Genomic DNA, 60,948 nt, shown 5'->3' with positions numbered 1-60,948 from the left:
AGATTAACCAAAAAGTATTTGTACCCAGTTACAAATTTTTAAATGTACACTTTATGATCATCTCTGTTGTAGATAAGATTCAGAGAAATGAGAGAATGGGCCATCAAAACAGTATCCCAATTCTGCAGATCCATAACAAGGAAGAGAACACAGCTAAAAAAAGCCACTTACTGCTTCCTCTTGATCCCCAATTGGCTAAAACAAAATTTACATCTCTCAAAGGAAACTGAGGTTCTGTTAAAATGGAACCTAATTCATAAGCATAGCACACCCACAGGAAACATTAGAAAACCAAATAGGGGGAAATTCAGACTTAAAGAACTAAAGGACTGCCAGGCCGGGTGTGGCTCAGTGGTTGAGTGTTGACCTGGGATCCAGGCTATCCAGGTTCAATTCCCGGTCAGGGCACATGCCCCGGTTGCAGGCTCGATCAATGACTCTCTCATCATTGGTGTTTCTATCTCTCTCCCTCTCCTCTCTCTGAAATCAATAAAGATATAGTTAAAAAAAACAAAAAACTAAAGGGCTGAAACATGAAAACAAAGTAATGATCTTATCCGGAAAGACTATCTGGGGAATGCAGATCTTACAGGGTAGAAAATCTGGAAGGTCACTGAACGAAATAGCAGCAAAGGAACGAATGAGCAAGCAAGACAACAGGCAGAATTATCAGCTGGGAAAGCTGACTTGAGTGTGCATAGGCATGGATATTCTAAAAGCTCTGATGAATGGTTTAGTTTTTGACAATAAAGGACAAACTTACTTATACTACATATATCTAGCACCTATGGGGAAAGTGATGTCTATATAAGTGATTTTTCCACAAAAATTGAAGTTGGCCCCTCTGATTCTAATCAAAATTATAAAAAAGCCACAGATTATATATTTCACTAGCTTTTTAAAGTAAATGTTTTGCCTTTGAATAATGAAAAACAAAAATTAAGGTCCTGTGCTATAAGAAATACACCAATACCAAAAGGCCAAGAGGAATATAGGCTTGTTCACCCCTATGCTCTGTGACCTCTAGGTTTCTACATTTGCTTTGCTTTTGTCTATCTGCTCTAGTAGTCTCCCTCCTTTTGATCTCTGGCTTGGGAAAATGTGGTTTCTGTGGGTTTTAAATAAGAGTAAAATAGTTCTTTGAACTACTGGTTCTTTAGGGTCCCCTTTGCTATTTGCTTTAAGTCCTTTTAAAAAGTCAGATCTATTTGAATGGGATTGGGGACAAAGTTAAATCCTGTCCTTGTAGGTAGTCATTTCTATTTGGGATTTTAATGAGAACTATAAACATATAAAATTTACTTACCTGGAAACTGGTTTCAATGGCTGTGGTAAAGAGTTAATAATAGTTCATGGAGAAAAACAGCGCAACTTTTAATATAAAAGCTCAACCTGGAACCATATTACTGCACTGAGACAGAAAACTTTTACATTAGTTCCTGAAACAAATACTGTTACAAAATGGTCATTTATGTTTACAAAGAAGACTTTTTTTTAAAAATTGAAGTATGTTCAGTAGCCAAATTAACAGGTCAAGGAATCTAGTGATATATTTAGGAAGTTTTTTGTCAAAGATGTTTAAAATTAATTCATTTTTAAGTACTTTTCTACCATCTATATTTCCAAATAAGCCTTTAGTAGTAAGAATAACAGTAACTAACCATTAAAGAGCACTTATCATGTCCAATGCACTGCCCTACGTACTCTATTTACTTACACTACTCAATCCTCACAATAGCTCTATGAGACTTATTTCCAGTTGTATAGCTAATAAGTGGAGAACCAAAGATTGTGGTTCATAGTCATTCTGCTATACTGCCTGGTACTAACACCTCTGAAGGTGGTCCATCCCTGCTTTCCTTTAGTTACTTCTGACCCCCATGATTAGCTATTAATCTACATTGATAGAGTAAGGTAAGAACTATATGGAACCCTAAAATTCAGCATCACTGTTATAGAACTACAGCTATGGAAAATTTTTTGAAAAATCCATAATGACTAGGAAAACCACATCCTGTTCACCATTTACTCCTATCCCATGTAATAAACTTTAACATTTTTTTTAAAAAATTTTATTTCAGATAAAATCAATATTTCCATAATTTAGGACAAAGCAAACACACTTCCTTGAGTCCATTATTTTAGGTAACTGTGATTTCCATGAATAGTGTTACTAAGTATCATTTGAATATTTGCCTACATGCTTGTTGGAAGCTTCTGTAGTCTTCTCTTGGTAGGAATTCCAGTTTTTCTGAATTCTTCTCTTTCCTTCAGGTATTCCATTTTGCATTCTTCATAAAAGGCAGGATCAGTATAGCTACAAGAAAGAAATGAAAATCTTTTAAAGTGAATCGTTTTGTAAGTATTTAATATAAGCTTACTTTAATAACATTGGGAATCCAGTTCATCCAGCACAATCTTTAGAAGTAGATTTTAACAACTGAAACTAAAATAATACTGAATGTCAATTGCAAATGAAATTTTTTTTAAAGTTTTTTAAAAGGAGATTTTTAGTAATGGCTACAAATTCACTGTAAACATTAGGCTACCTAACTAGTCAAAGAAAGGGAAAAAATAAAAAGATCTAATAGGTTTTTAAACAGCACTATACCAGGATACAGCAATGAGCAGCACAGTGCCCATCCTCTAGGAGCCCATGGTGTTACAGAGCAGACAAGTAAAGAATTAATTATAATTAAGAACACAAAGTAGTATGGTAGAGGTATGGCTCAGTGCACCATGGAAACATGGAAGAAGTGGGAAGGGGAGATATCAAGGGGAAATGCTTGAGCTGCACTTTGAAGGACCACATGTGCAAAGGCACAGAGATGAGGGAAAACTGTGATGCATAAAGAACTGTAAGTAAGCTGGAACCCTATGGCAGATTATGCACATAGGAAAAAGGTCCTGAGATGTAGCTAGAAAGGGCAAGAACTAAATCATGACAGTCCATTTATGCCACAGTAAGTTAAAATCTATCCCGAAGACGATGGGGCACTATCAGGAGAGCAACTGTAAGAGCAGCTCTGTGTCATAGGTGAATCTGACAGCATGCGGCAGATAGGCTAAAGGGGGCAGCAAAGTTAGAGGCAGGATATCCAATAAATAAACTATTATAATAACCCAGACAGGAAATGCTGAGGGCCTAGGCCATGGAGGAGCAGCTGTGATGAAAAGGACCGTAATGGATCCAGGGGGACTGAGGAAGTGAAACCAACAGGCCATGACCACTTGAGAGTTAGGAGGCAAGAACAAAACTAGACGGCTGTATAATTAACAGAGACACACAATGCACAGGTAAAAGGAGCTGAGTTCAGTTGTGTACCTGAAGAAAGCAGCAGAGAAATGCCATGACCTACAGGTAGTGATGGAATCCATGGGTGCCAGCTGAGCTTTCTCAGACTTAGGAATGAGGAGAGAATGAGGGAACCAAATGTAAGTCACAGGTTGGGGGGAAAGGCAAAGAAGTAGATACGGACATTAGGTAACAGGAAAGAGCAGCATGAGGGAAGCCAAACAGAAGGGAATTTTATGAGATTTCCAGAGAGGTCAAGTGAAAACAAGGACTGAAAAGAGATTCAATGTGGCTCCCATGAATCCACTAGAGGCCGAAGGAAGAGCAGTTTCAGTGGGGTGAGGACAGAAGTCAGAGTGCAGTTTACTGAATGAATGGGATCGAGACAGGCAGAAACAAGAGTGCAAACAATGCTTCAAGGAGTCACTGTGAAGAGATGGCAAAGCATAGTGGCTACATTCATTTTATGGAATGTCAATAGTAAATAAAGCAGAGCACTGTCTTATTCAGAGATGAAAAAATGCTCTTTCTTACCTATAAACCCATCTATAATATATTCTATAGATCAACCTGTTCTTGAAAAGAAACTGGTTAAATCACATGAAAAATCATGTTTTTGTTTAAAAACCTCATATATTTAATCAGATACAATGCTGACCCACATAATTTAAAGAGACACTTATAAACATGCTGCTTTTTAAAGAATAATCTTTAACAAACTGAAATTTTAGACTCGGCTAAAAATATGGATTTGGTGGGGGGGAAGTATAGAATATATTGCACTGAGTAAAGTAACATACTCTTACCTACTACATACACTCCATACACATACATACAGAAGCACAAACACTGAGGTTACCACTTACTAAGCAGTCAGACATTCTTTTAATGCAGAATTTTCTTTCCGGCACTTTACTACCATAAGGATTCCAGACTCCTTGCAACAGTTGGTAAAATCTGAAATTAAAAATTTGGAAAGAAAAAAAATGGCTTGCAATTGCATCAACACAATTTCTGACAGCTCTAAAACATAACTTAGCATCTATTACCTACACTGCTTGGTACACAGCACATGCTCCACCAAAGGCACGTACAGGAATGAAAGGTAGCATGAGGCAGGTGACATTTACTCTACGGAAATAAAGACTGAGACTTGAAAGGAGGGAGAGAGGACCTCTGAGGTAGAGTGAGGAGACTGCATGGAGGCAGATGGGATGTAGACAATAAGTAGGATTTCTAACAGAGAAAAAGAATATTCTAGAAGGAATGAGTATAAAAGAGCTGTTTCCAGGCATGGGCATCTGGTGTCTGGTCTCTGGATGTCTTCCGATGGCATCAAGGCTCCCCCGTTCTTTAAGACAAACTTGCCTTGGTGTCTTAACTTCTGATAGCAGGGCTCCCAACCCATTCTTGAGTCCACTCTTAGATGTCCCTGAGAATTCAAACGGCTTTCTGTCAAATTCATTCTGGTAGTTTGCCGTTTAAACCATACTGGCCCTTTGCTATCCTGCTTTCTCAGGCCCAACCACGAAGGCCTGGTGCCATAATGCTCATCTGTCTTACGTGTGTTCAGGGTCAGACTTGGTTCTCCCTTCTCCCCCTTTCCACGGGACAGTGTGGCCTTTGCTCCCTGCCTTCTACAGCTACTCTCCTGAGCTATTCTGGTCCTTCCTCCTCACCACTGGCCACTCTGTTTCCAGGCTCTGCCACCTCCAATCTGTAATAAATAGCCTACCACTTCCATGGTCAGACCTTAAATTATATCATCCTGCCCGGCCGGGCGTGGCTCAGTGGTTGAGCATCGACCTAGGATCCAGGCGCTAGGGGTTCAATTCCCGGTCAGGGCACATGCCCGGGTTTCGGGCTTGATCCCCAGTCGAGGGCATGCAGGAGGCAGCCAATCAATGACTCTCTCATCGATGTTTCTGTCTCTCTCTCTCTCCCTCTCCTTTCCTCTCTCTGAAATCAATAAAGATATATATTTTTTTAAAAATAAATTATAAATTATATCATCCTCAAAAAAAAACAGGAGGCAAAAAAACACACAACTTTTTCTGAATATCTTGTGTAACTCTTTAATACAAAGTTATCAAGATTTCCTTTCTTGAGCTATGTGTTACGTTTCCAGTTACTAAGGAATATAATTTATAATTATTTTAAAGCAAGCAGGTAATTTCAGGAGTCTCCATGAAGACATACTATGTCACAAAAATATTTTTAAACCACAAGCAAACTGGAAATGATTGAGATTTGTTAAATGTATAATAACTCATTAGAGGGACTTTGCTGGGACGAGAGCCTTTCAGCATAGATATCAGTATCTACCTGCAGCATCATAGACCACTTTGAAGGATAAGTGATAGAATAGGAACAAAGACAACAGATGCAAGAAATAACTTTAATGCAAATAATGCAGTGCGTCTGATCATTAAATTATGGGTGACATGTAATACTCCACCTTCAAACATACACAGGATTAGCTTCCTTTAGCTTCTTGTTCACTAGTCTCAGCAGTCCCACCAATTGCTCTCTGATTCCTGAACCTACTCAAGTGTCCATTTTGTTCCAACTACCAATGTTCTCATTCCTCTCTGTGCAGATGAGCTGGACACACAGGCCAAATCAGACCAAGGGAATATCTTTTGTGCCGTTTGACTAAGGACTTCCTACAACTCAAAAGGCAAAGCAGACTTACAATCAGCTCATTATCAGTAGAGATCATGGCTGTCAAAAACTTTCACTCTGGAATGTCATTAGCATTCCTACAGGTTAATTTTTCTATTTGTAGCATATTAAAATCTACCTTTCTAGAAACAAGAATTATGATCCCAAATAAAAATTAAGATATGAGCAATACTCACAGGGAACATGTACATTGAGTTAACCCAGAAGTGACTAAATCTGGTGAAGGGCTTCTCGGAGGGAACTGCTATGACACAGTGGTGAGGAACCATGTGGGTTGATCCCCTGCACCACCTTCCCCTTCCTGGAACCTCACAGACCTACTCCAGACCAGTTCCTCAGTTAATGTCTAGAAGAAAGAATTTGCCTAATGAAATATTCTAGTTGACCAAACCCCAGTCCTTTTCTGGACAACACAAACACAATGGCTATTATCAAAAGTGCACTTTCTGAATTTAACAAATCCTTTATTTTTACACTGAGAAATGCACACTAGAATGTTTAGGCACTGCACTGTTTTAAGATTTCCTTCTCTAATATAAATAGAAATGCCCTTAGTAGGGAACTGATGTGAGACAGCACTTATGTGTTCTGATCACAATAAAGGCACAGTCTATTTTCACACTTGTCCAAATCTCTTCAGGAATAACTGTGACTGGCCTAAAGCCTCAAGCTGTTTGTAGGGTTTTTGTCATTTGTTTAGGAACACAATTTTAATGAGGATCTCTCTTTCATACCACATTAGCATACATTCATATAATAATGATGTTACTAATACTGCCAACTGATTTCTACAATGGCAAATGAAACAAATCCAATTTAAACTGCTTCTTTCAATATTATGTTAAATGTTAAAGAGTTTTGAAGATCTCTATATAATTTAATTACGATTAAACACTATAAAAATAAAATTTCATTTACTTAAGTATATCTGAAGATAGTGTAAATAAATATCAATAGTGAGAGTAGAGAGATTATTAAAATTTATTCCAAACTTTAAAGAAAAGTAGTTAAAGGCAGAATTCAAGACTTTTTAATCAAAGAACTTATATGCATATATACATAACCCATGGAAACAGACTACAGTATGCGGAAGGCCTGGGAGGTAGGGCAGATGGTGGGGTGGAGAGGAAGAATAGGAGGGAAAAGGTGGACATCTGTAATACTTTCAACAATAAAGATAGACAGATAGACAGATAGACAGACAGACAGATAGATGATAAATAGAAACAAAACAAAGAATTCAAGACTTTTTTTCTTTAAAATATCAAAGAACATGGGAGAATATCTTTCTTTTGTAAACACTCATTTCTCTGAAAAATAACCCACTTAACACCATATACGAAACTATTGGTAAAAATATTCTTTAGGTAAAATAAAATTTGGGTCAAGTACATCTGTAAAAAACGGAAAGAGGTAAGTCTTGTCCTAACGTTAGTCTTCTAAGATAATGGACAAAATAATCACGCTGTAATTAAGTACAAGTAGCCTATATAATTTCTAGTTTATATAGAAAAAAACCTTTGGGGGAACCTCTGTATAAAGGCAGTAAGAGAAGTAAATAGTTTGGAATTGTTTTTAGCTCATTTAACTTATGGAACTTTTATTATATTTTCATATTTCAATAAACCCCAAGAATAAAGTTTCTTAATTAAGCTAAGGATAAGTATTTATAGAGCAACTATGCATACAGAGATACTGGGCACTTGATCTTTTACACTTTTTACTCAAGTTTAAGAAACATTATTTTGCAAATGCAGTCATCCAGTTACAACCAAAGCATTCCATGAGATATGACACTTTAAAAACATACCAAATTAAAAGAAATAATCCCCAATGTTTCATATCTTTGACTAGAAACCACTCCATTTATAACTCCACAGACTTATAATTTCTTAAAAATCCTAAGCTTATAAATTTTTACAGAACTCCTTTAGATATAGCACCTATTTCTAACTTTCTAGTAATTTTATTTCCTTAATCAGTAGAGTATTTATAAAGTACCTATTTTTTCCAACTGTATTACAAAAAGCAAAGATATAGTTGGACAGCAATATAATTTAGAATTTTAACATATAAGGTATGTGCAAAATTTCTGTGACTATACCATCATCTTAATGATTTCATCTTTAAATCTAGAACTTCAATTTAATCTAAATGAAAAACATTTTAGGGGGTCTTGCATATTAATGACATGTAGTAGGGCAAATTTTAAAATCACTCTAAGTTCATAATATAACATCAACTCTACAACTGGAAATCTTAAGCATAAAACCATTTGCTTTTACAGAACTGGATAAGAGTACAAACAGAAATATACTTTAAACAATGTATAAAACACCTTTTGACCAGTTATTAAATCCTAAGAGGTTTTAAAAACGTAGAACTGAAAATGAGACAATTTGGGGAGGACTTAGGTAGGTGCTGACTTTTAGTAAGATTTTCCTTCAGACAAAAGTATCTGCAGTTTCAAATCTGTACTATAAATTTAAGTCTAAAACTATTTTTTCTCAGGAAAAGCTCTCTTTTAAGTGAAGGCTTTCATCACGAACGGTCTAATGTCAGGTCCCTGCAGACAGTGCCTAAGTGCTATGCTGCTCTCAGTAATCGCAGTCCCTTCTGGAAGCTGTGAAGTAAAAAGTGCCTGAAGACAACAGGAGGTCACCCTCAGTGCTGAGCTCACCAGCTCCCAATGCAGTGACGAAGGCAGAGACAATGAGGACAGCAGCTTGTCTTCCTCCTTCCAACGACTGCTCAGCCCAAGCAAACCAAGGCCACAAGGCCACAGAGCACATTACTCTGTATGAGTTATGGCATGAACAGTATTTCACGAAGTTCCCGTGAAAGATTCTGACTCTGTACATTCATTTATACAATTTAGCAATGAAACTGTAGATCTCCTTGCAAGTTTTGAGTCAATGATCGCAGTGGTTTGATTTCTGGGAAGAATTCAATCCAATTCAACTCCAGACAAATCCAAGTATTATTATTAATTCCAGACTGGATGCAAAGCTAATTAGGACAAGTCCGGTTAAGTTGAAAAAAGTGTATCAGTGAGTATTTGCCAGCACACATTCTAACAACTACAAAGTTCCACAGACAATTTTCAAGGGATCTATAAAATTAATCATTCAAATGGAAAAACATAACATGCAGAAACAACAGCATCTTTTACAAGACAAGTGAACTGAACTAGTGGCTTCTTCACTATATTCATGCCTAGAAAAATGTTTGTTTCCAAAGGTGAAACTAAAATACTGCAGATGGGAAATCGCCAAATCATGCTGCCATGTTTAAGAAGAGATCCAACTGTAAATGTTTCTCTTTTTTCTTAAACTTCCAAAGTACAATGATAAAGAAAATAATCCTGCTTTTACAATAGCAACAACGATAATTATAACTAACACTTGTATTTACAATGCACTAGGCACTCTCCAATGAGCTAATTCAGGCTTCAGAAGCATTAACTGATTCAATAAATCAAAATTTTAATTTTTCATATATTTTCACTATTTATCCAGAGGCTTATGAAATAGCTATCATTCATTCAACAAACATTTTCAAAGTACTTATACTATGTCCCCAGCATTGTGCTAGGTTCTGGGGTTTCCAAGCTGAACAAGGCAAAGAGGGCTCCTGCCCTGAGGGAGCTAACAGTCGTCCCTGAAGAAGACAGGCAATTAAAAAGTACTAACCATTGAGTTTGGCATCTGCTCTGATAGGGAAAAGGCAGGGAGGGTACATGGAAACAAGGAACTAGAACTCCAAACCTATTCAAGAGTACTTCCCAAGAGAAGAACTTTTAAGCTACTATCTATACTAAGCTAGCTAAAGAGGAGAAGGCAGAATGTTCTGGACAACGAGAAGAGTGCAGAAGGTCTGGAGATGAACAGGCAGGGCACATTACAGAGAATAATTCAGAAAGGCTGGACATTTCAGGTTGCTTGGCTGTGCATGCATGTGTGCGCGCGCGTTTGGTGAACAAGAGGTGGAGGAAAGGCATGCGCCAGTCATGACTGGGAAGCAATGTCAAAATGATTAGGCTCTCTCTAAGGGCAATGGAAATCATCAGGAGGGCTGAAACGGGGGAAAGGCACAATCAAATTTCCTTCAGAGAGCTAGAAGAGCAGGAACAGGGACCCAGGAGTGGAAATAATAGGAAAACTGTTCGTAAGTTAGTACAATAATCCAAGCAAGAGATGGCATGGGGCTAAAAAGGCAGAGGAAGTGGGAATGGAGAGAACTAGATGAAAGGACCTGGGATATAATTAACTGGACGGGGCTTGGGCTATAATTAGTTGTAAGGGCAACAGATAAAGGAGTCAAGGATAACTCATGAATTTCTTGCTGGGTGCATAATGGCTGAGTTTGACGGCTTAAAAACCACCAGAAAAGGAACAGCACATGATGTCATCTTGTTTTGGCGGCAGCCAGTGAAGGGAGAGGATGGGGTAAAGATGTCCAGGGGCCTGTGACACTTGTAAGTAGGGCTGTCCAGCCATATGGGTCTGATGCAAGTCTGAGGATGCTACTCTGACAGTAGTAACTTATAAAAAGAATGAAAACAAGAAGCCCTGGGCAACCTCTGAGGAATACCAGCATGTAAGCATCCAGCAAAGAGGGGGGAGGCTGGGAAGAGGGAGGACCACATGGGCATCAAAGAAGTACCTTAAGAAAACCAACTAAATTATCCTCACTATATAATCAGGCACCATTGGACCCAATTTTATTTTTTGTTTCTTTTATAATTCTATTACAAGAATGTTATTTCATGATTTTTATTTATCTTTCTTAAAGGTCTTCAAAAAAAGAAAGAAAATTGACATATTTTGTAATAAAACTCATTTTATCTTGCAATTATTATATAGGCTCATTGGATCTTTGTGTAAAACTAAGGTACAATATAGACTCTTAATGATCTTATTTTTCCTACATCTTGAAACATTTTACTATAACATCTTAGGAACTGTTTCATGATGACTCATCAATTATTCCCAACTGTAGGAAAAATGACTAAAATAAGAAAACAAAATGAGGGAAACACCTAGTAAAGTGATGCAAGAGTGAAATAAATCATTATTACATCAGTTTCCTTATGTGTTACCTAATGTATTACATTATTGTTCATGAGTATATGAAAGTACTCTTTTTGTTTGTTTTCTTGAATACGGTTGAGATTTAAGATTTTTTTTTTCACTTTCTAACTACTACTTAGACTAATAGCCCCCAAAGATGTTCAAGTCCTAATCCCTGGGACCTAGGACTATGTTAGGTTAGGTGGCAAATGGGAATTAAGGTTGCTAATCAGCTTGACTTTAAAATAGGGAGATTATCCTGGATTATCTGGGTGAGCCCAAAGGAATCACAAGGGAGCTTCAAAGTGGAAAAGGGAGGTAGAAGAAAAAAGAGAAAGAAATGTGATGTTAGAAGCAGAGTCAGAAGGGTATTATCTTGCTGGCTTTAAAGACGGAAAAAAAAGGAACATGAGCCAAATACTGGGGGAGCCTTGTTATAAACTGAATGTCTGTGTTCCCCCCAAAACCCTACTGCCTCCTACTTCCCCACCGTGGGATGGTATTAGGAGGCAGGGCCTTTGGGAGGTAATGAGGATTAGATATAGTCCCAAGGGTGGAGCACTCATGAATGGGATTAGTGTCCTTATAAGCCTCATGAAGACAGCTTCCTTCCTACCTCTGCTTTGCATCAGGTAAGAATACAAGTCGTCAGCCATCTGCAACCCGAAAGAGGTCTCTCACCAGAACCCAACCATTCTGGCACCCAAAACTAGAACTTCCAGCCTCCTGAACTGTGTTGTTTATTAACCATCTGTTTATGGTATTTTGTTTTAGCTGCTTTGTGAAGGCAAGCCTCTAGAAGCTAAAAAAGGTAAAGAAACAGACTTTCCCGCAGAGCCTCCAGAAAGGAATACAGTTCTGCCGACATCTTGGTTTTAACCTACTAAGATCTATATCACATTTCTGGACTACAGAACTGTAATATAATAAATTTGTCTTGTTTTAAGCTACAAAACTTTTACAATTTGTCACGGCAATAGTAAACTCATACACTGCTTATCGTGGAAAAGGAAAATTGACAAAAAGATGTTTCACAGTTGTTAGATGAATCAGAAGATGAACGCAAAGAAACTAATAGCAGTACTCTAAACTAATGATGACGGTGAAAACTGATTGTATAAGCATAATCACAGACTATGAATCTTCAGATGACAATATCCTAGATGATCTTGCTCAAAATGAGAAACTGATGAATAATACAGTCTGAAGGACAAAAACGAAATACAATATTTTCACCCTATCCCTAATCCAACAGAAGGGCCTTTTCATGTAGTATTGTGTAACAAAATCCTATACTCTCCTATTGTGCTAAAGAATATATGGAAGCCCAGCTAGTGTGGCTCGGGGTAGAGTGACAACCCATGAACCTAGAGGTCACCAGTTCAATTCCCAGTTGTGGGCTCCATCACCAGTAGTGGGCATGCAGGAGGCAGCCCATTAGTGTTTCTCTCTTACATCATTGACTCTCTCTCTCTCTCTCTTTTTCCTCTTTCTCTCCCTCCTCTCTCCTTCCTCTCTCTCAAAAAATCAATAAGTATATCCTCGGGTGAAGACTTAGAAATAAAGAGAAGATGTTTTAAAATTATGGAGCAAAAAAAGATGGCCATCCTCTTCAACAAAACTAGTAGCCATCAATGTTTTCAAAAATACTGCAATTTAAGGATACAAGGAAAACAGGGGGGTCCTGGGAACAAGAATTGAAGAAGCACATCTGTAATGTGTCTTGGTAGTCTGTACATGTGTCAACCTTTAAAAATGTAATTTTTTTTAAAAGTAGTAGCTTTGGTGGAGGGAGGGGAGAGTGGAGTCCAGATAAGAGGAGCTTTGGCTTTGATGAGCAGAGTGAAAAAGTCATCTTCTATTTTTTTCCTAAACAAGCCCTTTCCCTCTAAATTGCTGCTTAGCAACAACAGGGGTGTGGGGTAGGGAGATGGAGGAAATCCCTCTACATCTCACTAAGAACACCACACTCATTGCACTCTAGGAATATTTCTGCATGTATGGCTTAATTTCATTAAATGCTAATTGCTCCCAAATACAAATCTGGACATTCCTTTTCACAAAATATACAACTACAGAGATCCTACTCTTCCCATTATACCCAAGCCAAGTGAGAAGCACTCTTCCAAAATGAAATTACACCATCAAAAGTCACACCATTGGCTTTCTTTTCATTTAACATGGTCACACCAACTGCCCAAACGGAAGAAACATAAAAGGCATGCTATGCTCAATTTAATTAGACATTTAATAAGTGTAGCATCCCTAGTTAACAAGGCAAATCGATTGTTTCAGTTCTGGCTGCAGTTTATTTAAAGACTTTACAATTTTACTACTTAAGAGCAAGTCCTATGGAGGTGTTATCTCACCATTTATATTTTCACAACACTTATGATATTGCTATCACACTCTTAAAAATAAATGAAAAGCCCATGCCACATTCCAGACCAATATAACTCTACAGACTCTCTTTTTATTTCTGGAAATAAACATTAAAATAATTCTCTATTGCTCACTTTATTCTTACAATGTTTAACATTTTATAAAAGAAAAACTAAGATTTTTTTTAAAGTCCCAGGTACACTTGAAAAGCAGAGGTTTTAATCACTTGGTTTAAAAATTTGGTACTGGAAAATATAAATTCTGACAATAGCATTTTATGACAAAATTATTATGCTTTTAATTTTCTATTAAATTGTGATTTATTAGCTTGCTACTTCAAAGATTAGTTTGTGTCTAGAATGAATTTAGTGGTGCACATAATGAGACAAAGAAGGCAGAAGGATGAACATGAAAAGATTATTTTACATTGGCATACATGAGCTATTTGATAATTCCAACATAGTACAAAAGAAAGCTTCTCTCTAGATTGATCATGGTTCAGTTAACATCACTGAATATCTAATACCTCCAACTCAATTAATTCTCACTTGATTAAGATCAGACTGATATTCAAACTAAATCATCTCTCCAGTCAAGGAGAAATCAATATTTCTGATTTTACTTTTAAATTACAATAGAAAATAAAATGCACACATCTTCAATATGCCAAGAGTAGCTTTTCCATTCTAGTCTACCATGGCATGGATAACACAGTTGATTAAAGAATTATTCTAATTTGAACACCAATATGTAGCAGAATCTGATTAATTTGAACACAGAGATGGAATAAAGTAATTAAATATATCTTATATAGGGCAAATAGAAAATTGACATAAAATAAACTTGACTTCTTTAAAACCACCTCACTATTTATCAGCTCAACTAGTTAGGAATATGGTCTTATTAAAGACTGATCACTCTCACAGAAGAGTATTGTTTCAGGCAGATATTTATAAGATGGGCAAAGAAACAGTTCATTTTAAATCATACTCTTTCCACCACTGCCAACTCCAAAAAGCAGGTACCTGCCTAAAATGACCAAATTATTTTGTTATTTTAGGATTCACCACAGTTTACCCTGAGCAAGAATGGGCCAGTACGTCCTGCTTTTTCTGGAAATAATTTGGATGTTGCTCGCTCACGCGCACGCTCTCTCTCTCTCTCTCTCTCCCTCCCTCCTTCTCTCACTAAAAATCAATAAAAACATATCTTCTAATGAGGATACAAAAACAAAACAGCAATTATGGGAAAATGACAACAAATATCACACGGCCATGGCAGTAAAAACTGATTCCTAAGGAGGGCACATGCAAGACTAAAATGAGAGATTGAAGGGGGAGGGCTCACCACAGGCCACTAGAAAGGAAGCACAACATTTAAAGGACTCTTCCTACATTTGCAAAGATGGCTGGAAGAAGTCCAAGAAGTATAAAACAACAATTATTACCTTTTCCCCCTACTAAACAGTCTATTAATCAACCTGTGAGTGCAAATGATGAAGTGAATACTTATTTTAAATATTTCTAATAATTTCTCATGGTCAGAATGCAATATAATAGCTGTTAATCATATATGTTCATAAAGCATTAAGGCAAAGTCTAACAGGTCAGTAATATGGAGCTTGGTCTTAAGAAGCTACTTATAAGACACTGCTAAATAAGAATTTCACTTTTATTCTATATTTCATTGCTAGCTTTCATTAAAATAACAAAAATTAATTAAAATATAAAATACTTAAAACATAGAAATTAAAGAAGAGTTATAAATTTTTCTGTCATAAGAGCTGAAGAAAGTAGAAAAAGTGGCTGTCACCACCGTCTTATTTGTTAAATTCCACAAAGAATATTTTTAACTTTAAAACAGAATGTCAACAGGGTTGACTGAAATAAAGAGAAATAAATTAATGCTAAATAATTACTAAGGAAGTTTTGTTTATGGAAATGAATAATTCAGTGTTTTACAAAGTAAATTCAAACAGCAGCTGCTTTGCTGACTTTAAGCTAAAAAGAGAGCTTTCTCGAAATTTACAAACTTTTAAACTAGAGAATCATCATATTTTTTGTCAAACAGAGTTTATTTCCTAGGTCTCCTATTATTAGTACAAAATATTATATGGTTACAACACAATCAAGCACCCACTGAAGGAGTTTCATCATTACATTTTTCATGGGAAGTATCTGTTACTTTCTAGTTAATTGAATATATGCATAATTCCTGGCCTGTTAAGTCATAACAGCTGGGGGGAGAGATGAATTAAGATTTCTAACAATCTGCTCCCAACCTACTTGATCCTGGATATTATTCAGATCTCAAAATAAATCTCATGGCTGACTTTTACCTCCACTGCAGCTCCATTTCTGTCTTCTAATTAATTGCTCCTATATATCAGGAAGGAGCTCTTCCTCCATCCATAAGAAAAGAGCCCAAACTTAAAAAAAAACAAAAAACCACGAGGGAAATTGCACATATTACAAATTACATTCATTTTCACTGAACAACTGATCCGTAGCTTTTGAAATATTCAGTTTCTCATAACAGCAGCTGATACAGAAACTTGAAAAACAAACATTTTAAGTACTCTCAAATTAAATCTGAAGTTAAAATAAAACACTTCCAAACAGCCACATAAGGTTCTATTCACATTAGAAATTTTGTGGCTGACCTATTGCCTAATGCAAACTGCAGTCTGCAACTCTTTCGTGAATCATGAAAATTTAGACTGAAAACACTTGTTTTTAAAAATAAAGAACAGGAAATATCAAAGTACACTGTGTTTCATCTATAAAATGCAAATACACAAAAACACATATGTATGTGTACACTGGGTTGTACTTCAAAACATTTTTTACCTTAGGCCAGTCAAAAAACGTTTTGGCCTAGTGCAGGCTGATTCATCCCCTCAACAACAGTAGAAAAACAGCCCAAACAACGTATTTGTAATTCATTCTTTTGTGAAATATTTACTGAGCATTTCCATTCCTGTTCTAGGTACTTGGGATAAATGAGTAAAAAAAAACAGGGTCTCTGCCCTTGTGAAGATTAATCAAAAGGAAGAGACAGACAAGAAACGATATTGTATAGTATATTAAACATGGTAAGTTATGGGAAACAGGAGATAAAGATTAAGGGTTTATGGGAGAGTGGAGATATTGGGTTACATTTTACGTAGGGTTGTCAATGGAGGTCCCACTGAGAAGAATTTTGGGGGAAAACAATTCAGGCAACATATTCTGGGTAAAAACTGCAGGATATTGCAGGTTCATAAACCTTTCCTTAATAAGATAAACAAAAGTTTAACAAGAAAAAAAAAATTGACTACCTGCCACATTGAGTCTCATACCATAAGCTTCAAAAAGTAATATTCAGGAAGGAAAAAAAGATCCTGGCAAGGTTCAGGATGGCAAGTGTCCTAGTCCCAATTCCTTACCCTAGAACACAATGGGGAAAGAAAATGATTTTTTAAATCCTGAGAATTCCCACTGATAGCACTCTTCATTCTTGATAGAAGCAGACTGAGGGCATAAACAGGAATCCTAGAGAAAAATAAAAAAACAAAGCCAAACCTCTTTGAATTAAAGCCTCTACCCAACTTCAAAGGATATCTCAGCAGAGGCAGAAGAGCCACTAGGTTTATGCCCGTTTTTATGGCTCCACGCTTAGAAGATAAGCCAAAGGTAACCCCACAGGAAAAGAGGAAACACTCTGATGGCTAGTTAACAAAAACAGTGCATTGGCCTAAATTCTCTTTCTCTCCCAACCTCCAGGCTTTGGGAAAGTACACAGAACACACCTCAGCCCTCACACTACAGCCCACCAGGGAGGACAATCATATCAGAAAAGGGAGGCAGGAGTGTTAAAGGTAATTCACCCACTATTTTTCTGAGAAATAGCAGGACAACTCTAAAAACACACCCTAAAGAAAAGAAAATTCATCTCAAATGTCACATTATATAAGAACTTACCAAAAACATAAATTCAAGAAAGCTGGACTTCAAGAAATAGTTGATAAAATCAAGATGAAAGAGTAGATAAAATATAAAATGAAGACCAAACAAATCCATAACAGTGCTAAGTAAATACCTTAGAAATATATAAAAAATAAAATACAAATGGAAGATTTTATAAGAATGACTTAAGAGAATCATAGCAAATATAGAGGAAATTTTTTTAAAGGTTAATGCAAACCAAGAAGTGATAGGCAACTATTGGGGCAGGTAGCTTCTAGGATGGCCTGGAATGATCCCAGCCTCCATATCCAATTCCCCTACAGATTTCCTTCTAATTCAAGAATATGGCAATGTTGATGGGATATCACTGCCATGACTGGGTTACAAAAGATTTCTACTGCCTTCCGAGCTTTCATACTTTGATGAAGAAAACTGCCACATGTGGGAGAGGCTTATGTGGCAAGGAATGGAAGGTGGCCACCAGCCAACAGTCAGCAAGAAACTGAGACTGTCAGTACAGCATCCCACAGAGGAACTAAATGCTGCCAATAAGCACCAAGTGAGCTTGGGAGAGATCCTTCCCCAGTCGAAGGTTCAGATGAGACTGCAGATCCTGAGTCAACATCTTAATTGCAGCCTTGTGAGAGTCTGAAGCAGAGGACCAAGCTACATCATGTTGGATTCCTGACCCGAAGAAATAGTGAGATAATAAATGTGTGCAGCTTTCAGCCACTAAGTTACGTGGCAAATAATATCAAGTGTTAATCCCATTTCAAAGCCCCAAGGATGACTGCTATCTCTAATGCAGAGAATGCAAAAAAGGTAAAGAAAAAAATATTTTAAGTAACAATTTAAGAAGTTTTCTGACATAAAGAACTGAATCTGCAAAGCAAAAGGACACAACATGTTCCAGAAAGAATTGATGCAGAACAAGTACCACCCAAAATATATCCTAGTTAAGTTGCCAAACTCAAAGATAAAAAAAGACTTTTCCTAGTACCCAAGCAGAAAAATCAAAACATGTATCGCAGAGTGGCTGCAAATTGGGGCAGAGATAAAAATCAGGCTGGTGTCGGACTTCCCAGAGCAACATTCAGTGTCATAAAATACTAACCCAATGTGTACAAAGATCTGAAGAAAAGAAACTATGACCTGAAAATTTTATACCCAACATATATGTCACACATGTATAAGGCAACAAGCAGTCATTTCCAAACATGATAGGTATCTAGGATTCTAGAACCCAAACTCTCTTCTTAAATAAATTATTTGACAATAAATCTAGTCAGTCAAGCAATGGATCAAAACAAAGAAATAAGGAGAGGAGATGCAGTAAGCAATAAATGTATGGTTATAGAAAGAGTATTATAAAATTTGACAATGTGAAAGTACAACTTACAAATAGGATGCAGAGAAAGAATAATAATACTTTCAAAGCAGGGAATCAATCAATACTGTCTAAAATTAGAATCTGAAGTATATGTTCCTTATATAAATTGTTTCTTTTTATTAAAAGAATGATGTTTTCTAAAAACCTAACAATAAAATTCAGGGGGAAGTAAATAAAGAAAGCCTAAATTACAGTAGAGGTCTCACATATTATTGGAAAGATTACTGAACTGGGTCTAGTTAACCACAAAGGCTCCATTTAACGCTAAGTTTCTAAGATCAAATAATTTTCCCTACATAAAAATCTTCCCTACAAGGAAATCCCTGCTTTCTATTAGATCACGTATAGACTTCTTTGCTTGGCTTTCAAAGAAAACCAAAACATGACCCTAAACAGCAACTAGTCTTGCACAATTAGGCTAATCTGCTCACTGTCTGTCCCACAAATATCTTACACTATATTCAGCTTTCATGTGCAAACAAACTCCTAACTTGGGTATCTTCTAAATAAATAGGTAATTTAGATGCTATAAATTTAAAGGCCATTTTCCCCAAAAACTTATTAATAAGATAAACAAATTGAAGTTTTTTTTAAAAAAAGCTATCTAAATCTAAGCTAGCTAAAACGTCTATTTGCTGCATTAAATTCTTCCTAAAATCTTAGAATTTAACTAAAATATTCTTTTAGATTCATAGAGCAATCACAGACATGTCTATATAAAAACTAAACTCTAAATTAATATTGCTTTGTAAATTATATTAGCCTTAACTAAAAAAAACCCTAAAATAATACAAAAATTAAAAATATCAGGTTATACATATTGTTATAAAAAAATTTAAAATTACAAAGAAAATGAAAGCTACAAGTCAATCTTATTTGAAATATGTTCTTAAACCTTTGATATTTCATATTTTTAAAAGATAATTTTATATATACAGAATGCTACATTTACTGTGTTTTAAGGCTAATTTTTTTTTATTTCCAAAAATAATGTTAGAATTATCCGCAAAAGAATTTTGAGCACATTCAAAAACTAGAAACTATAAAAATAAGCTTATTTTTAAAAACTATTGTGTCAATAAGAAACAATTTATGAAACTTCATAGATGTATCATAGAAACATATTCATCGAAATTCTCTTTAACAACACAAAACTACATTTGCAAGTAAGGAGCTACCGTTTTATTATTTGTATTTCCTCTCAACCATGACTCAAATGTTTCTACTCTTTGTTTGAATATTCTAACATACTCAGAATGCCAGGTGCAGGTCTGCATTTCCCCTTCATAGTGATTACAAAGTTTAAATTATTTTTAATTGGCTCCTTGAGTAAGACCTAAAACTTTGTTAATAAACATTTAACACCCAATGTTACATTTACAGTAATGAGAAAGAACAGGATTTCCATATATTTCTACCACAAGATGGAGATAAAGTAGATGTATTTACATATTTCCAAAATATATAATGTTTATTAAAACATTTGATAGCACTCAGTTCATAATCAGAAATATATGCTGATTTTAAAGATAAATAGGTAAAACTATTCATATGTGATCAGCTTCAATTCTAGTTGTTTCCAAAAATATTCTTTTGATAAAACAGAATATAAAAACATGTTTTCACGTTTCAGTTCACTTTAGAGGGAACTACCAGTATTAAAGTCTTTTTTTAAATACACTTAAAAAGATGACTCATGTCTCCATACCAGTGCTGTCCAATAGTACTTCCTGCAGTGATGGATATGGTCAACATCTGCATTATCCAATATTGCAGCCACAGATCACATGTGGCTATCTAGCATTTGGAATGTGGCTAGTGCTACTAAGAAATATTAAATGTCTAATATGACTAGTGACTACTATACAGGACAGCACAAATTTATATAATAGCCAATTTAATATTTTAACATATATAAAAATCCAATAGTTTTCTGATAGTAAAATAATTAATAGATAAAAAGCAGGGTCTGACAATTTTAATAGAGGTTTTCCCATAAGCATGAGAAAATAAATTGAAAAGCTCAATATGACTATAGAGGCAAAAAAACCCACTAAATATTAAAAGAAATAAAGCTTTATGGCATCCTTCAGAGAGAATAAAAGCATTATTAAAATATATATACAAATCTTTTAAAATATATCAATAAACACTTTCACATTTGATACTGAAATGTGCTCAAATATTCAAAATATTTAAATATCTGCACACAAAATGAACTCCATATTTATCATTTATTCAATTCCAAGTTTAATTAAAGTTTTCCATAATGGGGAAAAAAAAATGTATTCCCTCTTCCCAAACAGTAAGAGTCTAAAGCTGCAATTATAGAGGAGAGCACTTTGCACCAGACACAGATTCCAACAGGAATCACCTAAACCTCAAGCAATGTGAAGTTGAGTACCATTTAGGCTAGAGAGCCAACAGTCAATGTGTTTCAAACTAGGAGAGGTATTCTCACCAATCCAGACAAAGAAGCCAATCAAAGATGCAAAAACCAAAGGACAAAAATGTCATGATCACATCCTGAAAGCATAAAGATTCATGACTAAATCATTTCACGAAGTTCTGTACTGATTTTTGGCAGAAGAGGGGAGGGAGCTGACATAAAAGTGCTATGCAGAGATGACACTGAGGAGACAAAAGTGTTAGAAAACAATCTGTAGATCAGTCACCAAGTAATTCTTGAAAATATGTTGATGGTTTGATTATTCTGGCACAGGTGCTCTGACTTTAAAAACAAGCCCTCCTCCCAAAAGGATGTTTAATTAACCTGTATGTTGGTTACAAAAGTAGGATGTTCTCATTTGCAATAAGTAGTCTAAATCAGCTTGCTGTTGACAAGTCACAGGCTAACAGAGAATGAAAAATAGAGCTCTATTCAGCAGATCTACCCCTCCCAGAAAAGATCTCATTAAATCACTTCCACATGTGCTGTGTTAAAACTGAACCCCTAGAGGGCAACTGAGCTTCAATTTTTACTTCATAATATACTTGGGTTCCCAAACAGTTTATAGATACCATGACCTATTTCCTTATACCTTGGAACTTCTCCAAGAAAAAAACTTAGATATTCCACCCACTAATAAAAAACACCATTGTGGAATGTATTCTTTAGCAGTGATAATTCAAAGATCAAGAATATGGTAGATTCTTATAGGCATATTACTGAATAATACATATAATAACCGAGTATCTGAATATTAACACTCTCAGTGGGAACCATGTAGCAGATAGGAAAGACATACTTAACAAGTCTATTTAATATAAAACGCTTTGCATAACTTTACATTTATTAAATGGCATGTTAAAATGTACAGGGGGAAAAAAGGTGAAGAATCCGATCTCAGTAACAATTAACCCTATATGAACTACCCAATATAACACACTATAGGAAAACTAATGTTCCTTCAAGGTTAAAAATATGAAGAGATTTCCTGACTGTCATCCAAGCTAACTCTAAATCATGAAGTACAAATGTTGATACTCAATTAGGCCCACTCAAAATACTGATGTAGCAAAAAAAGAGTTGTTATATCAATGTTAGCTAGGCCACTAATCTATACAACTCAACAATGGCATATTTAAATCAGTATTTTCTTAGTGAAACTGAAAAACTGGGCATATACAAGTCTAATATGTTTATACCACCACAGTAACATAACAGAATGAGCTGAGAATTTACCTGGATGATTTACAGGATTATAACAAGTTGATAATTTGATAAATCATGTGGGGTTTTTTAATCCAAATAAGATTTCTAAAGGATCAACTCTCATACTTGTATATACTGTCATATGTACTCGCTAACTGGAACAAAATTTTTACTCAACCTGTAAACAGTTTTTGCAGGTAAATGTGTCACCACACAAGGCCTTCCTTCCCAGCAGGGCATGTCACCAGTGGCTCTTTATCTACTATGCTCAGCACCAGAACCACTATCTTGGGGAGGGCAGAGAATACAGCACATGCTGGTTAAAGACATTTTCTCCACTTCATAATAATTTTTCTTCACTAAACTTGTAAACTAATTATTCACATTATATCCTGTGGACTTGGGGATCTAAAACAATGACAAACCAATCTCTGCTCATTAGGATTAGAATCTATATACGAAATTTGACAAACCAAAGCATGTAATGATGGGACACAGAAGAGAAAGGCCACTGAGGAGGGTGAGTTTGTGTGTCACAAGGTTACTAATTTTCAGAACAGGAAAAAGGGAAAGGAAGTAGTCACATAATTTATAGGGGAAGAAAAGGGTTAAGGTTTAAGACTACAAGAGCATACTTGTGTTCATTATTGCCTAAGAGTTTGCTAAGAATCTTTGGCCCACTGGAAAAGAACTTGAAGACTGACATAGATAATTTGGGGCTCAATTTCAAATTTGGAAGTAAGGGAAAAAAAGTTTCAAGAAATAAAAAACAAATAAAAACTAAGAATAGCAACAACAAAATGATCAAAAACTTATAGTTTATATGAAAAAGAGTACTGTAGGTAGTGCCATATGTAACTTTAAAAAATACAAAATGATTAAGTATAAACTTCAAGTTGTAAAATAAGTAAGTCCTGGGATGTAACATACAGGATAGGGAATACAGTAGATAATATAATAACTTTGCACAGCGACATATGGTTACTAGACTTGTCATGATAATCACTTCGGAAAATGTATAAATGTCAAATCACTATGTTGTATACCTGAAACTAGTAAAGTACTGTCAACTACACCTCAATGAAAAATATATGCATATACAAAATGTGCTGTGGACAAATTGACATGGCCTGTTACTATGTGCTGCTTTAAGGGACAATTTTATGCCTTTAATCCCTCGTTTCTCAAACCTTGGACGCATATTCAAATCACCTTGGGAGTTTATGGAAAAAACAAACAAAAAACCAATACCTTTCTTCATAGAGAAGAGCCTATGCATTGGTATTTTTAAAAAGATTCCCAGATAATTCTCATGTATAGCCAAGGATTGAGGACCACTGATTTGCCTATGGGTGAGAGATGAACATCACATGCACTCCAATCATAATCGCAGAGTAGAGGTTCTACTATAAAAACATGACTTGAATCTCACAATCTGAATAGATATGACCAAGGATAATGTGGAAGGAAAAGGTAACACAGAAGAAATTACATGAAGCCTTTATTACTGAGCACTGAGTAAGCAGGTCCCCTCTGAAAATCACGGGGTACTAACAAATTAAAGAGTTCCTTAATAAATCAACTATATGTAAGTTGAACATACGGTCTCCTGAGGCCAAAATAAGAAAAAAACAAACAGTTCCAATTTTTCCCATTAGCATATCAAAAAGTATCATTAGTCAAACTTTCAATATGATCAGAAATTCAACTTTGCAAAAGCTTAAAGTTTATGGGCTAGGAATAAAATGAATCTATGGGAGAGGGCCAGGCAAAGAATACGACGAAGGCTACCTGAAATTTCAATTTGTACCCTGTACTGACATAATGTAGGGTTCAGTGACTGTTAACTCCCATTAGAGTGAGTGCCAAATTTCCAAAGAGAGTCGAGACCCTTCTTCTAGGATGGTCTAGAGTTCAGTTTGTGTACTTGAGTGATGAGAAGAGTACTCAAGGGCTGTAACTGCATTAATCTATACTGAGTTGGAACAGAATTGCTCCTACTAATCCAATAAAGGTATCCTCTACCACAATAAAGAGCTGCTATCTGTCTGTAAAAGTCAGAATGGAAACGAAATTGCCTGAGCTCAAGGATCCCATAGGCTTAGAATGACAACTAAAAGAGTAAGACAATATGTTTTTCAGGAGAACTGGATTCTAATCATATATTTGATATTAACCCATGGTTTGACCTGAGACTAATCCATTACCTAATCTATTATATAAAGAACATTAGAAAAGAAGATACACTTAAATTCTATGCAGGACTTGGTTCTTCCGCAACCTCACTGACTCGGGAGGTGTAAGTGTGGGGTTGAACTACGGAAATACCTGGTGATAAACACATGGTGAAGTTCAGAAAGTCAAGAGGAAGCTAAACTTGGGTGTGATGACCTGGAAACCTTGTATAAAGATAATGTGTCCTAGTAAGTCAAATCCAGCAAGGTTTTTCTCAAACTTTGCTAGTAGAGATATTTAAAGTAAGCAAAGAGGTCTAACAATATGGCCTCAGAGTTAAATTTGTGCTGCGTTTTTGAGTTTGGTCATCATTAGAACCAGTTTTAAGGTTAGGTTAAGAATTACAGACACTGAACTTTCAGATTATGTATGCTGAAGTAAACCACAATTAAATGAAGAGAATAAACAATGAACCACTATTTAGCTATTTAGCCATTCTCAGACCAAAGAGTTTTTTCTTTAGCTTTGGGAACTTAAAATAAAATGTAAGGTTTAAAAATCTGACAAATCTGACTGGTCAATTTCTCTAGAAAAGATAAATACATGCCTAAGGACATCTGTAAGAATGAAAAAAAAAGACTGTCACAGTTAACTATGTAGAAATACTATATTGCAGTTAATGCTCATCCTCACACAGCAGCAAGACACTTTTCATAAATGCCAGACATTATGCTACCTCCGTCTGAGGTGGGTGTCCCTTCAGCTCTGGCAAACACACATCATTTGCTGTCATGTTCATGAACACCTTCTAGTTTTAAAAGAATGCAGAAAGCCAACATTTAGAAATGAAAGTAGTCAACTTGTTTTGTGTTCTGTTGCAAAATTAATCTTCTTTCAATTCAATCTGTATAAAATCTTTTCCTGGGAAGACAGAGAGGAAGAGAGGAGTGAGAGAGGAAGAAAGAACAGGCTTCAGATGCTTCTGATTTCATACTAGAAAACAAATCTAAACTTCTGTTTCAGGTTCTTAAGGCACTCCAAAATCAAGATTCACTCTCAGACTTTGTCATTATCCCCCAAATGCACCACTGGCCTCCTAAGGTCAATCCCCTTACTGCTGTATAGACAAACCATGCCCACTCTCTCTTCTGTGCCTTTAATCCTGAGTCAGTGGTCTGAAATGCTTTTCCAGCTTCCTTGTATTTACCCCATAGCCATCCTTCAAGGTCCATTCATAGCCCATGTTCTTCATTAAGTCTCATCTGACCAAATCAGAATTCACTGGCTTTTCTTCTCTCTGAACTAACATATAGGGATTTTATTATAAATTGTTTTATATAGTATAATTCTATTTTATGTATGCCTGGCTTGTCTCTCATCAGCCAGACAACAGGTTCTTAAAACGAAGTCTCATACTTCTACTCTGCTTCTATAACACTTCTCACAACACTGAACATGTGATAGGCATCAATAAATATTTAATAAGCATGCTATTAAAATTAACTCTGTAATTTAAGAGAAATATTATCTTTAAAAGTTTTAAAACGTTCTGAAGAAGCAAATGTCTGGTTGTCCACTCAATCTTCTTTACCTATATCCAATGAAAAGTGACTGGCAAGTAAAAACAGCATACGAACATGCTCACATTTGTTAATGATCCTTCATAAAATCAAGTATTACTAATTCATATTTTATTGAATGACCTTTTTCATAAGAAGATATAAGGTAATGAAAATCAAGAAAAGTAAATTTCAGTAAAAAATAAACAACAAAGTAGATATTATTAATTATAAATTATAAATTATAAATGTAAAATTTAAGTTCAACACATAACTCAAATTACTACGCTACATAGGTATAACTGCATTTTTAATGAGTTAATGGTCTGTAGTTTAAGTGGAGCTACATACCCAAAATTTGGGGAGTGTTCCCACCATTCCCTGTGCTCACTGTGCCTAAACTGTACAAACCATACGGTTTATGCTGAACACCTGTTTTCCTTCTTGGAGTCTGAGATTTTGGTACATGCTAGGCAGAGGCTGCCCATGTGACCAATTCCCAGTAAAAACTCTGAGTCTCTAATGAGTTTCCCTGGTGAACAACATTTCGGACGTGTTGTCACAACTCATTGCCGGAAGAATTAATAGCATCCTGAGTGACTTTACTGGGAGAAGACTAAGGGAAGCCTGCGCCTGGTGTCCTCTGGACGTCATCCCATGTGCCTTTTCCCTTTGCTGGTTTTGCTTGTATCCTTTTGCTGGAATAAATCTTAGCCATGAGTATGACTATGTGCTGAGTCCTATGAGTCTGCCTAGCAAATTACCAAACCCAGAGCTGGTCTTGGGGCCCGACACAGTCCAGTGGAGGTCCAAAGGGGAGAGAGTGGGTGTTATATATTTCTTTATATTTCTTAGAGTACATATGTAATATACACAACAGATATTATCACATTTGGTGACTGTATATATTATCCTCCTAACACATCCAAACCAGTCTTAATGTTATAGCTCTGCTTCAGTGTTAGTTAACATTGGTGAACTGATTAAATGGCAAAAATATACATGGTAATGGCACAACTGAAACAACAAATGAAATTTTTCAGCAGGTCAAGTAACACAGCCAGAGAGATTAATTACTTTTACTATTTATAGTCTCTAATCGTTTTAATGATTTTTGATAGTTCTCTGCCTACAGATCTCTGAAAGACTGTCCTAAGCATTCTTAATTTGATTTTGTCTATTCACCTATCTTTGGAATTTAGCAAAATGTAACATAACTTCAGTTGTGTCTGATAGACAGAAAAGGGTAGGCACTTTATCAAGTTTCTGTGTTATTTAGCTCCCTGATGTTTCCTTGTATTTTATCAAGCAAACAATCCTTGCTTCCTTGTATTTTATCATTCCTTTAGAATCAAACCCCACCTATTGGTCAGAAGATTAAAAACACTGCAACAGAGTGGAAGGGAGATTGGCCATTCTAGAATTTTCCTTCAGTTCCACTCCCAAGTACACTGTGCTAATGTATACCAGTATATACCTTAGCCATTTATTTTAGTGCCTCTGCTGACTGCCAATAATATCCCTGGCAAAAGAAGATTATAAAGCTGAACTTCCTATTTAAATCAATTGTTCAACAGCTTTTCTTTTGATGTATGCTTTATTAACAGTTTATAATCTTGTCAAAGCTTATACAATAATATGATCAGGCTTCTCAATTCTGTTTGCAATCTCTAGGTAAAGCCATCTTTACTCATCAAATCAAAGTTAAGTTCCAAAAGTGAAGGTGATGACCACTATTTTCTCTTCAAAAATAAACAAAAAAAGGCAAAGATTTTCAAGTGAATACGTTTAATACAAGCTGCTTAACTGTAATACAAAAGCAAAGATTTTCTTATTTTCTTATTTAAGGTTATAGTTTTCATTGTATTGAAATGACAATCTTACTGTGACCATAAAAATTCATTGTAGAATTAGAATCATGTCATTGTACATAAAAGGTAAATTTTACTACTGGAGTATATAATGAAATATTCTAAATGTTATCTGCTACTTAAGATAAATTTTAATTATGTTTAAAACATAAGGTGAAATGTGCAACTCAGACTAAATCAGTGTATAATAAAAGCCACTAGTACCTATAGATAATGAAGGTATCAGGGAAGCCGGTTGAAATGTATAATGAAGAGAGAACTAGTAAGAATATAGCAACCTGGCTGAAACTGATATTCATTAGGGTATCTTCACATCAATAGGGAGCATTTGGACTCTGTGGTCTTTATCAGTGTCCCAGCTGGTAATGGGTGAAGGTTAATGCCTTACTCCATTCTGTTCAATTTTCTATCCTAATTAGCCCTCCAAATCTATAGCTGTGAGCACCAAGTGTCTGTGCTCAAAAGAAACTAATTAATACTAGCAAATTAGATCAAGTCCAAAGATCCAACAGCCAAACTCTTAGTTAAATGCTCCTTGTTAATAGGAAGTGTAGCTGTCAATAACTGCTGTTGGTGACTATAATGAGGCATCTTGCTTTCATTGAAAGTGATTTCATTTCTCTTTGTCCCTGGAAAAGCTGTTCCATTCCCTTCACAAACCTAAGTTGCTGGCAGTCTGACCCAATTCTTATGATCAACTGGGCTGAAATGACATGGAAGAAAAAAAAAAAATCAAACAGAAAAGCTTTCCTACATAATCATGTTTCAGGCATTTAGCAGAAAGTCAAATCACTTATTAAAATTCCTATATCTTTATCCAAGAACTATACAATGTGTAATGTTTTTATATGAAATCCTATAATTATTTAATAAAGCAAAAGTGATTAACAGTAAATAAACTACAATGGAAGTGTCCTGATTCTAATTTACATCTTATTGTTCAGTTTAAATGTAGCTGTTGTTCTGCCACTTGAGCAATACCAATGTGTGTTCTTTCCTAACTCACATGGTTAAACAGGGAGAATACTAGGGATTATTCCTCTATAAAATAATCAATTTTAGATTCTAAAACACTGGTTTGGACCATATGGTCTTAAAAAAATCAATATATGATTATCTATAAAAATTCAAATGTTCAAAAATCAATTGTTATAACATGTTCTATTACAAATACACTGAAATAACCCAAATTTTAAGATGCTTTCAGCCTTCAGAAGATTTTAAGTATATTAATAAAAGAGAAAGTTAACCATGTCAATAGCCTAAACAACTTAATTTTGATAAAGAAGCAAAGTACTCTTTGTACTCTTTACAAAGTAGTAGTTGTGGGACACATACAAATAAATAGTTTAAGTTTATACTGTTTCTTTCATTTCAAAAACCAAAAAACAAAGCTTCACCATCTAAAAGTAAGAAAAGACAGTTCTAACACCCAAAGCCACACAATCATTCTACATTTTCATCTGAATCATGGGAGTAAAAACTCAATCTATAATTGAGTTAGTTGGCTTTCCTTCATTCTAGATATCAGAAAAATGTGTTACAAAACTGCATAAATACAACTCACATTTATAACTTCAGAACATTTACTTACTAAAGTAATGTCCCTGGTAGTGAAAAGCTAATACTAACCCTGTAACTTTATTATCCATTTTTAAGTTTTTCCTCCCCTACCTGTGTCAGGATATATATATTATTTTTAAAGTTCTATGAGGTAAGTGGAGGATTAGCTCTTGAGACTATCAGCATGACACCTGCCAATGCCAGATGTGCACTAAACCCTGCCTGCAGGTGCCTATGGGTTAATTTTTCCTGACACCTGGGGGTTGGGGGTGGAAGGAAAGTGCTCTGATTAAACAACTAATTCATAGTGAAAGCAAGAGTAATAACCATAGAATGATACTAATAAATTACTGGCAATTTATTAATAAATTTATTTATAAATGGATTTAATTTAAATTTAATTTATAAATGGATTTAAACTGGAATATGTCCTAATAAGTCACTTAAGAAACAGAAATGACCATCATACAATGCCAGTTCTGAGGAACTATTCTTCTTTTCTACTGCCTCAATCTATTAATCACAAAGGAGACAGCATCAGAGGGTCAGAAATGCTCCTAGCATCCAAAATCCCAAAACTACAGTTGGCAGAAGTCTGGCTCCCTTGTAGAGAAACTTGCAGTGAAGTTTCATCACCCATGATAGGAATTATTGTGGTTCCTCAATGAAGAACACTACAAGGGAAAGTGAAGAAAGGGAGCCAGGAAAATAGTCGACGTCAGCAAAGTTTTACTACTGTTTCTGTTAGGTGACCGTTCCAAGAGGTGGGTTATTTTCAAAAGACATTTCTACAGTAATACTGCCATCTGCTTTTCTAATGACTCAACATTTACAGCCTCATTTTTCACCTTCCACTGGTTTGCTTACATTTTCCACATTAATATTAATCAACAATACATCTCTAGATGTATAGAATACAGCAGTATTCAATAAAAAACACTCTCCAAAGAAAACGTGCATATGTGAGTGCTTAGTGCATGCATTTACATAACCAGCTTCCACTTATAAACATAATACACTAAAAAAAAAAAGGACTCATTGTAAGTACTATAGGAATTCCATTATCAATTCAGTAATAGACAGTGACACCAAAAAAAATCATCTTAGGGTATGTACCTATATGAATACGTTGATAGATGAAAAACAGGTACATGGTTTTTTATGTTTCTTCTTTCCCTATTAAAACCACCAGAATAACTTGTTTCTCCAAAATAGTCATACTAAGACTTTCTCTATATGTAACTATACTTCTGGGAGAAAAAGTGTTTTTTACTAATAATTTGAGAGAATATTTTTAAACTGTAAATGAATTCAATATCGTCTGGAAGTTCTGAAAGCTGAAACCCTGGTATCTCAGTGAAAGGGTGAGAATAAATTCATACATATTAATTCATTGGCTACTTGACTCTAAGGCTAAGGATTAAATTCAGATCACACGATAGAAAATGTATTTGATCTTTATGTGAATATTCGAATCTTACCTTGAACTTGTTCAGAACATCTCTCTCGGGCCTTTTCTCTCATTATTTTAGGGATCAAAACATCTTTTTCAACATGTCTGAGATGCTGCTCTAAAAAAAAAAAAGACAGAGCTTTCTTTAATATAGTAGAGTCTCAAGTAAATCACCTTGATTTACTTTTTCAGGGGTAAAATAAGTACTCGGGTTTACTTAAATAAAAGCCTATACAAATATATTAAAAACTGACTGTTTTATAATGTCATAAAATTATGATTATTTCAGTCACTGAAAGTCACTCCAAATTATTTTTATATACAGCAGGAAAAGAAATATGAGACATAGGCAACATCCTTCTAAAAATTTCTGCATGCTATGTTGCAGCACTTTTATATGATAACATATTCCATGTAATCTTGTCAAAATTAAGTCACAGAGTAAAAGATTATAATGTTTCTTATTAATATAATCCACAAGAGGAGTTTTATCAACACTAAGATCCAAGGATAGATGATTTTTATTGATAGTGAGATCCAAGATTAACAGACAAGAGAATAATTTACTTAGTAATAAGAGTAGTTTAAGAAAGCCAAAACTGGCAGAAGAAAACGTGGAACTCTGTGTGCATATAAAAAAAGCCTGTGAGGTTTCTGTGCATTTTAAACACAGCTACAACAATTAAACTGAAGTGGTAGACTGAGCACCTGCTCCAGAGTCCCACCTGCTTCTTAAATTCCTAGAGTCCTGAAAAACAGAGGGGAAGTACCCTGGCTGGGTGGCGCGGCTGGGTGGAGCATCGTCCATGCTCCGAAAGGTTGCCTGTTCAACTCCTGGTCAGGGAGATCAGAGTCCAGGAGGTAGTCATTTCCCCACAGTTCTTCCCCAGGGAGAAACTTCTATCAAAAGTGGGTACTGCTCCATGCTCTGGAGCAGCAAAAATGGGGAGCAAAAGACTTCCCTTGAGGAAACGAAAGCATTATTGGTTGAAATACCTGAGTAGGAGCCAAGTGAGTCACTTCTGCTGCTGCCTTCAGACCACGGGTTAAAGAACAATAGAATAACAGGTAATTCTCCCCAAACACTGACCAGGAAGGTTCCCAGTACCTCGTAACACCTAGGACGAACAGGAGCCCCTAAACTTTTCCTGGTACTATGTGGTTAACAACAACCCGTGGATGCAGGTAGCTATGGAATGATTCAGTATTCACAGAGGGTAACAGGGCATCTCAAAAAGCAAACAAAAAACAGCCAAGAATCACCTTAACTGATGAAGGACAACACAGTGAAAGGGAGAACCCAACTGTAATTAATCAAGAAGTAACCATCTCCTAGGAGAGCTTAAAGAGTAAAGAAAATACTGTTTTAAAATTCGTACAATATACAGAAGCAAATAAAACGTCCAAGTCCAAGGACAGAAATAGACCATAGATTACCTACATGCATTTAAATGAAATGTCTGAAACTCAAAAATCGTAAAAGCTTCAAAGGGAAAATGCATCACTCACACAGAGGAATGAGAATCAGATTACATCATGTTTCCGTGGCAAGCCATGGATGCAACAAGACAATGGAGAAATAACTTCAAAGTTCTGAGAATTACTTTATATCCAAGAATTCTAGAGCCAATGAAGCGTGAAGTTAAAGATATTTTCAGTTATGTAGGGTCTGAAAAGTTTACCTCTTTCAAACTCTACTGAAAAAGAATCTATCCCTACCGCTCTGTGACAAGCCACTAATCAAAACTCAATGATGTAAAACACTGTACAGGGATCCTATAGGGCGGGAATTCAGAAAGGAAAAGCAGAATAGACTCTTCTCGGCTTCACCATGTCTGCGCCTCATCTCAGTAGACTCAAACGACGGGTGTGGATTCCAACAGCTGCAGAAGCTGGGGCTGGACGATTTACTTCCAAGATGACTTCCTTCTTCACTTATGTATCCGACGGTGGGGCTGGAATGGCTGAAGGACAGGTCCAGTGAGGACTGTAAACCAGAGCACCTACCCATGGCCACTCCATTTGGTTTGGCTTCTCACAGCACGGCAGGCAGGTCATGAGAGGCGGGCAGTTGGAGAAGGAATGGCTAGAGAGCAAGCCTTCCAAGATAAGTGAGTGAAAGCCGTATGGCCTTTTCTGACCCTGTCACCGAAGCCACGCAGCATCTTTCAAGCTACGTTATACTGATAACAAATCACTAAGGGCAGCCTATACTCCAGTGGAGGGGTATTAAGATTCCATTCTTTGTGACAAGACCACATTACAGACAGCATGAGGGATGGAAGATAATGTTGTGACCTTTGTAAAATAAAATCTGCCACGAGAAAAAAATAAATTAAACAAAATAAAAATGAATCCATGATGTACAAATGTGAAATGCATAAAGCAGAATAGAAAAACAGACATTTAAATTTACATATTGAAACTGTAAAGTACGTGAACAACATCAACTAACTTGACCTAACATTGATAAATACTCCACTGAATAACAGCTGAATATTTACCAAGATAAACCATAGGCTGGGTTATGAAACAAATCTCAAAAAACGTGAAAGAATTTATCATACGAGTTACCATATGACCCAGCAAACATACTCCTCAGGATTTATCCTAGAGAAATAAAACGTGAAGTTCACACAAAAACATATGTACAAATGTTCATTGCAGGGTTATTTGTAACAGCCAAAATAAGGAAATAATCCAAAAGTGCCTCAATTGCTGAATGGATCAACAATGGTTCATCCAGAAAATGGACTATTACTCAGCATAAAACAGAATCAACTGTTGATATATAAGAGCAGCAACTTGAATGGACTTCAAGGGCATTATGCTGAATGAAAAGAAGATAATCACAGAAGGTTACTTATTCTATGATTCCATTTACATAAGATTCTCAAAGGGACAAAATTAATGATAGAAAACAAATCACTGGTCACCAATAGTTCGAGCTGAGGTAACATGAGGGATTTTCTTTGTGGTGATATAACAGTTCTGTATGCCGATGTGATCATGGTTACCTGAATCTTCACATGTAATAAAATGTCATGTAACTACACACACACACACACACACACACACACACACACACACACAAGTACATGTAAAAAGTGGTAAAATTAGAATAAGAGATGTACCCGAGTAAACAGTATTAAACTAACGTCAATTCCTGGTTTCCTTAGTTACACTGAATTATAGCAGTGCGTCCCAACCTTTTTTCCTTTTTGCCCCTAAAGGAGCCTTTTCAGACATTATTTCCTAATTTCCCCCTATGAAATGTTACTATCACAGATACACTATACATCTGTTTATGTGCTGTATATATAACAGTGCTCTATACATTAAAATAGCAAGATTTTTCTCACCCAATATCAATTTTTGCCCCTTTAAAGGCAATAACACACTCATTGAAGACATGAACTATGATTATTTAAGACAGTGTCATTAAGGAAAGCTGGAGAACAGGTACATGGAAACTGCACTAATTTGCAGGTGGAAAATTAAGTTATAAAAGTTTTAAAATGTATTAGTAAAAGCAAAGGGCCTAAAATACCCAGAACAACATTAAAATAAAAGAACAAATTTGGATGACTTGATGAGAAAGTCGTACTACAAAGCTACAGCAATCGCAGTAGTGGAATATTGGTAAAATTAAGATAAGCAAATAGATTAACAAAATAGAATACAGAAATACATATATATATACAATTTAATTTGAAAAATGCACCAAGACTAGTCAATGAAAAAACAAAAGTATTTTCAACAAAGACCTGGATAAACATGAAAAGAAAATCAACCTGAACTCTCTGACCCCCAACTTCATAGAACCCACAAAAATTAATTTGCCATAGATCATAAATAAAACTATTAAACAAAATTAAAAGGCAAGCCACAGACCAGAAGTGTTCACTATCCATACAGATATATGGACAAAGAACTTGAATCAAATATATTAAGAACACCTATATATCAATATCAAAAATACAAACAACCCAATAAAAAATAGGGGCAAAGGCTTTAATGGACACTTCAAAAAGAATACAAATTGCAAATACGTACATGAAAAGATGTTCAAAATCATTAGTCATTAAGAAAATGCAAATGAAACCCATGATATCATTTACACCCACCAGAATGACTAAAATTAAAAACACTGAGAACACCAAATGTTAGGGAAAATGTGGAGAAACTGGAACTTTCGTATACAATTGCTGGTGGGAGTGTGAAATGATAAACTTCTTTGGAAAACTGCTTCTTATGAAGTTAAATATACACCCAACCTATTTTCCATCCCTAGGTATTCATTCACCCAAGATAAATGAAAATATATGTCCAGAAAACAATCTGTACAAGTCAGTTTAAAAATTAGAAACAACCTAAATACCCAACTGAATGTTACTTAGGAATACCAAAAAATTAAGTACTGATAGACTCAACATGGGTGAATCTCAAAAATTTTGTTCAGGCCTGGCCAGGCGTGGCTCAGCGGTTGAGCGTCGACCTAGGATCCAGGGGATCAGGGTTCGATTCCCAGCCAGGGCACATGCCCGGGTTGTGGGCTTGATCAATGACTCTCTCATCATTGATGTTTCTGTCTCTCTCTCTCCCTCTCCTTTCCTCTCTCTGAAATCAATAAAGATATATTTAAAAAAAAAAAAAAAATTGTTCAGAAAAAGAAGCCAGACACAAGACTACACAATGCATGATTCAAGAACATGCAGAATTAATCTATGGTGATAAAAATTAGAACACTGGTTATCTATGGGAATTGAGAAAGGTATACTTTGAGGGATGTCTTGATTAGGGTGTTAAATCAGAAATAACAGACTTTAAAATATATACATAAATTCTGCTAAAGAGTTTTCCATTTGGTAGCATACCAATCACTACATATCAACCATTAATTAATTATGATTTTATACATATTTCAGAGCTATCTCCAACACTACAAATATTATAGATGCGGCAGTTTTATTCATAAAATTACAGTGGTTCCCTTAATGTCAATGTGATGCATATGTTATCCATTTGTACAGAGACAGAAAAAAAATCAAATATTGAGTTTGCTACTGTAGTCACATGAATTTATACTGAGCCGAAGAATCAGAACAATGCCACCAGGAAAAATTTCCAAAGCTCTAACTTCTCAACATTCCATCACCACCTGAAAGTCAATTTTCACCTTTTTCACTGGCTGAACTTGTTAGCTCAGATTCTGCTGTGGGGCTCCCATGCTCCTGCAAATATGGCAGCACTAGATTACAAGGCTACTGACAACAGTACTTGCTATGAATCCACAAAGATAATGGGGAAGCAAATCAGAATACTGCGGATCTTTCACTGGGAGGAAGTGACACCTGAAGGGCAAGGTATGCCTTTACAATAATAAAAATGTTTTCATTTAGCTAACTTGATTCTTATTTAGATACTGACACTTTTCAAATTTTTAACTTCCTAGCTTCCTTGACTTGCTCCTGAAGACATTTCCAAGCTACTGTTTACTCCAGAGGAAAGAAAAACGAGAAAAATATGCAGTAAATGTACAACAGTTTTCTCATTAGCATCAGTTTTGATCTTTAGGTCCCTCTTCTCTACTTCATACCAAGAGTCTCAAAATAAAGAGCCCTAGGCAGACGGCATCTTATACAGTACAAGGCCAGAACTCTCAATCACTACCTTCACACCAGGAAGCTAGGCAGACGCCAGTTCTCCTACAAATGACAAAAATAAGGATGCTTCTGAGCAGATTTTCATGTTCTTGCCAGCTTATTCATACCTTCTTGCCTAGAAGGCTATAAGATAGCCTAAAATGTGAAAAGGAATGGGGTGGGCAGAGACCCTTAGGGAAAACTAAGATAGTGATCAGTGTTCCTTTCACTTCCTGTCCTTCAAGTCATACTTGAACTGACACACACACACACACAAAGCAGAAAATCAGTACTAGGAGAGATTACACCCCACACCCCCAATATTCCAGGCACCTCTGTTTATGAAACATCAACAAGAGGGCAATAAAGGGCCTATAGTCTTCATAACAGCCCTCTCCAATAAGTATTTTTATTCCATTTTGCAGATGACGTGGATGCTCACAGAGGTGAAATTACCCAGTCTCTGATCTCTGATAAAATGGCAATGTCAAGTTCATGGAACAGAGGTCCCACATCTTCTTCCACAACACTATCATGCACCTGAGATGGTGGCAGATTTAAGGGATTTCAGCAAATAAGGTTATGTGAGCTTCAGTTATGCTGAAGCACGGAAACCCTTAGACGACAGAACTGTTTCAGAAGCATCATTTTGAACAGCAAAATTCACAACTGCATACTCCTCATTTTTTAATCAGAAAGTCAAGTTAAATGGAAATCTGATTTCCTGATTCTTACCATGGAGAAAATTATTTTTTTAAAAAAAAAAAAGCAAGAGGAGTGATTTGTCAGTTGGTTGAAAAACAACTTCAAAGAGTCAGTCAATCAGTAACAATCTAATTTTTCTATAAGCTCAAACTCTTACAAAATACAAAAAGCAGATCAGTGAAGTAAATGTGCCTATCTCTGCTTAGCCTGTGGCTCAGATACCACCTATGTTCCACAACTGTAAGCTCCATTTGAACTTCTTTGTCCTACCTATCAGCTTTCCCTGTTAATAAACACCTAGTTCACATTAGACGGTACATTTCCCAAAGGCATCTATTTCTTGGACCTGATTCTGCAGATTGCTAGGTATGAAAACTTCCTCTTCCACCCACATTACTTTAACCAAGATGAGGCCAGAAAGAGACAACAAATCTAAAATTATACCAAGCAGGAAATCAACTTATGTAATAAGACATGCCAATTTTAGAAACCTGCTGCAATCTCCATTAAGGCCATAATTTCTCGAATAACAAGGCTTCACATTTGTTTATTTCGTAAAACTTCAAGACTATCTTTTGCAACAAGCAGAGTTTCCCACTGATATCTAATCGAAAATCAGCAGTGTTATGGGAGACAGAAGAAAATAGCTGAGAAAGCAGTCAAGGACAGCATGCCTATGCCTTCTCAGCAATAACAGCCTGATTATTTTTTCTCTAATGTACATCTAGAACATGGTAGACTATTCTCAAAACTATGAATGTCCCTCAATGCCTCTGGTCACCCTATCTCTACTGGTGCTGCTTCTTCATATTACAATATTTCACTAAATTTATACAAAGAGACATGTACCACTTCAATAACAGAGTGGGGAAAGTATTTTTCTATAAAGAAGTTATTCACTTATTTCAAAGATTCTCAACCTTTGCTCAAATCACTCACAATATCTTTCTTGGCATTGTCTTCAGAGCCAGTCTGAGTGAACATGAAAATCAGTTCTATAATATAACTTTTTTGGGGGAGTAGCATTTCCGGGGATGAGCATGTACCACCTTCATTAGACTGATTTTGGCTAATCCTGGCTGAAATTCAAGTTTGCCTTATTAACAAAAATTTGCCAAAAGGAGGATATTAAGGTAAATGTACTATAGCTGCTGAAGGCAAATTTTAAAGGAGTCTCAAAAATACTCTAAACAATGGTAATAATACTAGAAAAAGTATAAATGCTTACAATATAAAGATCTGCCCCTCTTCCTTTTGTGGCAATCCCACAAGGTTCTATCTTTAATGATTGTGTTTATTATGCTGAGTTCTCAGAGCTTGTCTGTCGCTCCAAATCTACTCTACCGATATTTTCAAGCATATATTGGTCATTTCTATGTCCCACCAGCATTATGATTCCTACTTAACATTTCTACAATTTAAATCTTCATTTTGCCATCCCAGTAGTTTTGCTATCCTCCTCACCTAAAAAAATCAGCTTACATTTGCATAGTACACAGAAGCAGCACAATAAATATTGCAGAAGGAAGGGGAGGTGGCAGGAACTGTTTTACAAACATCATCACATGCACAAGCAGGTATTAGAAGAAGCTGAGGTCCATAAAGCTCAAAGCAATCTTACAACATGACCCAGCAAAGAAATGGTCAAGTCAAACTCCAGCTTAACCTTCTGTCTTTATTTCCTATCTTCTACTTCTTATTTTCTTATCAAAGTTTACTTATTTAAAATTGAAGCCAATACTTGTTCCATCCCAAAGTTTTCCCTGACCCCAGCACCTGAAAGTGACTTCTCCTTCCTCTAATCTCAAGATTTTGTAGTCACCAATACTATGGCTCTAATCACATCTGGATTGACAATATATCACGTCACTATCTATGGAATCTTCTCCTGATAGACCAATGGCTGCTATGGACTGAATTTTTCTCCCCCTCACCCCCCAAATTCCTGAATAAGACTATATTTGGACATAGTGCTTTTAGGAGGTTAAGGTTAAATGAGGTCATATAGGTAGGGCCCTAATCTGATAGAAGGCCTTATAAGGAGAAGACCCAGCAACAAAATCAGTCAGCACCTTGATCCTGGACTTCCCAGCCAGGGTAATAAAAACATAAATTATATTATGCCATAACTTTCAAATTATATCATGCCCTCCTTAAAAGCCTCCAAAAGCTTTTGTAAACATCAGAAAAAAGTCCAAATGCTTTCTTATCATAGCCTTCAAGGCCCTGCAGCATCTAGCTCCTGCCTACTTTCCCAACATCTTTCCCTAAGGATCTCCTCCATACTTTGGCCCTCATTCCAGTCAAATATTTTAAGTATTTGCAACATTGACTGCCTAGCATACTCTTTCCCCATCTCCCTCCTCCTTCAGATTCCAATTTAACTGACACTTCCTCAGAGAGTTCTTTACTGACCACTATCTAAAGCTGTCCTCTCTTCACCATCTACCATAGGACACTGCTTATCTTCTTCATAATGTTTATCACAATCTGTAACAGTGTGTGTCTAAGGTGGGGGAGCGGCAGTTGTCTTCTTTCTTCTACCACCAGGACACAAGCTCTATTCCAAATAGGGATCCTGTTTGTTCTATAGATCAGTTTCCTAGGGCCTAGAACAATACATGACATATAATGGGCACTCAACAAATAGTTGTTTAATCAATAAATACTCAATGGGGGAGGGTCTGCATCTACAGCGCTGGACTGGAATGGAAATTATCTGAGTTCTATCTAGACTTGGTTCTACCAGCCATTAGCTGTGTGGCCTTGAGGACACCACAAGATTGGAGTGGGTTAAGAGTCTCTGGACAGTAAGAAAGTGGAGCCAGCAGGTATGATGATTTTTTTCCTAAATTTCCCTGTCTATATTCAATAATAAAGACATATGAAAGCCTTTAACCTCTCTGAGGCTCTCTTATCTGTATGAAATAACTATGAAGTCACTTCCAGCTCAGAAACACTAGGATTATATAGGCCTCAATCTACTTTCCAATCTGAACTTTCCATACACATTCCTCATTGCCACTCCTCCCCCCCCACCACCAAATCAAGGCATTCTCCCTGTAGCCAAACATCACACAGTGCACTTTCCTGTCTACCTATTTGCTCATTCTACCACATCTTCACCAACTCCAACCACTAGAAATTCTCTTTCAAAGCCCAGATCAATTGTGAACTGCTTCATAAAGTCTGATTCAATCACCTGGCCCAGTATCGGTATGATCATTATGTGTTCTGGAAATTCTTTCACGCTTCAAATTATTTTATCCTGTCAGCCTGTTTCCTAATCTGTAAAACGGAGATCCTATATCAGCCATACCATGCTACTACTGTTGGATAAGTGAGAATACGTAGTTTGATAACAAAGTGTTCAATAAATCTATTATTTGTCAGCTACACGTATTTTTTTTCCTCTTTGAGGTCTATCAAAGTGATTTTTTTCATTTCCAAATATCCAACGTTTTGAATCCATTTCTCCTCCCAAGGCCTGGTGTTTTCATATCGTTAAAATGAAGGGAATGAACCAGACCAACTACCATTCCCTCCAAAAAGGACATTCTTTTAACTACACGCTTACATAAATAGCCTAAGGCAAAGGTGCCCCAGGTCAGCTTCCGTAAGGACAGGAATTCAAGGGAAACTGAAATTGCTGTTGCAAATGCAAGTGGGGTGTGGAAGCATTTAAGTCAAGATGACGACTTTGGTGATCCTTTCCAAAGAAACTGCCCCTTCCCACTGTGACCGATCCTTTATGTTGTTGTTTTTAAGTTGGGCTACAGATATCTAACGGAGTCTGTGTCCCAAAACGGCGAAAAAAGAGAATGAGGATGTCGCGCTTAGGAGGGGCATGTCTGCGGGCCGCGCACGGCCGGGCCCGGGCGAGCAGCCCAGGGCCTCTCCGCGACCCTAACCGCAGGCGCGGGGAGATGCCCTGAGGCCGCAGGGGAGACGCCGGGCCGGCCCCGAACCCCGAGCGGCCGGCAGGCGGGAGGGGCCGCCTGCGGAAGCGGCGCAGCCTCAGAGCTCAGCCTCCCCCAGGCCGACACCCGGCCCGCAGGCCCGCGGCTGCAGACCCGCGCCGAGGCTCTTCAGCAACCCCCGCTTCCCGCCCGCGTACCTGCCGGGTCGAGCGCCATCTCGGCGACAGAGGTAGGCAGCCGCGTGGCCACTCCCGGGCAGGGGGCGGGCAGGGGAGGAGCCTGGGCGCGGCCGCACGTGCTGCGGCCCGGAGCTTCCCGCCAGAGGAAAAGGAGGAGCGCGGCGCCCTTCGCGGAGCCCAGCAGGTCCCTTTCCCTCTCCCCTACTCACTACTTCCGCCGCCCACTGCGCCTGCGCCCTGCCGGCCCCACCCCTAATTTGTAGGGAGTGGAACCGACTTCCCCGCGGGAAGGACCGGGAAGGGGGCGTGGCCGCGCGCCTTGGGGGCGGGGCCGTCTCGGGCCCGCGCAGCCCGGCTTCGGGCGGAGCAGCAGCACGAGCCCGCGCACCTGCGATGCGAGCAGAGCCTGTGCACCTTTGGGACCGCGCCTCCCTTAGTGACTGGGTCCGAATCCAAGCCCCACCCTCCACACCCGCTTTGGGAGAATCAAATGAATGATCCTGTGCTCTTTATTTTTTATTCGTTAACGTTCATTCATTTATAAACGTCTATTTCGTGCTTGCCAGGTTCCAGCCGTGGTTTTGAACACGGCGGGGGGGGGGGGGGGGGCGGGGGAGAATAACTGGATAAAAATAAGATCCCCATTCTCGAGGAGCACCGTGTTGTCAGGGAAGTCTGAGATAGGCACAGCTTACAGTGTGTGCATATCATTCTTTTTTTCCCAAATCAGCAGCCTGTGGCTCCCCTGGAGGTTAAAATTTTAAATTGGGCGCTAGGGGTACCTCTGTTTAGTGAAACAGTACCTTCAGGGAGTACAAATCCCGACTCTGGTCACTAAAGCTGTATGTTTTGTGAGGAGGGTGAAGTACAGTGGTAACCATCCTCCCTAAGGGCCCCAACAGAAGAAACTTTCTGGCGACAATTATCTAAGGTCCGCTCACCAACCAGCCTTGAGAAAGGCTTGCTTGTCGAATCCACGGTCAGCTAGCCTGAGCCTCCAAAGGGTGACGTGCAGCTAGGGGCAGATGGGACAGATGTTAGGAAAACAAGGAGCAGCTGCTTCTTCCCTGCGAGGGATTTGGGCCTTTCACAAGGATCCCCTCCCCACCTACCTGCAGGCCCTCCTCCCCTGCTGCTGCTGCCGCCTGGTCAGTTGGCAGAAAAGCTGGACACAGTTGAGCAGGGCTGGGAAAGTGGGTCTCTGCTCAGCAGGTCTTCCGTTTAAGGGCCTATTTGGGCATAACGGGCCTTATTACAGCTGTAGGTTGAGGTGCCAACTTAAAGAATTAATGTTTCCCTCAGCCAGGCAGGAAATCAGGTCCTTTGACTTGTATGTTTTGTTTTATAAATGGCTTAGAAACACACCAATTTCATTCCAGTACCCCCTCTTATTTTTCTGGAGGTGAAAGATTTCATTTAGAAAGTAAATCTACTTGAGGAGATGATGTGGGGTATAAAAACACAAGCCAGACACACAGTTAAGTACTTACGTGAAATCTGCCTATATGCAAAAGAGCATCACAGTAAAGGAGAAACTTGGAGAGCTATAGTCAGAGACCTAGGTACCAACACCTGAACCTGCATCAATGACCTATAAGTTCCAGTGTTCCTCTGGACTTTAGTTTCTAATTTGCAAGTTTATTGTGAGAAATGAATGTGATATCATATAACACTGTTTCAGTAACTGAAAGACCACTGCTATAGTTTCTGCCATAACTGAGTATTACTTGAACCATTATTATTTAATATTTTTTATTTAAATCAACTCACTTTTAAAAAAAACTTAAATGGACACTATACACTTTAGCCTTACCCTAAGTAATAATATCTATAAAATCATGGGTTTTGTGTGTCCCAGAAAATGGACTGCTAGCCATGTCACACTATGAGACGCATTGGCAAAAAATAGCACCTCAGTGCCTGGTATGTAATAGTGTATCCCTCTCCTCTCCATATTAAACTAGATCGTTTGGGGGCAAAGTCTTTACAATCTAACTGGGAACTGTAAGTCACTTCTTAAAAAGCTAAATCATAGAAATTTAATTGGCAATTCAAAACAGAAGAAATTTCCTAATATATCACATTATTAATAGACAGTTCTTTGGGCAATAACTGCAAGAGGCACATAAAGAAGAAAGAGAACACCTTGTCCTGGGAATTAGGAGCTATATATTATCCAGCCATGATCCCTTGGGCTCAGGCAATATCTGTCACCTAAATGCCCCACAGTAGCCTTTCACAAAGGATTAAATGTCAGGGCGGTTAGTAAAGACTTCAGGATGTGGTAGACATTATGGTTGGCCTTGGAAGATGGGTAGCCTGGGTAGGCAGAGAAGAGGCATGTCACACTAGGAGAAAAACAGCAACAAAAGTATCTGGGATTTGAGATGTCCTAGAAGGGTTGGTGGGGGCACAGGAAAGGGGGTAGGTAAGAGGTGGAACCATATGAACAGTAGTGTGGGGGTGGAAAGCACAGAGCTGCATGGTAGACATGTGGAGGGCAATGCCTGAAAACACTTTAATACATTTGAGGACTTGGAAAACTAGGGTAGAGGGAATAAGCCTGAAATATGTTAGAGGGGGCCAGATTCTTAAAGCCTGAAACAATAGACTGAAGAGTGTTTAAATCTGTTGCTATATACAACCAGGAGCTATTGAAGGTTAACAAAGAGAAAAATGGCATTGTGGTCAAAGTGATGTTTCCTAAGGACTTTCTACAGGATAGATTTAGGTGGTGAGGAGAGGCCCAGAAGATAAACAGAACAGTGAAGAAGCTATTACAATAGTTCAGGCAGGATTGGAAGACAGCCTCAACTAGGACATGCAGAAATGTAAAAAGAAAGGATGGATGTAAAAGTAATCGCAAAGGAATAATCTAAATTTTACCATTGAACTTAGGAGACTAGAACAAGGAGTCAAGAATAATTTCTAGGTAATTCCATTGCTAAACAAATGTATACAGACAAATGATGTTCTCTCTCCTTGGTTTGTAGATAGCCATCTTCTCCCAGTCTGTTCACATGGTCTTCTTTCTGTCTATGTCCAAATTTCCACTTTTTTTTTTTTTATGAGGAGACAACTCATATTGGATTAGGGCCTACCCTCATGACCTCTTTTTAACTTAATCACCTCTTTAAAGACACTATCTCCAATAGTTACATTCTCAGGAACTGGGCTTAAAACTTCAACATCTGAGTTTTCTGGGACACAATTCAGTCTATAATAATAGTCTAGTCTTTGTGTGTGTGTTTTTTACAAGGACTAGAAACCTTCCCTGTATCCCAAGTCACTTGGCTAGAACCCTAATGACCTGCCTAACATTAGTCTCTCCCCAGAGCAATATCCTTTGTCCCTGTTTCCCTAGTGTTTGAATAGGGCCTACTTCAATAAGGATGAGTCCACCCGGCCACTTCAGCCAGGTCCTGTCTGTCCTTCATCACCCACTTCCAATTGACCACAATGTTTCCTCGGTTCTTCCTTAATATATCTCTGTTTCATCTACCAACCACAGTGTCAAAACATTCAGTCCAAGATCTATCAGCAACAGCCTCCTAACTTTCTCTTTGTGGCATCCATCATTCTTTCTAATCCATTTCACCCACAACAGCAAACAGGATGATAAAATTTCTTATGTAATATCCCTTAGATATTCCCCATATAAGTAAAACCCATAGCCTTCCCTTTAACAAGAGTCACAAAACTATAAACTAGTCCCAACTTATTACATCATCATTTCATAACCAGACTCTTTTACTCTGCAGTTTCCACTATATGAACTTACTTGCAATAGTTTATTATGGAGACTTTTCTGTGCAAAAACAGGCAAAATTCTGTGTTTAAAAACTGGAGAAATTGTAGAAAGACTGTGTAGTGGAATGAAACCAGCTTTGGAACTAAACAGCTAAATTCAAATTCTCTTCCCCTTCTTTTACTTTTTAACTTTTTAATGGAGATGTAACTTATATACAGAAAAGGGCACACATTTTTGTGCAGCCGAATGAGTTTTTATATATGTATAGTTTTGAACTACCATCCAAGTCAAGATACAGAACATTTCTAGTCATACAGAATGCTCTTTGATACCCCCTCTTAGTCAAACCCCACCCACAAAAGTAACTACTCTTCTGATATCTATGAGAATTGATTAGTTTTGCCTGCTTTTGAACTTTATATAAATGCAATTATATGTATCTGACTACTTTAGCTTAACTTGATAGCTACGTGACTCACTTATGCATACATCTATGTAACTGTGAGACTCATTCATGTATCTACATATCTGCTCCCCTACTTCTAACTTATATTTGGTAAATCATTTCTCCTCCTCAGCCTAGTGTCCTCAATACCACCACCCTGCATGACTGACTGAGATAGACAAACACTGAGAGTGGTTTCTGACAAATAATAGGCTGTTCATAAATTCTAGCTATTGTTACTGTGATAAAAATCTTTTGCTTTTAGAAACTGCCCTTTTGAACTATTATTGCACTATATTCAGGTTTTGGGTTTTTTTTGATGTGATAGTTCAGAGCTACTCTGCCTTCAAGACTGAAATGTAGGTAACAGTATGTTTAAATCAGGATTATGTGAAACACCCTTCAAATGAACAAAGGAGATTTAACAGTGTGCCCTATCACTTATCAGGTGAGAAAAAAAAGTGTGAAAAATCACCTCTCACCTCTGCAGAAGGCTTTCTATATTTTGTGTTTTGTTTTAATGTGTATTGTTTTCTGGGTGGCCTCCTTTGAGACAGACCACAATTTTCTCTGGGGTCAGAGACTTGTTTCTAAACAAATGAAATAAGAATAAAGATAATGATAATACTGACATGACTATCATTAGAGTTCTTTTACCTTGGTCTTGTGCAGATGCTATGATCCTTTGCAGAATTTCTCACAGGAGCTGAAAAACTTAACAGAAACAGCAATGTTTTTTGTTGTACACTGAGTCTGAAATATCAGTGACATTCTAGTTAGATCACCAGCTGCACTGAAAGTATCTCAAGGATCTTTTGCTTATGTAGGGAAAATAAAGTCAGTGAAAACATTTAGTGCTTAAATGTCTCTGCACTGTTCATCTGATAGAGGACAAACTTTCTGAATTCATTGCCCACTCCTCCTCCAAACTCGAGAATCTACTATGTGCCATCCACTGTGCTGAGTCCTGGGGAAACAAAGATAAGTAAGATGAAGTCTCTATCCTTAAGGAACTCAGAATCTAAAGGGAGAAAGACAACATATGAACAAACAATTACAATCCAACATGATAGAAGATGATGTGGGAACACAGAGGAAGGAAAGTTATGCAAATGCTTGTATTTGAAGTAAGTCTTACAGGATGATTAGGTATTCAACAAGAGAAAGACAAATGGAGTCCTAATTGACAGCATTTTACTGAATAGAATAGGTGTAGGACAACCATCACAAACCACAAACATGGTTGAATTACCTAGATTGGCCACTATTATTTGGAGCCATGTAGACAAGACCCAAAGTGGGGGGAAAGCAAATGTTGAGAATTGCTGTCAAGTTTCAGTGCTTTCTCACTGGTGCTCTGCCCAGACAAAATGCCCCCATGTCATTCATTCACAGATGTGAAGCACTAAGTCCAAATGAAGAGCTGCCACAAGCTCAGGCCTTGACCTTCTGTAAAAAGAGTGCTTACACAAATATATTCCAATAACTAGGTTCTTGTCACGGATTCAGTGATCCCAAGGCGTGAATGAAAGGTTTTCCTACAGAAATAAGGTATTTATGTTGCCAAATCACAGGACTCTCTGCTCTTTTAGGGAAGAGGCTTTGTCTTATGCACATTTGCAGCCCCAACATCTGTCACAGGACTTGGCATCCGGCAATGCAGATGTTTGTTGCATATGTTCCTGTTAATGAAAAATATAAGGGCACCACGTGAAACTAATATGGGTCACATGGCCCATTGATTATTTCTCCTTCCCATCACTTGTATCTTCCTCCCTGTCACTGGCTTTGCCTTCATTCAGGCTCTATTTTGTCCCTTCTGGTTTTGGCTAACGATACTTCCAGACTGTATATGCTTTAAGAGATGTTTTCCGGTCCAGGCACTGTCTTACATAGAACATGAGACACACATTTCTGGCATTATCTGCTTGGCATCATGCTCTTCTTTAGGAAACTGCTCCTCTCCTACTTTATTATATGGTTTCTACCAGTGTCCTCATGTCCTTACCTGACACCTCTCTTGAAACATACTCATTTGTCCAAGAATGAATGCCTGACCTCAAATTGGCCAATGAAGCTTTGCCCTAGGAAATATTAGATGTGGGCCTAAGTATACCAGCCAGTTTGTCTCCTGAGGCAGAAATTATAAAACACAAAATGTAAAAGCCATTAAGAGACAAGTTTTATGCCACAAAGAGAAAGGTATCTCTAAGGAGAAAGAAAGGGTGATGCTCAACGAAAAGAAACAGAAATTCGAGACTGAGACGATCCAGATGGAGTTTGAACTGCTGGTCATAGCTGCTCTCAGGCTCAGCTTCATTCCTGCCTTTCTGGGTCTTTGCTATTCTTTGAGTCACCAAAGACTTGTATATAGGTCATGTCTTGTACACTGCTCCAAATCCTCTCAGCCCCAACTCCTATATGTGGCCATTAGTTCTTTGTAGGTGTCAACCATCATCATGTATGTGTATCTGGCAGCACCTTGTACCTCTCACCTGCTTCTCTGACACTGCTGCATGGAACACCCTCAGGGACACACTCAGCTGTCACATATATACAACCCAGAAGTGCAAGGGAAATTAAGTAATGCCTGTGGGGCCACCTTGATCAACAGTGAAGGGGACCCAATGGATAAATGAGCCCTGCTTTTTATTTCCTGGGAAGACAGTTCTGAAGCACATTTCGTAAGACGCCTCATGGTATTTAGCACCAGTCATCTGTGAAATGGAAAACTCAATAAAACATCTGTGTATTTATCTTTCCCTCCTCTCCTGTTTTATTTTCCCCTGTCTTTCACTCCTGCTCCCTGGGATTATATTCCAAGACGATCCACTTGCACACAATCTTGGCTAAAAGTACTTGCTCACTGTTCCTCATTTTTTGTTTACACTGATTCATGTTGGTTCCTGCTCCTTGCTACTCAAGGGCATTGTCCTAATTAATATAAAGACCTATAAGGGTTCCCTCATTGCCCACAGAATAAAATCATACAAAAGACAGAACTGAATGGGAACACATGGAAATCTGATCCAGAGTTTATGTTCTTAGCTTCTCCGGCACTGTGTAAATGTCTGTCACCTTCTCCATAACTATCAAGTTCTCTCTAACTATGCACCATGCCATTGGGAATACATAAAAATCCAGGCAAAAAAAAAACCCAGCCTACTGTCTTCAGTATCAAGCCAGTCCACTATTTGTCTGTTCTCGCCCTGCTGTGAGCTGTGTCTAGATACCACAAGTATTCCATTGTTTATTGCTGAATTTTAAGGTTGTTTCTAATTTTTTTTTAAAATTAACACTGAGATAAATATTATAAAAATAATACTTTCATCTCTAGCTCTGTTTATTTCTGAATGATGATTTCTTGAAGTGGAATTATTGTCCTAATTATTGTGGATAAATTATCAACAATAGGTAAAGTTTTAAATACATGGCTAAATTGATACAAACAGGGATATGGATACAACTTAATTTTTATTAGTAGTGATAAGTATTTTGCATGCTTGATACACTTTTTATTGTCCCCCTATGAATGACCTAACATATTCCTATTTTGAATTAGACAATTACTTTTTTTACTGGTTTATATATTGCCTTTCTATATGAAAACATTTTCTATCCTGTTTGTGACATTTATTGCAATTGTTTCTCTTTTACTTTTATTAATAATAATTTGTCAACCTATCTACATATATACATATACATTCTTCTTTAGTATTTACTCCTTTAGTTAATTCTTAGGAAGAGATAACCCATCTTATCCTCTATATTTCTTCTGTTTTCTGTTTGTAAAAAAAAAAAAAAAGATTTCTATTTTACATCTCTTTTATTTTCTTCTTCTTTATTTCATTTTATTATGGCAGGAACTGAATATATAACTTTATTTTTTCCAAATAACTAACCAATTTTTTTAACACTTTATTCCCAGAAGGATTTACTGAATAGTCTGTACCTTTTTCTTTCCAGTTATTTATTTTTTGTCTCAGATCTAATTCTAGGCTATTTATCCTGTCCATCTCCCTGTCTATTTCTGTGACTGCATCATAATCTTCTCATCTCCAACAGACCCTTCAGCACTGGACAGGCAAAGGGAAGGGGGAAGGTACGAGTGATAGTTTCATCTCTTCCAATTTCAGGCCGTGTCTCAGCACATTTGCCCACTGGACTTACCGAAGGCTCAAGACAAGATCTGTGATTGGTCATATCTTGTTTACATGCTTTAAAAGATGAATTTAACCATTTATTGAACATATGGGGGCTTAAAAAAACATAGAAACACATTAATGTGATATATTGATGAAAATCATCAGAGAATCCCAACACAGAGTTTTCCAAAGAAAATTTAATCAAGTTTATTATAGATGTGATATTAATAGTTACTTGTTTAAAATAGGAATGAAATCAAGTCCACAGTAATCTAAAAGCTTCCATCTCATTTTAGCGTTTACCTTCTCTTCTCCAACACCAAACTTTCTACCAGAACTACTAAGTAATAAACAAAGAACTGACCAAGATTCCTTAATTTTCTCATCATTTTGATAAGATAGTCAAGGGTTCAAATTCAAATGGTAAAAAAAAAATGGAAAGAGAAGTAAGACACCTGATTCATTTACAAATAGAGAACTTTGTTGCCCATTCAAGTATCTCACTGTACAAGTGAGGCATCTCAGTCCTGGTTCATGGCCCATAGATGTGGTAACTGTATTTATTAAAGTAAAATCAATGGGAAGGAGCTACAGAGATTTGAAGTCAAGGGATAGGTAGATATTAAATGACTTGCTCATTGGAAAGTGAGTTCATGGCAAAGTTCAACCTAGAACCTAGAGTTCTTGCAGGCATTCCTGGGGTCATTGTAAATGTCTTGTGTAATGTTTCATGTTGAAAAATTTCTAACTGTTTTGAGCAATGGAAAAATCTGTTTGTTGGCTAAAGTAACCATTTTGAAGGTCAGGATTTATTTGAAAGTGTAAATTCTCTCAAGTTTGTTGAAAAACTATGCCCACCATTGAATTGTAGGCTAGGCAGTGATCTAGGTATTGATGATACAGTAGTGCATAAAACAGTGCTTATCACCCTCAAGATGCTTACGTCTACAAATAAGCTTTTAATTATAGTAAAATCGAGAAGGGGTGGGACCTAATGGGGACCTAATCAAGTTGTCAACTGATACATCATTGTAAAATAACTTTTAATAATACATCATGTGATTTTTGTTATATTACTTGAAAGGAGTTTAAAGAAATAACTGTCATTATAAAAATAAAATTCCTTTCTGGCCCACATAGCTATTTATAGGATCAAAGCTTCTCAAAATTATAAGGTCAAATATTCCAGATGCTCTCTCATTCTAGAAATAAGTAATGTTTATCCAAAGACACATAAACTCATAGAAAATAAAGCATCTCTCACATTATGAGGTGGTTTTCTTATAAAATTTTACTTTTCATGTTTAATAAGTATTTTTCTAAATGTGTAATATATTTATATTGTTTTTTATACACTGCATTCATTATAAGTGTAACTAACTCAATCTGTGAGAAGTTAATCCTTAGACCCTTAATAATTACATCTCAGGAAATAAAAATTTCAGCTACTATATATGCTTTTCTGTTGTTTGGTAAGATAATCAAGAGATTACAAATTAACATAAAATCTGCAGGGGAAGTAGAATGGAAATACAAATTCAAAGGGAAAAAAACAAAATTTTCAATTGTTAGAGAAATTGTTCATGTATATTTTTAAGAGGAAAATGGCAGGTTATTAAATCTTATTCTTTATATTCATTTGGATACACTCAAAATAGGACATAACTCTTTTTTCTTTGTATCATTGTTATATCATATCAAATATTTCACCCTTTGTAATAATTTATACTTACAGTGAAATAATTTTATGTCAACTTAACAGTGCACAAGAGGGTAAATATATCTTTTAAATTTTCTATAGGGAGTTTGTAAGCAAAAAAATTACAGACTACTGTTAGAAAAATCCCTTTGAGTACAGTATGAGAAGAGATAGAAGGAGGCAAGACCAGATGCAAAAACTAGCTAGTAGGGTATTGCAATGTATGGGGTAGGACAATGGTTGTTGCCCAGAATGGGGCAGGGCAGTGATGATAGAAGTAGATGAATCAGAAATATTTGGGAGATCGAATTCATAGGATACAGTGAGAGGTTAGATGTGGGGGTGGGGTGTCAGAGGGAAAAGTGAAGGATGACACTTAGGTAACTAAATGAAAAGCTCCTCAGTCACTGAGAGAGGGAAACATAGTGAAGGAGCAGACCTGGGGGACAGGGAGTGGTACCCCAAGTGCCAAGTGTGTGTGTGTGAGTGTGTGTGTGCATTCATATATATATATAGGACTGAAGGTGAGAAGAGAGATTTGGTTTAGAGATTTAAACCTGAAAGGCATGAGAATATATACATAGTAACTGAACCCAAGGAGTAAATGAGATTTCCCAAGAAAAGATATAGGAGGAAAACTAGGAGCGTGTGATGGCATTGAAACCAAAAGACGTTGATGTTTCAAAAAGGAAGGAGTATGCAGTGGTGTCAAATGTTATTGAGAGGTCAAGGTAAAGACCTTGGAAAAGACCTTGACCATAGTGGTTTCGCTAAAGACATGGAGACAGAAGCCAGAGTGGAGGGAGAGAACAGGTGTGCATATACATCTGCACTCACATGGGCGTTCAAGGTGGGGCAATGGCAACTACAACGCTGAATCACTGACAGCATATTCACTTGGCGCTGATAAACTATTGCTAATTAATAGAATCTTTATTTTCTATAGAAATATGTGTCTAATTTATTAATTGAAAAATCATGGTTTTAATGATTTAATCAAGATTTTCTGTGAAAATGCACCTTTATAACAACTTGTCTCCTCATTTACTATTTAGCATTGATTACTAATAGACAAGGATGTCTAGTATAAAGCATTGGGCTAGCTTGGGGTTGGGTTAGGCAATGAGTCAGATACGTAGCCAGATTTTAAGGTATTATAGGGAAGTTAATATGTCTTTCAAACACTACACTATAAGGCAATAAGTAATATGTGCCACAACTATACCCTTCGACATTAAAATATAGATATGGATAAATATTTTTATCTAATATTTTTATTCTATTTTAATAGAATATATTTGGAATACTGCTTCTAAAGCTCCAGTTATTAGATTTGCATTTCTCCAATGGTATGACTGCCTTTTCCCAATAATCACTGCTTAAAGAGAACACACCAGTAAACTTAAAAAATTAACAAAGTAATGAAAGTGGGGCCTATCTCCCAATTTGGACTTCTAGACATCAGACTACCAAGGGAGAATTTGCTGTAATAGACTGGACATTCAATTATATAGTCAAATTAGTCTGCACTGTAAATGGAAATGACAAAGTCCAGAGGAAAAAAAATAACTGTTCACTCCAATGTGAGTCTCCTTTCTTGGCTCCTCCCTGCCAATGGTCTTGAACTATACTTCTCTCTTCCTTCTTAACCTCTTGTATTTAAAAAATGCTTAATTAGGGGATAATCTGAAATTTTCTTCTTTCTTTTTTGAAGAGTCAATGCAATTAAAAAGTTGAGAATCTGCTTAGATGTTTGAGAAGCACAGATTACATTGAACAATCCACCCTTAAAAATTAAATAGAATGTTATAATCATAAATAGCTCTGCCTTGCAGTCATTTCTATAATCCTGTCTAACATTCATATTGTCATTTGATTAGTTAATCATCCATTTTCAAAGGTGTGAATGTGTTTTCACACTTCTGCTAAGACAGTGTTAACTATGAAACTATAGATAGCAATAGAGATTAATTATCTATTGCACAAGTTTCCACACCTTGTGCTTACCAGATAGAGGAAGAGAGTACATGTCTTAACACCGGTGTGATTTCAAAAAATGGAAAAAAAAAACTTGGTCAATGAGTTCAAGGAGTACTTTCAATTGACATATTTATAAAATGTTAACCTCATTTACACTTTTAATTTTATTTCATAAAACAACTGATTTCTCATGAATAACAAGATTAGTTTCCTGAGTGAATTGGTACATATCTTAGTTATAAACAAGTGAATAAAGTAGAGGCATTTTACAAATGAATTAGTCTTCCATGGAATTAGAAAAGGGAACAGAAACTCTATCAGATTTTAATAGTAGCTGGAACTTCAGGACAAAGCCAGAAATTTAGAGTTTCCCTCTGAACTGTTAACTCAACACACTGAGTCACCTGAAGACTTCAGTACCTCAAAATAATAATTATAACTATTATTATAATTATAGTAGTAATAAACTCTCCAGGGGCTTTTAGTTTTGCTGCTGGTCTCTGACCCTAATGATGAAATCTATGCATTTAGAATATGACTCACTGCCTTTTTGGGCAACTGATTTTTCTCTCTCAATATGTTGCTAGCTTTGATGTGTAGGGTATCATGATCAAAAAGAGGGACTAAAGGATAGAAGTTTATCTGTAACCCCATTCTTTGCTTAAATAAAGATATGCTAAAATTTTAACCCATCATGATAGGTAATAATGCCTAGTCCCAGATCAGTATCAACTTTGGTCCTATAATAAAGTGACATAATTGAACATTAATGTCCTAATAGTCTTCTTTAGGATGTAAACCAAGTACTGAAAATGAGCAAAAATGTACTTCTCTCATTCAGGAAATGTCTCTTCTGCCTCATGTGCTTTCTTTCTTTAGACATGTGGGTGAAAGCATTCTCCCAGGCATGGTTCTGTGTAGACACTCAGACAAGCTTGCAGACCTCTGAGCAACAATGTGGTTCTTTAAATGCTTCCCACTATAAACACACAGCCCCAAATTGCTTCTCCTGTCTTGGTTTGGATGCGACACCAGGCAAGCAAATGCCAAGCCATTAGGGTTTTGGGTAGCAGAAAAAAATGAGATAAAAACAAAATAACATTGGTTTGTTGTATAAAGCAGCATAACGTCCCCATATTCCTAACTAGTCTACTAGTAGCTACTGTTTTGCATCACTGCAAATGGTCCAGCCAACTGATGTTTAGTTTCTCTTTCCTAACCTAAATTCCCAGCTCCATGCTAGTGCACTCTCCATTCAGTGAGCCAGAATGGCTAACATTTATCACTATGGCCCCACCTAGATTTAGGACACGTTAGTTCTCAGGCTCAATTTGACCTTCTTGGAAGATCCAAATTAACCAGACACTGACCAGTTTGCAACCTTTCAACAACAACATTTGGAAGAAAATTGGTTGAAGAGAGTGAAATGCGACTAAGGCCAGAGATTTGACTTAGAGAGTTCAGAAAAGTAACTTTCATCTTCACTGAGCATGCCTCTTGGAAAATAGTGCTATACCCTCATGGGCTTATTCTAACCCTCCTACTTGCCCTTCTGCAGGCCTAAGAAACAGAAAGAGAGGGAGTGTTTGGGGGTCTCAGAAACTAAGCTGTCTTCCCCTGGAAGCCTCAGATCTTAAGGTTTATGATTTTGAATACTCTAACCAACCCCAAAAGTAGAGCATGCCTCCCTAACAGCACCACACACTTTTAACAAGTGCTCATTAGAACCACAAATTGACTGGCCTTATTATTATAGGTGCTCTAATTTGGGGCTGAAGTTTCTCTTAAATTCAGAGTGCATGAAGCAGGTGACCTCTCTCATTCTTTGGAGTATTCTAAGCCAGAGAAGTTCCTATGGATGACACTAATCTTTTCATCCCTGCCTGGAGGACAATCTTAAAGTGTACCAGAGCCATCTAAAGTTTTAGGAGTATAAGTCAGTATAGACATGTGTCAATACCCTTCCAGTTTTCTGCCACCATTTATAAATACCATTAGAATCTGGCTTACCATCTTTATATTTGTATTTATAAAATACCATTTATAAATGTCTAAGGTTCAAAAATAAAATGATTTCAGTTAATAGATCATAAAACTTTCCTTGTGGGAGTCTGTTGTGGTTTTTTTATTGTATGTTACAAATAATTCCTTTGCAATAGGAGTTTTATCAGAACAGGGACTAATAATATTAAATGTTTATATTGTCATGCCTAATATTTACTATGTGCTAGATACTCAACTAAGTACTTTCTCATCTCAATTAAATAATCACAAAAAATTTATGAAGTGTAACAAATAAGAAAAAGTACAGAAATATTTAAAAATTTACCCAAAATTACATAGCACAGAAAAGGTTGGACATGTAATAGTTACATTGCAATGCTTCTCATCAGCCTTCAAGTGACATACTACTTTTGTACCATATATGCTGTCAAGTGTCCAAAGATGATCCTTCAATGAACCATACCTCTTGGTTCTTTCCCAGGTCCTATGACTTACTCAGAGCTATTAGAATGTGGCAGAAGTGACACTGTGTGTCTTCCAAGACTAGGTCAGAAAAAGCTTAGTAGTTTCTGCTTTAGTCCCTTGGAACACACTCTCTAGGAAGTCCAATACCCTGAGACCATCATGCCGGAGAGGCCATGTGTAGGCATTCCAGTTAAGCCCAGACTTCCAGCCATCCCCACCAGAGTGCTTCAAGCATGTGTGAAGGCTACCTTGGACTCTCCAAACCAAGCAATTTGTCACAACTGAACACCATGGAGTGACCTCAGTCAGTGCCCAAATTCCTGACCGACAAGAATCAGGTATAATTAAATGACTAATGTTTGAAGCCATTACATTTTGGTGTAATTTCTTGTCCAGCAAATGGTGCCTGGCAGGGTGGTGCTTCATAACAAAAATTTTTAATATGTGACATTGGCTTTGCAACTGGGCAGTGGGCAGATACCAGTAGGGCTTCAAGAATGTTTAAGTGTAAGCTCAAAGGGCCTCAAGAGGCCTGGGCCTACGGCTCTAATGATAATGAGGAAAGTGTTATTTGAAGATAGAAAAAGGAAGATCCTTGTTATGTAGTGGCATGTAGTCACCTACGGCAACTTGGACAATAGGAAGGGTACTTAAAGGACTCATGGGTTTGGCTGTGAAGATTTCCAGGCAAAAAGAAGAGAAAGTGCCAACTGCCTTATTATGATAAATTACAAGAGAGAGAGATGAAATAAAGCTGTTAAGTTTTTTAATCAAATTTAGAGGAATTATAATATATTCAGGACTTTCTGGGCTTGAAAATAAAACTGTTTTCCATCCCCAGTGTCTCCCAAAGATTATCCACATAATAAATGGCAAGATCAAGTCAGAGCCATCAGTAGAAAATGACTTTAGGGTAAATATATCAAGTATGCAGCTGTAAGACCCATTGTTAGGATCTTAGAGTGACTTAAGACTTTTATGGACCCTCTCTGTTAAACAATAAAGCTTTTAAGAATTTTTAAGGGTATTGTCCCATAGCAACCTTACACACGGCCCAGATATAGAAGAACTTGAATCAGAAAAAAAAAATGTGGGTGTGGCTTTATTTATTGAAGTTTATTATAAATTGACTTAAGAAACCCACATAGTTGTTAAAGGAATCAAAACAGCTTAGAATGAAAGAGAGAGATAGTACATAATTATTTCTATGGGCAGAAAGCAGGAAGAAACATACCTTGCTGCAAAGAGATATTTTATTTTTTATGAAAGAGAAATGATGATTCAGAGGGAAGAGCCAACAACTCATAAGTTAAAGCCAAGAACCAAGAATAATCGCTTCACAGGGTGCAAAATTGGGCCTAATGAAGGGATTGGTGGCATGTGCCTGAGTGGATTTCAGAACTTCTGTGGATCTATGATTGCTATGTACCTTTTGTTCCTTCCCTTTTTGGATGGGACAGTCTGTATGGTCATTCAGTCTCTGTCTCGCCGTTTTAGTTTGAGAAAACTTTCTCTTTAACTCCCAGGCCTTATAATCAACATGAACTATATTTGATGACCTATACTCAGATGAAAGCATATATCCACCCAAAGACTTTTAAAGAATGCTCATAGTAGCTTTATTCATTATGATTTCAAGATGGAAGCAGTGCAGATGTCATTCAACAATGAAAGAAGCATCACACAAAAGACTACATACTGTATGATTTCGTTTATATTTAGTTGAAGAACATGCAACAAGCTATTACGATAGGGAGTGCAGGAGTGCCTGGCTATATCTAGAAGAGGAACTGACTAGAAAGGGTCAAAACAAAATCTTCTAAGATGATGGAATATTTTAAATCTTGATCTCAATGATAGTGACATGATTAGTGACAATGATAGTGACATGTATAGCTCAATGATTGTGCTATACAATTAAGGTTTGTGAATTTTTGCTGCGTCAATTATATCACAATTAAAAATAAACAAATAAGCACTGTACTGAAAAGTCTGTGTGTAGCTATCCTCCCCGCTGCTAGGTGGGCAAACACATGCACGCAGAGAATTCTCTTAGTGTTTCACTGTCTTCAGGTCAGTCACTAGGAAGGTCTAATAGGGCTTCCATCTCTTCCACATATTAACTAGGAAGAAACTTCATTTCAGTACCAGTGAATCTTCATACCAACCAGTGCTATGGTGTTTTTTATTTTCTGATAGAATACCCTTTCATTCTTATCATTCTCTTTGGAGGTTTTGCATTAATTGTACCCTAATATTGCACATTAGACTTATCCTGTTTTTGTAATCTATCATCTTCATCATCACCTTTATAATCTTTCAAGGTCAGCATATCCCAAGTCAAACTTCAAATCACAGTCTAACAACTCATAAACAATTAGAGCGACATTTATTTACTGCACTCACTGGCATAATGCACATTAACTCCATTTATAGCACAATAGCTTTTCTAACTATAAAAACTAACATTTCATATTAAATTATTTTGTTTTCAGGCAGGTAATCTGAAGTTTTGTTTCTTCCCCTTTTTTCCTTCCTTTACCTGAGATAAATTCACTGCATATTGCACGTTCCAAATTTAAACCTGACACCTAGATAGAACACTGACAAACAGGAAACTACTAAAGGAAGGGGCTCTTCCGACCATGTTAGATACCATCAAAACAGGAGCTCTTTGTAAAATATTTTTCTTTTCTTTTTTTTGGTGCACAAAGGGGTGGGACAGTAACAGTTTATATGCTTTTCCCTTTGTGCCTATGTTAAAGACAAAAAAAGTGATTGTGTGATTAGCACAGTCTCTTCCAGTATTTGCTTTATAAATTGGCCAGGGTCAAATTCTCTTCCAAGATTTGGTTCAGGTTATTGAGCTCTTGCACCCTTTGCTTGAAGAGTTCCAAACCAAAAATGATAATGAAATGTAATGTGTCCCTTTTAAGGCATTCTCCCTAAACTTAGAGAAAAATCATTGCATATTCCGTTTTCCTTTATTTCAAATGAAGGAAAGCCAAATGGTGCACATGTGAACCAAGGAAAGTGTAGTCTATTGACTGAACACACAACCTTCTTGTCAATCTTTAGCTACAGATCCTTCCCATCTTTTAAACAAAAGTGAGACTTGGAAATAGTCCACAGTTTAGGTGTGAAATTCAGGATGTTTTACAACTAGCCATATAGGCAGCCCCTGGATTAATTTTTCTCATTAGGTTTTTAATTATAAGAGTAGCATGTGCTTGTTATAAAAATTGAACTGTACAGAAGCATATTTTTAAAAAACTAAAAGTCTCCCCCTGCCCTCTCTCTCACCCTTAACTCCCTTCCCCGACAACTATCACTAACAATTTATAGGGATCTTCCCAGTTCCATGTACTTCCCACTTAAATACAACATGTATCTATAAAACAGTCTATCTCTCTCTTTACTGAAATGAAGTTGTATTATCTATAATGACCTAAAATGTATTTTATTCACTTAAAAATATAGTATGACTATTTCATCTTGTTAGTAACAGTAATCTAGCTCTTCAGTAATTTTGAAATTTAAAAAATCTAGGTAATTTTAAAAATTATTTTTACTTTTTAAAAATATTGTCTTGATAAAAATTAAAGGATTATAAATTGGGCTTAAGTTCCTTTCAATCTCTGCTTTGATTTCTGCCCCACCCTCAGTACCCCTCTAAGTCACCACTGTTAGCAGCTTTGTAAATGCCCTTCCAGACCCTATTCTTTGGATTTACATGTAATTATTCACAAAATCGTAACAATTTATAGTATTGTTGTATTTGTTGAACTTTAATAGTTTTCCACTGTATATAATGTTCTACAATATTTTTTTTACTTAATAACTTAATCTGGAGACTGGTCCATGTTAATACACATAAATCTATTTCATTTTGTTTATCCCCAACATTATTAATGTTTATTTAGGTTGCTACTATTTTTCATGCTTACAAATAATGCTATATAGCCCTTGTAACTTTAAGCGTTGTCCCTTATATAATAATTGTACAAAACACGTCAATTTATTGATACACCAAAAGTGATTACCTGCCTACCAAAAAATGTAGATTATGGCTAGTAACCCAGGCATTTTATGTAACTAGTAATAAAAAATATGGGACCTTATCAATAATTTTGACAATATCAAAATTAACTGATTGAGCTAGGACATTGATCTTTTGCCTTTGATGCTCCTGGTTCTCGGGCCTTCAGACCTGGGCTGAATTCTATACCATAAGCTCTCTGACTCTCAAGCCTTCAAATACCACAAGTTTTCCTGGGTCTCCAGCTTGCATATGGCAGATAGTGGGACTTCTCAGCATCTGCAGTCACATGAGCCAATAGCTTATAATAAACCTCTTCATATATTTTTAATATATTTATACATCTGATATATAAATCTATATCATTCATATGTAAATATCTTTGAAGATTTATAAGGGAAGATTAATTCTTTGAAAAGTAAATAAAGCGATTTATACATATAAGTTACATATTTTGTAGGCAATTTTATAGACATTTTTTAATGTATTGGTACAATTAACATATATTTGTACAACTATTATATACCAAGACTGCTATAAATGTTGCAAGGTTTATACAGAGGGGCAAGGCACAGTGTAGTGCAGTGGGAGTACAAGAGAGAGTTGGTCTCCCTGCTGTTGGTGGTGGCAGTGGTATAATTGGGCAAGAGCAGGATTACAGAGGGTGCTCAAGGAGCTCTGGTGGCATTTAAAATATGTCTTGATTATATAGAAGACTAAAAGTAGTCACAGTTATTTGATACTGTTCCCATTGAATCTGGAATGGCCTATGATTGTTTTGACAAGTAGAGTATGCCACTACTGGCACTATGCCAGTTTTGGACCTACCCTTTTTTGGACTGGTAGCTTCACCTTTGGTTTCTGGGAACCCTGAGTTGCCTTGTAGCAGTCTGACTACTTGGCTGGAGAGTGAAAGGGGGGGCC

General features: G+C 36.8%; 1 protein-coding gene across 3 annotated transcripts; it reads right to left on the bottom strand.

The window, feature by feature from the left end:
* Nucleotides 1-1,349: 1,349 nt before the first annotated feature.
* On the bottom strand, nucleotides 1,350-41,735 carry CMC1 (C-X9-C motif containing 1). Of its 3 annotated transcripts, none has more exons than XM_081160704.1 (4): nucleotides 41,515-41,735; nucleotides 31,076-31,165; nucleotides 4,162-4,252; nucleotides 1,350-2,317 (listed from the first exon to the last, which is right to left on the bottom strand). In XM_081160704.1, exons 1-4 carry the CDS (start codon nucleotides 41,531-41,533, stop codon nucleotides 2,197-2,199), a joined length of 321 nt encoding a protein of 106 aa, XP_081016830.1. In that variant the 5' UTR covers nucleotides 41,534-41,735; the 3' UTR covers nucleotides 1,350-2,196. The 3 variants fall into 3 exon arrangements, with proteins under 3 accessions (XP_081016830.1, XP_081016832.1, XP_081016831.1); XM_081160706.1 differs by having other exon boundaries at nucleotides 31,076-31,160; nucleotides 41,515-41,715; XM_081160705.1 differs by lacking the exon at nucleotides 41,515-41,735 and adding an exon at nucleotides 32,878-32,898.
* Nucleotides 41,736-60,948: the final 19,213 nt, after the last annotated feature.

Source organism: Miniopterus schreibersii (genome assembly GCF_964146895.1).
Source record: "Miniopterus schreibersii genome assembly, chromosome: 15".
In the NCBI taxonomy this organism is placed as follows: Eukaryota; Metazoa; Chordata; class Mammalia; order Chiroptera; family Miniopteridae; genus Miniopterus; species Miniopterus schreibersii.
The sequence above is the reverse complement of the archived record's forward strand: the minus strand, read 5'-3'. Positions and strand labels throughout refer to the sequence as shown.

Coding starts and splice junctions, on each gene's coding strand:
- CMC1 (XM_081160704.1), bottom strand. Junction 4,253..31,075: donor ATGTTCTGAACAAGTTCAAG/GTAAGATTCGAA, acceptor TTTTAATTTCAG/ATTTTACCAACTGTTGCAAG. Junction 2,318..4,161: donor AAAGAATGTCTGACTGCTTA/GTAAGTGGTAAC, acceptor TCTTTCTTGTAG/CTATACTGATCCTGCCTTTT.